General features: G+C 40.6%; 1 protein-coding gene across 2 annotated transcripts; it reads left to right on the plus strand.

Annotated features, from left to right (window-relative positions):
• The first annotated feature begins 1,525 nt into the window (after positions 1-1,525).
• Positions 1,526-60,596, plus strand: PKN2 (protein kinase N2). 2 transcript variants are annotated; one of them, XM_044432215.1, is made up of 22 exons: positions 1,526-1,851; positions 22,920-23,220; positions 37,926-38,077; positions 39,448-39,565; positions 40,663-40,808; positions 40,890-41,103; positions 42,709-42,894; positions 44,023-44,132; positions 46,662-46,805; positions 46,909-46,984; positions 47,274-47,448; positions 47,615-47,744; positions 49,163-49,320; positions 49,411-49,486; positions 49,703-49,794; positions 51,488-51,664; positions 52,169-52,231; positions 52,407-52,483; positions 56,711-56,853; positions 57,071-57,178; positions 57,698-57,778; positions 57,856-60,596. In XM_044432215.1, the coding sequence occupies exons 1-22, from the start codon at positions 1,801-1,803 to the stop codon at positions 58,057-58,059; spliced, it is 2,982 nt and encodes a 993-aa protein (XP_044288150.1). In that variant the 5' UTR covers positions 1,526-1,800; the 3' UTR covers positions 58,060-60,596. The 2 variants fall into 2 exon arrangements, with proteins under 2 accessions (XP_044288150.1, XP_044288151.1); XM_044432216.1 differs by having other exon boundaries at positions 1,527-1,851; positions 49,190-49,320.
• Positions 60,597-72,089: the final 11,493 nt, after the last annotated feature.

Raw genomic sequence — 72,089 nt, forward strand, 5'->3', positions numbered from 1 at the left:
ACCATTGGTTGCAGTAACTAATAAATAAGTTCAATTTAAAGCATTCTAAAAGTCCAACAAACAAGCCAGTTTCACTAGAATGGCCATTTCTCACATACTTATATATCATGCCTTTTCTTTAAGGAACCCAAAACACCACCACACATTATCCCCTTCCTCTCCATTTTATCTTTACAACAACCCTGTGTAGTACATTAGGCTGAGACCAGGTGACTGTTTCAAAGTCACCCAGTGATCTCCATGGCTGAGAGGCAACTAGAACCTGGTTCCCCAAAGTCTTGCTCCTAGCACCACTTCACACTGGTTCTAATCTATGCAATAATTCTTTGATAGTACTTCATAAATGAAATGTCCTGCATTTTGTGTGACTATTCTTCTGTGGTGTGTCTCTTTGAATCTATTCCAGTTTGAAGTAACTGTTCTTGTGTCTGGTCACTTTCAGATGATTTCACACAGATGCGAAAGGACTGTTCCTGTGTTTCTGCTTTGCACAGGCTAAGAACCTGATCTAGCTTCAGGTGTGAGAGGTCCTGCATGAAGAGCCCTCTGATGAGCCCCTTCCATTTGTAGCCCTGGTGGGCTTCCATGATTGTGGTACCAAGCAGTAGTGAGCAGCAATCCATGTTGATCTGGGGATTCATCAATTCCTTTATCCACTCCATGCTATAAAGCAGATGCTCAGCATGCATATATTCTCAAATTCAGTCCTATGCATCTCCAGAGCATTTTTTCCCCAATCTGGTGCCCAGCTGATGTGGACTACAAGTCCAATGGTAGCAGGGAGGATTACTGGACCTGTAGTCTAACACAAGTCTAACGACGGGCATTCCAAGTTCGGGTAGGCAGGTTTAGGCAATGCCAAGACAGGTACACTTACCTCAAAACTTAAGCCAGTTATTGAATCAGGGCATTATATTTTTTGGTTTTCCTACGTGTGCATGCTCAGCCAGAAAAATAGTCGAAAACTATCATGTTGGCCGGTGAATGGTGGAAAATGTAGGACTTTTTTTCTGGCTAAGCATGCTCAGGCTCCATAAGCATGCTTAGCCAGAAAGCTCAGGTATTTAATGTGCTATGAGCCCTTAAACCGGACTTTGTTCATAGTAACTCCCATGGCTGATAGCAGGAAGTTTGGAAACGCTGCGAAGGGACGGCACCATCCTCCGCTCTCTAGGAAGGAAAGAGCAGCAGCGGGGAAGGGGGAGACAGTCGAACTTGCCGAGCTCCGCCAACCACGTCCGCCTTGGTCCAGTCCCGGCGGCTTTCCCAGGCGTCCCCTGCTCGACCCTCCCGCCTCCAGGTATTTTCAAAACTAGCCTCCTCTTCCAAGTCCCCCTCCCCGCACAGTCACGTGTCCGCAAAGCCGCAAAGTAGTCCCGCTTTTGCGACAGGGTGACCGCCAAAGGGTGCGACAAGGAGCGGAGGAGGAGGAGGCGGGGGAGGAGGTGTCCGAGCCGAGAAGGCGGCGGCAGGGGAGGAGGAACCCGCGCAGGGCGGCGGGCTGGGTGGGAAAAAGCGGGAGGCAGGCGCGCACACGGGCGGTAGGCGGAGGCGAATGCGAAAGCCGTCCATCCCGACGTGAAGCCGCCCTCCCTCATGTGAATGCGAGACGAGGGGGTTAATTCCCCCCTCCCTCGCCGGCTGCCTTTCTCCTCCGCCGCCGCCGCCTCCTCCCCCTCCCCCCCGCCGCCGCCTGAGTGGTGAGCGCGAGAGCCCCCGCTGGGCCAGACCCGCCTTCCCACCGGCGGCGGCGGTGGCGGCGGCGGCGGCGCCCAGGTGCGGAGTCCAAACCCGACAGCAATGGCGTCCAACGCGACGGAGAGGGAGATTTTCCTCACAGACCTGCAACAGGTAAAATAAAAATGGATCGTCGCTTCCTCCCTTCCTCCCCCCCCCCCACGCCGGCCAGGAGAGCCTCTTCCTGCCTTCCTTCCCGCCCCCACCCTTCCTTCCCATCCCTTCCAGCCGCTGGCCTCCTGGCTGCGGAGGTGGAGCCGCCCCCCTCCAGGCCCCCTTTCTCGCCTGGCTGGCGCACTCGCTGCCCTCGCGTTTAATCTCCTTTGCTGGAGCCGCTTCTCCCTCTGGATTAAGCTGCCTGAGGTGGGTGGACCCGCTGGAGTTTCCCTCTCCGCCTTCCTTTTCCCGGTTCTTTAACTGAAAGTAAAACTTCATATAAAAGGCACCCCCTAGCCCGTTTCCGAGCTTGAATATGGCTTGAAGGAGTCGTGAAAATCATCCGTGGAATTAACTTGGCCCCGCTTTCCCAGAAGAATCGTCCTTCAGTTCTTGCGGTTGCTCAGAGTTCAATTCTTTTCTTATCCCTTTTTTCTCCTTTTAAAATGCCTGTTGCATATAGACGAAGTTGTGTTCACTGCTTGGGGGAAAAAAACAAGAAGTGTCTGGTACCTGAGCAGTGCAGAGGATCTGAGCAAAGCAGTTTCCTTCCATATTTGCTTTTTGCAGCTCATTGTTCAGCCTGATCTTGTGAAGTATTAAACATTGAAATCAGTGGACTTAGCCATGTCTCAGCTTGCATTGTACTTTAGTCACGGAGGATCTCCTGTCCTTCATTCTCCGTAAAGTTAAGGACATGGAAGGCTGGCTTACCCTGAGTCAGACCAAGCTTGTATCACAATGCTGCCTGTCAGTCTTTCTCTGGTCTCAGGCAGGAATTTTTCCAGACCTGCTTGGAGATGCCAGGGACCTTCTGCACTGAAAACATATGCTGTACCACTGCGCTATGGCCTTAAGTGATGGGAGTTAATTTCTGACATCACTGCCCCTACCCTTCTGCCCCAATACAGGGCCTTGAGATACCTAATCCTTAGGTCTAACAACAGAAACCTTTGTACCTGAGTGATACAACCTCTTGAGTCTTGTAAATCAAGAGCATGTATGCATAATTAATTTTTGACATCCCTTAAGAGTGTAGCTAGCATATTTTTCTGTTCAAAGCAAAATGCTGATTGAGGGAGACTGTTTTTCTAAAATGCATGTGGTTGAATTCTTAATAGTATTACAGACTTTCTTCTAACTGTTTTGAACAGTTCTTCAAATTCAGCAGTAGGATACTAGGTACCACAATAAAGATCAACAGTTTAAAAATCTTATGTCCCACATGTAAATGAAAATGAAATCTAGTAAGCAGAAATAGTACCACTATTTATATAAAATAGGGTAACATACTGTACATGTATTCATATTTTTACCATTAACCATCATGTTGGTTGGCTATGAAGTATTTTTCTATTTTAAAATGTGCTATATAATGGGAAAGTGACTAGAGGAAAAAACCTAGACTGAAAATGCAGGTGTAATCATTGCCATTGGCTGAGAAGAATATTTTGTGTAAGCTGTCAACTTATTTAAATCACTGTACAATATTTTTGATATAGCATATTAGTGCTTGCAGTTAAATAGTGTTAATAATACTGCATCTTCTGCTGGGGGGAGTGATTGGCTATTTATTCCATAAAGTAAAGGGTATATTCATGTATTATGATGAGTAGTAACTTTATTTGAAAACAATACCAAGTAGATACATAGTTTTGTCTGCCTTGCTTTGTTTTTGTCCTATGAACTTATGAAACTGTCAACATATTTGGCTTGAAATTTCTGTGCCAATTTTCTTGATAACACTTGGTGTTTCAAAATGAAAGAAATTCACAGAAAGTAGAGAAAGTAGGGAAGTAACGAACAGCCAAACTTGTAAAATAAACCCCTGCCAATGCTCACGGTCATGCAGGCTCCTAAACATTTGGCAGTGGGTCCTAGAATTTTGAAATAGCTTTCTAGCACTATCCAAGAGAAAAAGAGCAGTATTTCTGTAATTATTTTGGATCTTTAAGTGGGAATGAAAGTGCTCTTAGAAAGTTTAGCACTAATCAGAAAAAGAAGAAAAGTTATACACATTTTCACAAAAGAGAAAGAGTGCAGTAAGGATCAATAATGGCCATGTCAGCAGAGGGCTGATGCAGGAAAATCAGAATTAATTTTGCCTTTGGGCAACTTCCCCTTCATGCACAGCTCAATAGATGGGTCTATCGTTCACTTTAATAGTAAGGTACATAAGCTGTAATGGGACAAAAGTAGTCAGTGATATTACATTGTTCACTTGTTCTGCTAACAACAATTACATAATATTACAGTGTACCCCTATTAGCAGTTTCTGAATGGGTGGTTTCTCCTCCTCCTCCTCCTCTTTGTTTGATTATAGGTGTTTGTTAAATCAAAACATGGTAGTTACCTTTTTCACAGTGGGCATTATTTTAAAAGTATATTCACAATAGTGAAAACTTGTGTTGAATGCATGTATGTCAAGCCACTTAGTGATATAGGATATGTAACATAGCCTCATCTCCTAACTGTAGCTTTGGGGCTAACTAAATATGCATGTTGGTAGAGTTTGCATAAAATGCTAAACTGTGATTTGGTATTACAAGGACAAGTTGCAGAGAGCCACAGATGCATACATTCCTCCTCTGGTGAGGCTGCAAAGAGATCAGAAGCCTCTGCTTCAGTTTTATTAACCATGGATTATCTGGACCCTAAACTGTGGTTAAATTTACATATGGTTAATGGAAACAAGCCAAATTAGTAAACTTTGACTTGTTTCCACTGACCATAATTAGGATTAACCACAATTTGTTGGCTTGGATGCTAAACCATTATCATCATATGACAAGCCCCAGAGTTAATTAAAAGAAATAAAGTGAATATTTATCAACTTCTCATGACAATATTGGAGGAAGAGTGGGTGAGCTTCTGCTTTGCTCATGCTTACAACACCAAGTAAGGTTTAGTGTTATGTGCACTGTGTATTTCCAAGGTTAGTTTGTGGAAGAACTTTTTGAAAACAACCCGTTATAATACTATGGAAAAGTTATACTTTGCACATTTGATAAACAGGTCTTATGGAAAGACTACAGAGAAATGAAATAGAAGCTACTTGGTTTCTAAATGGCCACTGCAAATTATCTGTATCTCAGGGCAATAGAGTTCAGTTGTAAGTATAGTGTTGCCTTCAGTGTAGCTTTAGGAAACTCCCTGATGAATTGGGTTACTATTGTAGCAGTAACTGCCTGAGGGCAAGTTGTTATGTGGATTTTCTATATTACATGCTGATAATTTTAATTCTTGAATGGAGTAAGTTATTCTTCATAGCTCTACCTTATACCATCGCATTTATTGTATCTTAAGGATCTAATCCTATGCAAGTTCAGACAGATCAAATCATATCTTTCACCAGCCAGCGTGACTGAAAGTTGTGGGATTTTTCCTGTTTAAATGCATAGGATTGTACCATAAGTGCCCCAAAAGAAAGGGAAGGGGTTTTCATTAGCACTGACACCAAAACATAGATATTGATAGAAAATTTCTATTTTAAAATATGCAGCTATTAGTAAAATGAAAGAAATAACATGATCTTGGAATTTAATTCAAAAGTCTAAATACGCTTTTCAATTTATAAATTTTACAGGGCATTTGCTGTACATTTTTCTTTTCTATTTTATAAATTGTTTATCGAAATACATTTTTAGATTTAAAAAATAATAAAGGAAAACCACCTGCCACATAATTATGTAGTTGATAGTAGAAGAACAATAACTCTACATTTTCCATGTTTCCTTCCCCTCCTTTTTCCATTCAAGTCAATAATGTGTGTTAAGTTCTAGGTTTTACATACATACATACACACACATTTTATCAGAACAAACAGGTTTGCATATCACATGAACATAACCTAAAAATAAGTAATGATGAGATAGTTGTTCACAGGACAACCCATGGTGCACCAGACAGATGATTGGGCTCACAGTGGTTTTGAGCCATATCTTCACAAAGCTGGTATCCCAGGGGGCAGAATGTCCAAGCCACACAGTGCCACAAGCATGCACACCTTTATTTACTACATTTTTATACCACCCAATAGTGAAAGCTTTCTAGGTGGTTAACAGCAATTTAAAACATAGAATAAATCTAAGAATTTAAATAGTTAAAACTGCAGTATAAAATAAAAGTGAGAACTAGAGCAAGTCTTAGCAGCAGTGCAAAGAATTAAAATACAATACAGGATTTAAACTAGACTGATACTAGAATTCCTGGGAAAATAAGGAGGTCTTCACCTGGCACATGAAAGAATACAATGTAGGTGCCAGATGAGCCTCCCTCCTGGATAGGCTGCCTGGGTTGGGTATTCAAGGCAATGCACTGTAGAGTTTTCGCTCCTACTTGGATACCCGATTCCAAAAGGATTCTTGCTCTGTACCTTGGTAGTTAATGGAGATTATTGCTTTATAGCTTGGGTGGGGTTCCATAGATTTCACTTTTCTCCTCCATGCTCTTTAACACCTACATGAAACTGCTGGCGGAGGTTAGCCAAAGGTGTGGGCTGAGCTGTCATCAATATTCAGATGAAACCCAGCTTTATCTCTCCACATCAAAGTCAGATGAGGCAGTGGCTGTTTTGAATCAGTGTCTGGGCACAATAAGGCAAATTGTGCCTTATTGGATGAGGGCAAATTGCCTGCGATTCAGCCAGGTGGAAGGACTTCTAGTGGATGGTTTGTCTCCCCAGATGCATGATATCCAGAAGGAGTTGCACCTCCCCTAAAGGATCAGGTTTGTTGTTTGCAGGATGCTTCTAAATCCAGCACTGTCACTAGAAGCACAAGTGGACTCAGTAGCATGGAGCACTTTTTATTAGCTTAGACTGATATATATGGCCTTATCTGGACAAGGATTGCCTAACTCTGGTTATCTGTGCTCTGGTAACCTCTTGCTTGGATTACTGCAATGCATAATATGGGGAGCTGCCTTTGAAAATAGTCCAGAAAATTTAGCTAACCAAAAACAGGTCAACAGATTGTTAATAATGGGGATAGGGCAGTGTGTCCTATTAGACCTATCCATTATCATCTGCATTGGCTGTCAATCCAAGGCCAGACCTGAATCAAAGTACTAATATTCAAATCCCTAAACAGCTTGAGCCAGGTTACCTGAAGGATCACTTCCTCCCATAAATATACCTGCCTGACTCTAAGGTTATCCTCAGTTGTTGTCCTGAGGGAGTCCCTGCCAAGGGAAGTCAAGTGGGTGAGTAGGGCTTTTCTGTTGTGGCACCTGTGGTAGCTATGGAATGAACTTCCCAGAAGGACACCATGGGCAATGGTATCGAAAACCTCTGAGAGGTCCAAGAGAATCAACAGGGTTGTATTCCCCCATCCTCCTGATGAAGGTTGTCCAGTAGGGTAACCAATGCAATATATGTTCAATACCAGTCCTGAAGCCCTGATTGAAATTATCTAGATAATCTGTTTCATTCAAGAGTGTTTGGAGTGGACTGGCAACCACCTACTTAAGCACCTTGCCCAGGAAGGGAATATTGGCTAGTTGTTTAAAATTTTTAAGGGTCCAGTTTAAATTTTTTAAGACATGCCCTAATTTCCATTTCTTTAAAGAGGCAGGTGCCACTCCTTCAAGAAGTGTCTGTGACTTCCAGGATCCAGCCTGATGCCACCGCCACCCATTAGAAGCAATAAGACATTAACATCATGTGTGAAGTACACAGGTGGCTGACTGGATCTGGACAAGCACTTTGTTCACGTTGTCAGGCCTCATCAGCTGAAATTCATCCAATAAAACTTTTACTCCCTTTATTTTTTTCATCGATTTCTCTCATGATCTCCAGTGACAGCTCTTCCAGAGTGCCCTGTGGCACATTCAAAGGTCTGTCACTGATTTACTACTCTTTTTTAAGTGCAAATATATGCATTTTTGGTTAATTTTCCTTAAAAAGATAGTTAAACTTGTACACATGAAGGTCAAAATTGGAAGCTAGAAGGCATCTTTTTATGAAAAGGAACTAATAGATCACTCCCATTGTAATGATACTCTGTTTGGGTGGGTGGGGGGGGGGGCTGGGTCTTCTCAGTAACTTTGCATTTTTCCACCCTTTCTCTAGGTATTTGGAAAAGTGGAAAAGTATGTACTAGCCCATTTATGGGAGTGTGGAACTTTAACAACTGTCACTTCAGGCTACCTTTTCAAATGGGGTTTCTGAGCCATCCAGGGTTTTTTGAGAAGGACTGTTAAAAACATACCAGTTCTAAAAGAAGCCTGAACTAGGTTCTTTGTTCCCATAAATAAGGGTAGTTCACACTTTTCCTTTTACCCAGGCACCTGGAGTTATATTTTGCAATCTAAGATGCTCGCAGCTTTGTTTTCCCTTGACAGCTCACCTTATTTATTTATTTGATTGATTGATTCATAACCTGCTTTTGCTTACACCAAACTCAAAGCAGTTTACATCATTCTCTTCTTCCTGCACCCAGTCTTATCTCCACAACAACCCTGTGAGGTAGGTTGGATTGAGAATCTGTGACTGGCCCAAAGATATCTAAACAGCTGTCATGGGAATGCAAAATAAAAACAGACCCTTTTTGCAACATGTCTGGGTCAGTGTCCATTTTTGGTGCCTGCTGCAGTTTAATAACAGATCACTCCCAGGACATTGCCATGTGAGACTTCCCAGTTTGGATCCCTGCAAGTGCACACCTTTGCACTTAAGCAAGTCTAAATAAGTTATCTATTAAAATGCATACATTTCTTGTGCTTGAACAATAAAGAAAAAGATTAGTAAACCAGTGACGTTCACTTTCAGTCAGAATTGTGGAGTCCTTTATGGTAACTTCAATTGCCTAGTTTCTTGTTACAAAGGTGTCTGATTGATAAGGTCTGCAAGACAGGCCCTTTTGAGGGCACCATTACCTTATCAGGTCATTTATCAGGTCATTTATAAGCCCCAACCCTACCCTATTGCTTACTGTCAAACTGGACTGTGCTCTCTCAAGAACAGTCTCAGATCTCTGCCATGGGGTTTGTGGGGGAGACAAGAAAAATAAGCAAAATAGGACTTGTGATCCACTGTACTTCTTGAACATCAGTGGAGCTGCTTTCACTGGCAGTGGCCTGTGTGAGTTTGGCAGAGTGGTAAAGGGATACTTGCTGTTCTTGCTAAGTGACTTGCTTCCTGCAGCCCACAATAGAGTTGGTCCCCTGGACAATCCTAAAAACAAGCCATGGATTGTCACTGTAGATTACTGCCCTCAAGACAACAGTAACCTGCAGGAATTCCTCTGGGTTCATATGACAGAACAGCCCATTCTGGCTTGCCACCCATGATGGGTTGTTGTGTCATGTGAAACCAGTTAGTGTTTTGAAATTGTAAGCAATCAAAAACATCCCATGTAAATCTGGCATTTAAAAACTCTGCACTTCTTTCATTATTGAGACCATTTCCTTAAATCCCTAGTTTAATTCTCCCATCGCCTGCATTTGTTACTAACCCCTTTAAAGTTTTCCACAACTTTGCCCCAGTTTGTTTTTTCTCTTGCTTCCAGATATTTTCACCTTCAAGTTCTATGTGCATGACTGTATATTAGGGATATCTGCATGAAACCCACCCTTATGAATTGGGAAAAGTGCAAGAAGGATTGTGGGACTGTGTGAACTAGTCCTCTGTGCTGCAGTCTAGCTGTTACCTGCTGACACCTGCATCCAAATTGTTTCTGCACAGTTCTTGTGTTCACAATTTTAAGGTGGATAATAGACCAGGCAAAGTTGAAAGCAAATGTATTTATCCACTGATTAACTGGATAAAAGAAATCTTTCAAGGCTGACTTATACCTGCATTTATGAGGTACATATGGAACCAGTGCTTGTCTGCTGCTGCAGCAGCTGCTTATTTTGACCAATGGAGGAAGAAGTAGGCTGGCTTCTTCTAGTGGCAGGGACAAATGTTTGGGCAGGCGCTGGTTTCAGCTGTCAGCTGTGCTCCACTATTTAGCTTGGCCAAGGAATAAGTAACTAAGAGCCAATTTTGGCTCCAAAAGTTCCCCATTTAGTCCATAGCATGATATTGAAACAAAATGGCAACCTCTGCAAAGAAATCACTATTATACCTGGTCCCCAGGTTATGAATAAGTTCTGTTCCTGAGATCATCTTTAAGTCAAATTTGTATGCAAGTTGGATTACATATATAAAAAGCATGTAAAACACTTAAGAAACACTTCCATATATACTAAAACAACTTAAACACAATATAGCATTTTAGTAATTATAATAAAACAGTAATAATGGAGTAATTATAGGTACTGAAGAGAGAATTGTTGAACAGCTAAAGACCTAATGCTTTCCCAGCGATCGATCACACCTCAACTTTCTGTAAAGGTTTTACTATTTCCACTTTAGTTTCAATTGTAATTCTTTTCTTCAATGCATCACCTGTTCTTGCATTGGATTTACGCTTTGAAGGCATGCATAAATGCAATACAAAGTTACAGAAGGCAGCACCACCTGTGATCTGAAATAACACTGGCTCAGATACACTAATTTTTCATGAGCGTGAAAACACCGTAGTTCTGCCACCACCATGGAACTAGTTCCAACTTCCTCCCTTCCTATTCTTCCCTTCCTTCCTTTGCTCCTTTTGCCTTAAGTGGTGGTGAGTGCATTGAAGCCCAAGTTCTGGATCACAAATTGTATTCAAATTGTATTTATTTGTTGCATTTATATCCTACCTTCTCCACCACAGAGCCTAAAGTGTGTATATGATCTCCCCCTCTCCATTTTATCCTCACAACAACAACCCCCTCCCCCATGAGATGGGTTAGATGGAGATTCTATGACTGGCCCACATTTGCCCAGTCAGTTCTTATGGTCAAGTGTGGATCTGAACCCTGTTCTCATATCCAGCACTCTTAACTACAGCAGTATACTGGTGTTAATAGAATGTATTTATTTGTAAGATTATACCCTGGTTTTTGTTTATAAAACAAACTGAAAGCAGCTTACAAAGAAGTTATGGCATAAACTGAACTGAAGCAAATAAAGCAAATAAAATGACTGAATTCCATACTAGCCAGAGCAGGGTAAGAACATTTCAGTATACAGGTAGGGATTAACTACAGCAAGCCCCAGGATTGCATACAACCGCTTCATCTTGTGGTCATGCTGGAAGAGGATTTTGAAAGCTATTGCTTCTGATTTTGGATAACAAGTTTTATTGTGGCATCTGAATCTGGACAAATATAGCTAATCTTAACTATACTTTTGTTGAAACAAGCACACGTCTAACTATAGTTTATGGGGCAAGATTGTTAATACAAACCATAGTTAAGATTCAAACATGTGCTAAACAACAGTTAACCTAAACAGAAGCTTCCAATCCCCTTGCAGCTGTGCTGAAAACTAAGAGCAAAGTACACAAGCTGAAGGGTTACACAGGCAGAGTCTCAATACTAAACCATGTCTGAATGTAGATCATATGCCATTGAAAGGAGTGGACTAGAAGGATATACTTCTCAATACATAGCCCTGTTGTATTAGCCCTAGATTTTGGCAAGGGTCAGAAAACTAATCTGAGGCCAAGCTGTATATGGTTGCACAGTTAGATATAAGGTTGCACATCTATTCCCTGTATTCTGTGCTTTTAGGTTTTACCTCTCACAGTCCGGTATTTGCCATTTGTCTCATGTTGTTTTTGTTTTGTTCCTAACTTTGTGAAAGGAATGATCACTGTAACTGTATGCACAGCTGTATAGATGCACACTTTTCATATGACTAGTAAAGATTATTGGATTGTTTTTTTAGAAGCATGCATTCGATGTGTTTTCCAACACATAAAAGACAGTGCATCTTGCAAAGCTTGTTTGTTTTAATAAACCACAGTTTATCAAGTTGTTCTCTCATAAACCACAGTTTGTCAGTGCATTTGACCTGTCCCTAAATGTGGCTTACATGTTTGATTAAAAGTGAGTTGTGAGACTGTTGTGTCATGTGTGTACCACAATGAAACTAGGGAAAGGATGATTTTGTTGCTCAAGGCAAGGAAGTAAGGGATCAACTTTCAAAAATTAAAAGTTTACAGATTTTTTTATTTTAAAAAATGAAGTGTTTTTGGCATTTAACATAACATAGCAGAATTAAATATCGTGGAGGCATTCTAAATGACTCAAATTAACATAAGACACAGCATAAATAGGCAGATAACAATGAATGCATATTTGATTTTGGCAGTTGTGTAACTAATTTTAATTCATGACAAGCTCTTATAGAATTAACTTGATATTTTAAAACTTGCACTGACTTTTGATATATTCTAAAGTTAGAAGCAGCCCTGGAAAAGTAAGAGTAGTGTAAATCAAACATGCCTAACTACTGCTGTAGCATTCTTGAACGGTTGCCCTCGTAGAGCTCTGTAATCTCCTTTAATGGAGACATGTTTTCTTTGATAGCTAAGTTTGTTTGTTTGTTTGGCAGACTGAAATTTCGCCCCAAGATGGCAAAGGCTCTTTTAATTTTGTGTTTTGAAAATTATCAAACTTTAGAAAAATGTATCAGCTGAAGTTTTCATATTCTGTTCAACTAGGATTCCATATATTTTAATTCATTTCTTACACTGCGAATATTTAAGTCATGAATAGTTGCTGATCTATTTTAAGACCAAAGATTTTGAGTGAGCATTAATGGGAACAGCTTTCCAGGAATCATTTAGTGTAGATTATTGAAAGCCTTGTTGGGAAAGTCTGCCAATATAATCTTATGACCTGGATCCTAATTAATGCTCCATTGGTGGAAGCATGTAGAGTTCCATTCACAGTATGCTTCTGCTAGTGAATGGTGGGCCAGGGCATTTTTAATCCAGACACTCTTTTCCTTGCAGACCCTTATATCCTCCAAAAATTTGTTCCAGGGGTTTGGAGGACTGTCTGGAATAGTAGGTGAATGGCACAGGGAGCTGCAGTGAAAAAAATCTGAAAATTTCCCCCTGTCCCCTTTCTGCCAAAGGAAGCCTCCACTGGATTAAACTCCCTTCTGTGGAGAGGAGATCTGTTTACAGAACAGAGTCAGTCCTGGGATTGGTTATTACCATCTGGCAGGTGGTGCCAATCCTTTGGAAGGAAAATAAGATTGCCTCCTTTTAATAGTTCACATTAATTGGATCTCTCAATTTAAAAACACTCTAACACCTAACTGTAATAGAAGTTTTTTTCACATTCCACTCTCTAAATAATGTACTTACAAATGGTAGAGTTGGTGCTAGTAAAAGTGAATTCTGTTGTCATTTTGCAAAACCAACTGGATATTTGATACAAGCTCTCCAATCCTCCATTCTTTAGTGTCTGTGGCTTACTATTGTGAATACAGTTAAGCCAAACATATGCTTTCCTACCAATTAAAAAGTGTATTAGATGGCTAAAATTAACTAGCTACTTAAAATTAATTGTTGATGTTTTCAGTTCAGTGTGTGACTTTATTTTGGCCATAGACCAGTGAAATACAGCACAGGAATATTAACACAAAAATACATTAGGAAGTAATTAAAATACTGAAATATTTAAACTACAATAAGATCAATAAATATAGTAAAAATTAAATTTTACATAATTACAATAGCCTAGTTTCAATCCATGCAGACTTACGGCAACTTCACAAAAGCTTTCCTTTTCCACTTTAAGTTGGTGAAGTATAAAACTGCACCGAAATAACTTCTGTGTACATGCTGTGAAAGCTTGTCATGAATGTGGTGAGGTTGCAGGTATGCCAGCAATAGAGCTTGTTGATGAGCTGCATGTCTCACCATTTTTATGTTAATAAAGGGACTGTGAGAAAGTCATTGTATGCATAACATACTAGCTGAATACTCACTGGTCACTGCAAGATACTTGTGTATGATAAGGCATCCAGAAGAGGTAGAGTAGTGCACCTCTTACCTACAGCTAAAAAATAAAACCCAAACAAACAGAGAAGAAACAATAGGGAATTGTCTGTGATGGGTTTTTGAAGGAGGCTGGGGTATATGCCATACAGCAGCGGTCCTCAAACTTTTTCAGTAGGGGGCCAGTTGAAAGGCTGCGGTGTGAGGCGGCATCGGATGCGTGCGGTGGTGGCTCGCTTGCTCGCTCGCTCACTCGGAGATCTCCCAGCGAGTCCAAAACCATCTCTGAGCGAGCAAGCCACCACCTTTCGAGCCCACGCTGCGAGGCAGCGGCGAGCGCATGTGTACAGGAAGCAGGCAGTGGCAGCGGCTTACTCGCTCGGAGACCATCTCCAAGGGAGCAAGCCACCACTTTCCCACCTGCGCAGCAAGTGCGCAACTGGCGAACAGCAGCGTGGGCCAGATAGATGGCCATGGCGGGCTAGATCCATCCCACAGGCCGTAGTTTGAGGACCCATGCCATACAGTGTATACCTAAGACAATCTCGACTGTATTCCAATCTGCTGAGTATCTCAGGATGTAGGGGCTTGGAGTATGACATTTCTAGGCATCCCAGTTTTGTTCGATCATAGCAAACTCTCCTAATCTGTATTGTTGGATTACACTGATTGTACAGTCACTTGAATCGCAAAACCTGCTACTTATTTCTCAGTTCAGTAGGAAATGGTGGTGAATTTAGTCCATAAGCATGCAGAAGTTTTGTCTGTGCAAGAGGGAAAACAGTTCCTTGCCCAGCTAGTTGGATCATCTAATGCATCATTTTGTTTTGATTGCAGCAAGCAAGGAGATCACTTAAAATGTATCCAGTTTGTAGATTTTATTCTGAAGCAAGCTGAAAATATTCTAGCTGACCACACCTAAATGCTTGATGCTGGTATATAGAAATTTGAACTATTTTTTCCAGTCCTACTTAGAAACACTCAAGTATGCTTTTACTTTAAAACTAATGGTTATGCAAGAGAATTGATGACTGTTTTATTTCTGTAAGGGGATATTTGGGCTGGGGAAAGTCTTCTCTAAAAATTTATGATGAATGATCTTAATCAGCCAATCAATCATTGGTCAAGTTTACTCAATTTTAAAATAAACTTTTTACTACCTGTTCATATGAATCTAGATTAAACAAAAATCTTACCAGATTCCATAAAGGAACAACAAGTTCTGACAACATGCTCAGTGTGGCTTTTGCTACTGTAAGGTAATATGTCAGGAACACTGGCACCCTCTAACACTGGAGTAGCTTGTTTCTCTCATCACTTCCATACTGGTTCAAGGACTGGATCTCACATCTGCTCCCTCTCCTGTTCTGAAAATCTCTCAGCCTCTTCCAAAGCAGGCTGATTCCCATGCTCTGCCTGAGAAACTTCACTGGGTTACCTTGAAACTTCAGAATTCACCCCTCACTGCACTTCTTCCTCAGAATCAGACAACTCAATCCAAACAGTGTGCAAAGAACAAAAGATGGGCCCACTCCCTACATTTTCTCCCTTATCTGATACTTTGAAACTGTTCTGAACCCAGGTGGTATCAGCTTTATCGTTTTTCCCATCTCACACCCATTATATATACCTTAAGTTGTAGATGCATTTGTTGAGGACACCCTCTACTTCCATGGAATTTTTCTTTTTAATATTTTAACATTTTTCCAACTTGTTAGTTCAATTGGTAATCAGAGTGAAATTGGCTAATCATTCAAAATGAAAAAAGAAAACAACACAAAACTTGGATGCATTTCATAAATTAAACGGGATGGTGGCTTTAAAAGGGCAGAACTATCCAAATGTTTTTGTTTTTCTGTTGTCTTTCTGTGTAAATTTTGGTGTATGAAAGTAGGAAGACCTACAAACAATGTGGTTACTGGGTTTTTATTTTTATTTTTTTTTGCCTCACACAATCTGGCATGTATGCCTGGTATAACATACTAAGACTGCTACATGTTGCTTGCCATCTTCTTCTGTTAAGGTATCTATGGAGCTGAAGTTCCTATTTCTAGATTTTATGTAGTGGCATAAATATTAGTCTGAGTCATGCATATTTCCATTGCAACTTGCTTAACCAGCTATACCCCTATTTTAAATACTGCTTCCTCCATGTGTGCATTTGCTGATTCTCTTCTGCTTGTTTCTTTTTTGTGGGGGGAGGGCTAAAGACCTCTTTATAAGACATACAAGTAGAAGACTCAGGTATTTTTACTTCAAAATACTTTGACAGCTTAGTCTGGACATTTTATATTAATAGGGAGCATCTATATGAGATGAAATGAAAGTATTTTTGCTTAAGTGTTGGTAGAAAATTGTTCACTTCTATATGCTGTATTTATTTAAAACATTTATATGCCATCTTTTACGACAACATCTCAGGATGGCTTACAACATTACAATTGGAAAACAAAACAATCCATGAACAATAACAATAAATAGGAATAATAGATAGTAAAAATACAAACATATAAAATTAGATAAAAGTAACTGTTACCTTTTAAAATCAGTGGTTCCTTAACATTCAAATAAAAAGTGATAAAAATTGCTTCTTCATTTTATCCTTTTCTTATTGTAGTTGTCTTGTCAGTATTTTATTTATTTATTTGTTGTTTAAGATATGTATATCCCGCCCTATATGCAAAAGCATCTCAGGGCGGCTTACAAAAATCAAAAAACAGATAATTTAACAAGTTAATAATAATTAAATATACACATAAAACCAGTAAAAAAATCACAAATCAAAACAAAATCAAAATCAAGAATTAAAAGCAAAATCAAAACCAAAAAGCAACTGTGAAGTTAAAACCTGATTAAAATTCCTAACAGTTAAAATGATGGGCAAATAAAAAGGGAGTATATGGACAATGGCCCACTTCATATATCAAATTAAACTCTAGTGTTATGTAAATGAGCCTGCTTGAGCTTTGGGCTCAAGTGAGTCTCTTCCCTCCCTCTCCTCGCTTCCTGCAGCGTGCATTCAGAGGAAGAGGTTAGGCACACCAGCTTCTGAGTTTCCATCTGACAAGAGAAGCTAGGTAGTTTAAATTGTGGTTTGTAAAACAAGCTAAGATCAAACTATGAATAAACGGTAATTCAACAGTTCCCACTTCTGACATAATAACAGACTACAGTTTGTTTAAACATTGCAGTGGATGTTTTGATTTGGTTCTTAGTTATCTGCTAGAGTTAAGAGCCAGGAATGGTTGAGCCTGAGACAATCAAACAGTTTTCTCATAAGGGAAGAAAGCTTGTGTCTCCCTCCATAGCTAGATTGCCCCATTTTCTCTTGGAACATAAGGAAACAGAGAACAAATGATGTCAGATGAGCATGGTTTGGCTTGACCAGAAGGATGCTGGGGAATCCTGAAGGCTGGTAGTCAGGGATGATAGGAATTATAGTCTTAACAGCATCTGGAGGATCGCAGATTCATTCTCCCTGCAGTTCAAGATCTGGTTGGATTACTGTAATGTGCTGTATGTAGGGCTGCCCTTGAAAACGGTCCAGATACTTCATCTTGTACAGAACAGAGCTGCCAGGATGCTGACAGGGACCAGTCATTATTCTCATATAACGCTGGTCCTCTACCAGCTACACTGGCTTCCAGTTGAAGTCCAGGCCCAATTCAAGATGCTAGTTTTAACCTATAAAGCCCTGAACGGCTTGGGACCAGGATACCTGAAGGAATGTCTCCTTCCTTCTATCCCCTCACGCCTCCTAAGATCTGTGGGAGAAGCCCTGCTCTGGGAACCCTCTCTAAGAGAGGTAAAAAGGTCATCAACTTGGAGTAGGACTTTCTCTGCTGTGGCGCCCAGACTCTGGAATGTACTTCCCGGAGAGTTACGCCTGGCACTGAGCTTATACTCTTTTCTGTGCTAGGTTATAACCTTTTTATTTAATTGCTATTTTAAAAACTAATATTTTACTGTTGAACAGTCACTCTCTTTGTTTTTGATTTTTTGTCTTTTTTTAATCTTCTATTGAATTTGTTATTTATAAAGATCATTTTATTGTTTTTAATTGTATGTATTGTGAGGCATCCTGAGATGCCAAGGCATGTGGTGATGACATATAAATGTTTTAAATATATACATACATTCATACCATTAAAGAGCCTCCACCCAAAGTGACATGGCCACATCTAAAGATGTATTTGAGGTACTCTGATTTGATGGCTTGTGCTTAGAAGGAATTTTTCCACACAAGATTTTCTTTCCTGCCTTTATATCCGTGAGTTTGAAAGTTTTTCAATGTGATGGGGAGGAAAAATGGTTACTCTTCAAAAAAAAAAAAAAAAAAAAAAAAAACTCCATGCTAAAGCCCTGCTGAAAAGTAATTGATTATGCAGTCAGAAATTTGCTGATAAATGCACTATATTACTTAATTGGTGATATGTTCTGTGTGGAGCTGTCCTTGGATTGGGTTCAAAAACTGCAGTTAGTGCAAAATGTGACAGTTAGGGTATTCCCTGGGCCACCCCACTGTGCCCACATAAGCCCTGTGCCCAAAGAACTGTGCTGACCTCCTGTCAGCTGTTGAGCCATCTTCAGTGTTCTGCTATTGTGGTACAATCCCTAACCTTGCAGAATACTTAGCTAGACTAGAATGCCTTGTTGGTGGGCATTCTTGGTAGCAGTGCCTAGTCTGTGGAAAAGCCTGAGCAGTTTGGAAGGCAGAAAACTTGGCATCTTTTAAATGCCTCTAGAAAATATGCTTGCAAGGCTTTCCCTGGTCCATAATCAAATTGGCCATGCTGTTCCATTTTACTGTTCTTGTGCTGCCCTATGTTGTTGCTGCAATTGCTTTTGAATTATATTTTAAATGTGTTTTTAATATTTGTATGGCAGCTTTTAAGAGATTTTTCTTAACATTTTTCTTACTGTACCAATAAATTAATAAAATAATACTTGTCTGATTTAAAAATGTTCATGATTTCATTTTACGGAATGCATATCCTATATTGTTTTTCTGCTGGGCTGTTCCTTTTTATGAATAGAGTAGATAAACAGTAGAGATAAATTGTAATCTAAGCAGTCACTCTGCTGCATTTTGTAGTATCAATTTAAGGCTGCAGGGCTTGCATAGTCTTGCTGGCAGGTAGAAATTTGAGACTCATTTTAAATGGTGATTGTTTGCTGCAGTTTTTGGAATTCTGATGCTTGAAACACTGTAGTAATCTTTGTTCTGCAGAAGAGGTACAACAAATGTTGACCCCTCTTACTCCCATTCAATTTGCACTGCATATGGGAAGTTGGTGGATGAATTGTATATGTGTTGTATATGAATTGTATATATGAGCGGCGGGGGGGGTTGACAAGAGGAGCATGAGTTTGCAGATATTTTCAATGCTATCGTTGTATAAGAGATATAAGATCTTTGGGAGAGCTATAGAATCCTAGATTTCTAGCCAGTTTAATGAAGCTGGGTATATGAAGCACAATCCATTCCAATTTTGGACAGCAGTATAGCCTTTGCCGTAAAACAAGGGGAGCTGTGGTGTCAGGTATACATTCTGAAATGCATTCGTCAGACTATTAGTGGACAAATTCCATGTAAGGACAAACCTAATACCTTACAGTAAATTGGAGGTACTTTGTGAGGTAGCACTTAAGTTACCATCCACATTTGGATGATTCCATCTCAGATTTATAAACTGGGATATGAATGAATGTCATGGCCTCTTACTTGGCCATGATGCTCGTGAGGTAGAAAGCATGGTGTAGAATAGTTCACATATCATGGTAAGCCTGAAATTCTGAGAAGTTTGCTTTAACTCTGCATGAGAAAGCATGCTAGTACATGCTGCTCAGTCACTCCTTGTTGATTATTTCCAAGCCAGGATCTCTGACTTGTTAATTTCCTTTAAAGTCACAATCATGTCAAGAACAAACCTTAGACTTAACAACAATTTTGGCTTATAGTGACATGTGAACTGACAGTGAACCCTGGAAGTCTTTCGTTAAATATAGTTTCTGTTAAAGTCTAAACTGGGAAACAGTGGTTAAGCGCTCATGTGCAGTGCAGGAGATTAAGCCAACTTTAGATCATGCCTTATTCTCTGGCCTTTTCAGTAGCTGTTAACCATAGCCTTTTGGCTCAAACTTTGCAGGATTTTCTAGTTTAACCAAAATACCAGGGTGGATTTGATTTTAATTTGATCAATTTGATTTAAATCACTAGTCAGTAAGATTAGATTTAAAGCATGGTTTGCTACATAATTTGCCTGCCTGCGTTAACTTTAGGTAGAGAGACTTCATTAAAATATTTCCAAACTGGGTGTCTTTTACAGCCTGCTGCCATTATGTTTTCTCCTCCAGGAAAAGAATAATATGATAAATCTCAGGCTATTCATAAAAAAGATCCAAAGACTTGTTAAGAATTCTGCTGAAAAGGTGTCAGTTTCATTTTTACTACTTGCCACCCCCCTCTTCACACTTAGCTTCTTGTTCAGATCTATTCCACTCCCAACAATCTGCTTTTCATTGAATTTTCTGAAGCATAGCACTTAAGAAGTAAGGGGTGTACATAAATTTGCAAAGGAACAGTGGGATTGAGGTCTTTTTCTTAACTCGGTGTTCATTTTATAAATTTTTTTGCTGTGAAGAAGTATGTGATCTCTGAAGACACAAATTCACAGTTTTGAGAACTGTAAAATCTAGCATCTGTGATAATATCTTATAGACAGAAAAATTGTCCAATCTTATAGAAACCTGTGGAAGAGCATGAGATTGTGAATAGATTAATGGGATTCATTTACCCAAAAAATTAAATATTGTATGAATATACAGCCTCATACTACATAATTAAAAACTAATCCATATTTCATGATGAATAACCTTTGGACTATAATGTATCCTAAATAGAAAAACATCTTTAAATAGATTTTTCTTCAAAAAGCATTTATTTTTTTAAAAAAACCAAGTTAAATTTTAAAACCCATTTTTTAAAATCATAGATTTTTATCCATCCTTTAAGATGCCCTGCCTTACTCACTTGTGTGAAGGAAGGTGCAAAGCAACTGCATGTGGGCCATTAGGCTTATTCGTACTTCATATTAATATTATCTTCCCCTATGTAATGTCCTCTAAATCTTTTGGTCTACAACTCCATGCATTTCTGACTGTTGGCAAAGTTTGGTGGGCCTTCCGGGAACTGAAATCAAATAATAACCAGTTGGGGAAATATTGCATTAAGTTGAGGTAAGATCAGCCTTACCAGGACTGTGTTTTGCTTTTATCATCCTGGTCTTCACTTCAGGTCAGAATTTTGGAGTCTTTCCTGGGAGCGTAGATTGCCTAGTTTTTGTTATGGAACCCGTCTGGTTGATAAGGTCTTCAGGAGAGGACCTCTTGAGGGCACTGCTACCTGTACAAGCCGCATTTGCTTTGAAAGGCTTTCTCCTGTGTTGTTGTCAAATTGGGCTGCACTTCTCAAGAAAATTGTTGTCCACTCTCTTGGTTTTTAAAAGGGGTGTGAAAGCCTATCTTTAATTATGTAGTTATATTAACGTTTCCTATGTTTAATGATCTTACTGTGTTAAGGTTTTATTGTTTTAATATCACTTCTGTGTCATGGGGGAACAAGCTATATGTGATACTCTATGATTGTTACATTGTCTTGCTAATTTCTAAACTTACAAAATCAGCTTTAATCTCCTTGTCCTTAGGCAAAATCAGAGGAAAAAAGGAAGAGCTACCTTTCATCCTGAGTAGTAGTTATGGACATTAATTTATAATTATGATGATTCCACAATGTTATCTTAATACTATTTCCAATTACCATTTCCAATTACTGCTATTACCTACTTAGTGGTTCACAGTCTCGGGTACAGATAGAACTTCTATCATCCTTAACTTGATGGGAGTTGTATTTCGACAGCATCTTGTCTCCAACAGTTTATATCCTCTGGGAGCATAAAAAGTATTTGAATCAATGTCCTCCAAACCAATAAAGTAAGATAATGTTTCTAAGTAACTTAGTAAATCCAAGTCAGACTGTACATGAGTTGGGAAACTAATGTTCAAAACAGTACGTAGCAAATTGGTTTTATGCTTAGGGTAACTGAGCTAGAGACTTGAAAGCAAACATTAGATGTTTAATATGCAAGTGCTTCTCAGTAGCTTTGACTCATTTGTTAAAATTCTTGGATTTATTTGGATGATCAAAACATTTTTGATGAGAGGAAAGGTAAAATTCAATTGTCAAAGATGATTGAAGATTAATATCTGTGTCTACAATGGTCATTTCATATTTTATGTGCATCTAGTAAGAGAACTAAAACTCAGTTAAGCACAAGACCTCAATTCAGGCATCACATCAGACTACAGACATCCAATAAAGTTGCTCATAAGGTTCCTCAATTCTTACTGAACACACACAGTTTTCTTTTTAAGACACTTCAATGTAACTAAATTTTTACCAATCTTGAATTAAAGGCATTTGAAATAATCATTCTGAATATACTTCTGGTTTTGGTAGTGCTATACTAGTTAACCCTTGATTTTAATTTTGTATGATCACTATGCAAAACATGACACTTGTTTGGAAGTAAGGATTTTCTTTAAAGTCTTTAGGACCCTCCTCCCATGTTCATTTATTCTGATCTTGATTTGTGTGTGTGTGTGTGTTTGTGTATTTATAGAGTAATGCTATGCCCCCCCCCCCAAACATCATCTAGAGAGACAATAGAATAACTTAGATTCCCAGTTCTGAGGTTAGATACATCTCTGATACTGGAAATGGGAATCCACTCCCTGACTCAAGGTACACTCCTATATATATTTAATTGGGACTTAAGAGTGCAGTCCATTTTTCTGTCTAAACGTGTAGGATTACACCCATGGTTTCACTGAACTCAGTGAGAACTTGTTTCTAAGTAGACATCTGAGCTCTTAGTTCTTGGACATATCAGTGCAGAGTTGCATGTGTTGCAAATCCGGCAGAACTTGAACTCTTACTGTTAAAAATAGGTACAGCAAAGACATTACTAAGCTTAAACTTGTTACTGGAAAGCTTTCTCAGTAAGCCTATGATGTTCTGTGTCTCATTGTTGGTACAAAATGACTCCTTATATATGGAAGAATGAAGTGTTTTCGTTGTATAGATTGTTCTGGACAAAATCAGCCAATAACTGTTGTGCTTTCCCTCCTTTATTATAGGGAGATGTGCGAAGTATCATAGTCTCTGAGAACGTGAGCGTTGGACAGAAATTGGACTACTCGGACACAATGGTACAACAGAAGTTGGATGAAGTAAAAGACCAAATTAAACGGGAAATAAGAAAGGAACTTAAAATCAAAGAAGGAGCAGAAAACCTCAGGAAGGTCACTACAGATAAAAAAAACCTAGCCTATGTAGACAATATTTTGAAAAAATCGAACAAGAAGCTAGAAGAATTGCATCATAAATTACAAGAATTGAATGCTCATATTGTTGTAACAGAAACTGAAGATGTTACAGGTATTTGCTCTGTATTATTTTGAAATAAGTATTCATAAATTAATCTCAAATGATTAAGTGATAAACAGTTGCAATGCTCTAATTTTAAAGGCACAATACACATCCTTTTAATAGCATGTTTTCAAATATCTGTGTGCAATTAAATAAACTGTAGCCACCAAACAGAAAACCTACTTAACTATGATATTGTACAGATGGAAATATTAGGTGAAGAAAATAGAGAATTCCTATTATTAAATTGGGTTGATTCCAGTTTTCTTCTGCACTCTATTGTCAGATTTAAGTTGTCGACATTAGTGGCTTGAATGGCATGTATGGAATTCCATCCTCATTCCAAGCCAGATTCTCCTTGTAATGTAACATGATATCTCACAATAGTAGCTCTTCCTCCTATAGTAAAAGAAAAAAGAAAAAAAACAGTTGCCTGGATTGGACTTACCTCTCAGAGCTTAGTTTGTACTCCCTAGTGATTTTCAGAAAGAGGAAATCTTAGTCCTACAGGAGAAACCTTTTGGCTGAGCAGAAGGAAGTGGAATTTCCTGCATAATGGGCTGGAAGATGGAAGGGTTAGAAAAAGCTTGTTTCTGCTCAATTGTAATGCAGATAGCATGTTGCCACTTAATTGCTCTGTGGAGATATAATTCATACTCCCTTAAATCACTGATTAGCTGATGTCTCTGGGAAAATGAAGCAGAGACTAACTATGGATATATGCACAGAGTACTTCAGGAACATGGAACCATACCAAGGAACAAACATGGTCTTTCAGACATTGAAAGCTCAGTTTTGTTGCATTCCTATTTTGTGGAGATGCACCTTTTTTTGTCTCTGATATAGTAAGCCAATTTACATGAGTCAGGAGATCCTGTGGCATTTGCTTGCCTTTCTCCTTATGACCTTGATTGCTTGTGGTGGAGTTCTTACTTCCTGCCGTCATTTTGCCATGCTTCATCTTCCCGGCTTTTCTTTTCTGCTCAGAACAAGGTTGGAGGGGATTTGGCTTCAGGCCTTCTAGGCTTCTGCAAGATGCCTCAGGGCCTCAGTCATGTCCTAAGGCCTCTGAGAAGACTTGTTCTCAGTGTGCACTGCCTTGGTTGTAGAATAACTGTACACATCTGTGTGCAGAGGTGAGAGGATGACATTCAGTTTCCTAAGCAGCAGTGTCATCCTCACCTCACTCTGATGCTCTTTCTCGTTGGTTGGAGTCAGAAAGATTCTGGTGTGATGTTTTATTGACATGGCAAGAATGTCATGTTTTCCCAGTGAAGGGAGGCTGCATCAAATATCATGATTTTATGTTTAGTTTATGATATTTATCTGGGATTACATTTTCCTGATGTGTCAGATTCTGAATTTTAAAATGTCATTTTTGGGGGGTTGGTACTCTTTTGAAGTGGCTGTTGAGTAATAATATCATACTTTTTATGAGAAAGACAAACTTAGGCAGGTCTTTCTATTGTTAATTGTGTAGACGGCTGTGTTTTGTATTGCCTTCTTTGATAAGAATGGCAAAGACTAAGTTTCCAGAAGTCTATGCAGTAGTAAAAGTGTAGACATCTACCCAGCATCTGAGTGTCCAAAACATTGTAGGCAATCCAAAGCAGATTTGTCCAAATTGCAGTTATACAGACTGGTTGGAAAGTACTGTAGTGCCAATACTGGTAATTGATGTACAATCATTAGTAATGATGTATGGAAATGTACAACTTTAGAGAGTGCCTAGAAGAAGGAATCTGAGCTTGCTACCTAATTCTGGTCCTATACCTGTATCACTATCAATTAGAGAAATCAATCCAATCAATTACAATCCTATTTTGTAACCTGATAAACATATCCCTTCCTAATTTGCTAGTGTTGTGGATCCTAGGGGTCAGACATCAAGTGCTTTCAAATCAGCCAGATCAGAAAGTTATGCAGAATGTAATACTGCCAGAACCTAATATCATTAGGTTTCTAAATATAAACTTTATAAAGTACAGTTGTCATATAGTAGTGTTTTAAGTATTTTACTTCCATTGCATTTTTGTCCTAATATCATAGGAAACTATTACAGTTGTTTCAAGAGGAAGATTAGATGAGGGATTGGTATTTAAGTCTCAGTCATGAGGTAGTTTGGTCAAAAGTGGCAGTGTTGAATTGGCCATTAAGTTGCACACATTTTTTGTGGAGACTGAAATTCAACCCATGAAGTAAGCTTATGTTCCATTATAGGATTGCCCATGACTTTAGATTAGTATTTTGAACTTAAATTATTTTTCCCAGCAATCCTTTATGTAAGGTGTAGAAGACAGACTATGCAGTTGGACAAGCAAGAGTATTTCATAAATGGTAAATCAACATTTCTTAGCAGGAAGGATATATTGAAAGAAATTAGATTGCAACAGGGTTTCAGATCATTATTAGCTAAAATATGCAGTTGGGTTTTTTTATTTGCTGTGCCTCAAGTGTACATGCGGACATGCTTTCCAAGACTGATTTGTGTTTGTATTGTGTTTCTTTTGATCAGTGAAGCAAATATAGGAGAAAAGTAAGTTGCTTTGTTCCTTGTAACTTATTCCACATTGTGTAATACTTTTATCTGTACATTTGTATGATGTATACACTCACGAAGCTTGTACAATTCAAACTGAAAGAAAAAATGAGAGATGTGGTGAAAGATGGCAAATGTGACAACAAAATAAGGGCTAACATAGTTTAGAAAATGAATTTATAATGACAAAAAGTAAAGTGACAAAGCAACAGGGTATGAACCCAGACAATAATTTCAAGCATTTTTTTCCTGGGCTGTTAGAACCACACTATAAGAAAGGGGGGGAATGCAAGTTGTTTTATTTTGCCAAATCAGAACTAGCTTTACATCTTGTTAACTATTATTAATTAGTAGGTCTGAGTGTTAGAAGTTACTGTCTTTTAAACTGAATTTTGTATCTGAGTGCTACTGAGATGTTAGCAAAAGTAAGCTGGTATTTAGACCTAAAAGTGAAAAACACATGGTAGTTCTTGTTTATATAGTCCATTCTTATAGTCCAGTTTTTCAAGATCTTTCAGCATTCTCTGTAATAAAGGATTTAAGAAAACATTGCTGAAGAAATTTAGCCTGTATATTCCATGTTATTGGGCATAGCATGCAGGCAGCTAAATTCAGTTAAATAATTAGCAAAAAGTGCTGCTAATTGAACACCATTTAATTCCTGCCATTTGTAAAGCAGAAAAGTGTCTCCAACTTCTCTGACCCTTTGAAAAAGTAAAACATTCAGTTTCTGCATAAATAGCATGGAGGCCAGTGATCCCTGTTGTTGAGAGGGAATTGGCAACAACTGGGGATGTCCAAAAAACTTTGTGAACTGTGGCTCTGAAGCCTCAAAAGACGAGGCATGGAAGTTGTTACGAGTTGCATCCAGTGTTTTTTTTCCACTGATGGAAGCAGTTCTGCCAGCAGAACTGGGAGGGAAGCAATTCCTGCACCCCCACATACCCTCATTTTCTTTCTCCCTCTCTCAGTCCAGTGCAGAGAAATGGAAGAAAGTCCGGTCATGATAGCAGATAGGGACGCATTTCAGCCTATCACTTCTGGCCCTTGGGTGATAATTTGGCACTTACTAAAGGAATATCCCTGCCACCAAGGCAGCAAAGCTGTTTATGTCATTTACTTGAAGTGTGTGGCAAGTAACTGTGGACAAGTAACTGTGGTGACATTTTCCTACTGCCCTGTATCAGGACCTGGAAAGAGCTTTACAGCACTTTCAGATACAGATGGGTTAGGTGAAATGCTTGATTGGCTATATGGAAGGTGTGCTTAAACATATATCAGAGTGGAAAGCACAGTCCAGTAGAGCTGCCTGTACTCTATACCCCAAAGCTTACAGGATTCCTATGAAAGGCTGGAGGAATATGGAGTGAAGGTCATTTCTATGCTTCTCCCATCCTCAGAAATGGCCGATATATGCCATCTAAGTGTTTCACCCCAGTGTTCCAGAAAAGGGAGCCAAGTTGCTGCCAAGATACCTCATATGTCAATGGAACTACTGGAATGATTTCTTGAAATGCCATCTCTGAGGTCACTCTTCTGAGCACAGTACCTCAGCTGGCTCCATGTGTTTGATCTGAGGCTGATGGAGGACACTTAAAGTTCAGAGTCTCAACTCTGACCTCAGAGCAAGTTTTCAGGCTTGGAATTGAGACTCCAAGTTCCCCTGTGGCCATCTAGACTCTCTTTAGCTGGCATATGATTTTGCCCTTATTTAGTTTTGCCCCATTGTCTTTCAGAAACACTAAGCAACAGATTATTTTCATGTTGTAGAAACACATCAAGATTCCACTTCCATTGATAGTATCTCTAACTGTGTGGGGACTTTTTAAGGTCTTCTATCTAGTGGGGTTAAATTATCAAAAGTTAATGGATTTGTTCCTGCCCCCTTTCCTGCTGAAATAATCATTAAATAAGTAAACATTATAAAAGAAACCCAATCTGTCGCTGACAACAGAACTCTTGTAAACATAATAGACAGGCTGCTGACATGGCCTGTGGGTAGTATTAAATTTTAGTTTGTAAAACCTACAACCGGTTCTGCTACTAATTGCTCTTAAGAAGTGTTAAGGAAGTCATTACTGTTAACCAACAATAGCATGGGTTTGTTGTTCTTTTCATCAGTGTGTGCATAGATTTCCCTTAATAGTCACTTAAACAGTGAAATCAGTGCGTTTTTTTCTTTGCCATCTCTAATGTTCCTGGCCTATGTGAATGGCCTGTGCGTTAGATTTGAGACCTGTAGCAAATAGTTACTAGTGCTAGTGATCTGTATGCATGTAAGGAAACACTTTTTCCTAAAGAGAATGATGTGGATCCAGAATTGGTGTCCCAGAAGAGGAAGGGTTCCTTCTAGGAAATCAGATCCAGTAAATGCTGCAATTTCTGGAAGAGGGAAAAGGCTATTTCTTCCTTCTCCCTGCAGCTCCCACATCCACTTTTGACACTGTTCCAGAGGGTTTTTCAGCTTTCCAGAGCATTCTCCAGATTCTCAGAGGGAAGTGGGAAATCAGTGATAATCATGTATCCACCAGCAGGTGCATCCCGTGAGCAGAATTCCATTCAGATATGTTTGGGACCAATTTATTGTTTATTGCAGTTGATTGTATTACAGGCTTATCTGCATAGTATATTTGGTAACATCTTTTAGGACTGTTCGTAGCAAATCTTTTGGTTTTCCCTAGCGCATGGATACCAGTTTGTGCAAAATAATTCCCATTTGAAAAACATAAAGTTAACTACATTATATGGTGTATAACTCACAAGGAGGAGGGACAGGATCTCTTCTTGCTGATACCAGAGTATAGGACACTGAATAATCAATTCAAGCAGTGACAACCCAGATTCAGGCTAGATAGCAGGAAAAGAAGTTTTTCGTCGTGGCCTCTGTGCATCACACATATGGATGCTGCGCCTGTGCAGTGCATGTGGCCGGAAAGATTTAAAGCTTAACGGTTTTGGCGGGAACTCTGCACCCCTCCCCACCCACAGTATAAGAAGATGGAGTGCCCACCATTTCCTCAGTCTTCTTGCGACCACCGTTCACTGTGCCTCGAGCCTTTCGCCTCTCAGTTTGTACTATATTGGATATCTTGTTACCTAAACCACTGTTTTTCTCTTAGCTTGTTAAGATTCCAAGTTACTACCCTCCCTGTTAGAAGTTTTCTTCTTATCCCCATTCCCTTTTCCCTGTTCTCCACCCCCCAAAAAAAGAGTGCTCTCTCTTTCTGTTCTTACCTTAGCTATCTTCTCCTTTTTCATCCTTGATGGCTCAGCGTGCAGCTTTCCGCAAGTGTTCTCAGTGCGGATCTAAAATGTTGCCTACTGATCCACACGATCTATGCCTTCTCTGTCTTGGAGAAGGGCACAGGACTGATAAATGCGGCCACTGCCAGGCCTTTACTAAGCAGGCGAGGAAAAATTGAGAAAACCGTCTGAGCAAACTCTTGTGGAAACAAGCCCTGCTTCAATCCGATCAACTGGCAGGCAAATTTGCTGCACCATCCTCTTCTTCAGCTACCCCTCCGCCCCGCCCATTGGCTGATGGTGCTCCCTTGTCAGAGAGTCAATGCTGCTCTACATCTCCACATAAGCAAAAGGAGAAGCGGAAGCATAGTGGGTCAGACAGATCCTCAGGCCATAAGAAGCCTAAGAAGGACAAGGCGGCGTGCAAGTCCAGAAAAGCCGACCAACCCTGACACCGTGATTCGAGCTCGTCCACCCCGTCGATCCCGACGGCTACTTCAGTACCGACACCGACCGGACTGGCTCTTCAGCTGGCAATGCAAGTGACTTCGCCCGGGTCCCTGTGACGGGTCACTGCTTCCGTCCCATCTTTGCCTGAACACGAGGAGGCTGCCATGTTGGGATCCATCTCTGATGGAGAGATCTGAGACTCTCCTCCAATGGCATGCTGACCCACTCCTCAGCCGTCACCTAAGGCTTCCCCAAGGGCCCTGCCTCAACAGGTGTGATACCAGCAGCATGCCTCCATCCGTCCCTCTGGAGAATGGATGCAAGTGCCCCATAGGTCGACTCATTGTGAACCATGGGATGACTATCCACCCTATGGGTATTACCCCTCAGTACGCGATCGTACCCTCTCTCCGGTTCTGAGAGACATTCCATCAACCTCCAGAGCGGCTCAATCCAGGCGCCCTTCTTCACCTATCAATTCCTCCTCCAGCTTTCCACCTCATTATGACTCGGACTCAGAGGATTCCGAAGTAGCCTCTATTTTGCCAGATGCTGTGATCACCATGCAAGGTCCCAGCTCACCGGAAGAGCCTTACTCAACGTTTGGGGAATTAATGGCGAGACTTACGAGGTCATTGTAGATCGAAACCCAGTACCACTTCAGTCCCAATACTGATAAATTTTATGACATGGTCAAGGGCGAGCAGTCTGCCGCCATCATCTTGCCACTTATCACCACCCTTCGTCAGGCGATGATGGAACCATGGAACTTTCCCAATCAGCCACAACCCACTTCACAACACTATGAATCCATGTACCGAGTCCGTGAGCAGGATATCCCATTCCTCCTGCATCACCCAAGCCCGAACTCAATTGTAGTCGAGTCGTCTCAAGGCCGTGAGTCACAGGAACACACCACTCCTCGCGATAAAGAAGGGTGTAAGATCGACATGTTGGCTCACCGTATTTACACCGCCACAGGTCTCAGCCTCCAGATTTCTAACTAAGAGGCTACGCTGGCTTGCTACCAATATTTTCTGATGCAAAAATGGGAAATATCACAGCATCGCTTCCAGAACAGCAGAGAGACCTGGCCCGGGTTTTCTCCAAGGAGGCAATGCAGGTGGTGGTCCAGCAACTCCACACCATGTTTATTGCGACTCCAGGGCTCTCGTCAGTGCTGTAGCCCTCTGTTGCCATGCCTTGCTCCGGAACTGCAATTTTCCGGATGAAACGAAGTGTCATATTGAGAACATGCCCTTCGATGGCTCAGGGCTGTTCAGTGCCCAGACGGACCACAGGATGAAGACAAATTCATGAGTCAAGGGTGACAGCTCATCAGGTGGAAGTCCCCAACCAGTCTCGGCATAAGTGGTCTTGGTCCCATCCGTCCTACCAGTATCAGCCCTATACACAATTCTCTGGCCGATAGCAATTTCAGCCTCGTCAGCAGCGCCGGAAGCAAAAACCACAGCGTTTTCAACAGTCGTTGTCGACCTGATTTGGATAAACACCAACGCTGTTGGGCCAAGCGAACCTCTCCTCATCTTTTAAACCCACCCTCCCCTCTTCCTTTTGGGAATTGACTGCAAAGTCGACTCCCCATTTGGGAGTCCATCACATCTGATCAGTGGGTTTTATCCATCGTACAGCATGGTTACAGAATCGAGTTCGATATCGTACCCCTCCCTGGACCGATCCGATTTACACCTCAATCATTGGTTCTCACAGACGAAGTTCAACAGCTTCTTCTTAAAGGATTGATTCGACAACTCACACGCTCCAAGGGGTTACATGGCTTCTACTTGAGATATTTCATGGTTCCTAAGCGTGATGGTGGTCTTCATGCGATACTGGACCTATGTGACGTCAACAAATTCATCAAAACTAAGACGTTTCAGTTGACCACCCTTCAAAACATCCTTCCGTTGCTCAGGAGAGAGGATTGGTTTGCTTCTTTGGACTTAAAAGATGCTTATTTTCATATTATCATCCATCCGTCTCACAGGCATCTTCTTCTATTTACAGTCGGTTCCGACCTGTTTGAATATAACGCTTTGCCATTTGGACTGGCTACTGCTCCCCAGGTCTTTACAAGATGCATGGCCCCAGTGTGTGCGCATCTTGATCTCCAGGGCATTCAAGTTTACCCTTACCTGGACGACTGGTTGATTGTCTCCTCGTCTAGAGAAGGCCTTCGATCATCAATTTGGACTACTTGTACCCTGTTGGATGATTTGGGATTGTGTATTAACCATGAGAAATCGTGCCTTGCTCCTTCACAGATCATTGATTTCATCAGAGCCTGTCTCTATGATAGCGAAAGCCTTCCTTCCACAAGGATGACAAGACAACCTTTGTGCATCCATCTGGCGAATCCACATGGACAGAACTGTTCTAGCACTATTAGTGCAGAAACTCCTCGGTCACTGCGGTCATGTCAGACTGCAGATGAGGCCCCTTCAGCTGTGGTTCAACGGCCTCTTCCAACCCCAATGAGACTCGCCTCAGTCTCTTCTCCATCTTCCGACCTCCGTCCTCCAAACCTTATCATGGTGGACTATACAAAACAACCTGTCTGTCGGCATTCCGTTCTGTTCGCCTCACCCAACTCTGACTCTGTTCACTGATGCCTCCCTCACTGGGTGGGGAGCCCTGTGTGCCAGACTCCGTACTCAGGGCACCTGGGACTATCGAGAGACCGCCAAACACATCAATTACCTAGAACTGCTCGCAGTCTTGAAAGCCCTTCGGTCATTCGAGGGCACTCTTCAGGGACAAATGGTTCAGGTTGCCTCCGACAACATTGTGACTGTATTCTATATAAACAAACAAGGCGGAACAAAGTCTGCCTCCCTGGCTTACCTGGCTGTGCAGTTGTGGGACTGGTGTATCCCAGGGGAGATTACCCTCCTCACCGTTCACCTCGCCTGTACTGACAACGAGGAGGCGGACACACTCAGCAGGCATATGTCGACGACCCATGAATGGAACTAGATTGTCAGATCTGCCATCACCTCTTTCAGACATGGGGCTCTCCAGACATAGATCTGTTCACCACTCACACGAACAAGGTGTGCAAGATTTACTGCTCCCGTGCAGGCATCGGCCCGGGTTCGAAAGGAGACGCTCTAATGATACCATGGGTGAACATGTTCTTTTATGCGTTCCCCCCGATACCACTTATAACGAGAACCCTTGCCAAGATCACTTACAACAACGCTCAGGGAATTCTCATCACTCCCTGGTGGTCCCGTCAACCATGGTTCCCTACTCTTCTCCATCTGTCTGGCAACACCTTTTGACAACTGCCTCTCATACCTCATCTGATCATTCAGCAGAATGGGACTGTTCATCACCCAGATCTTCCTTCACTCAATCTGACAGCCTGGCACATTTGATGAACCATGGTGCTCCTTTGGTACTGGTGGCTTCAGTGGCTCTGACACTGGCCCGACACTTTCCGGATACTGCTCCTCATTCTCTCGCGATACCCACAAATGCTCCATCGGATCCGAGTACTCTACATCCTGATATTCAGTTCATTCTCCAGTCCGCACTAAGATCTGCAACCCGCCGATCTTACGTAGCTAAATGGAGGCTCTTTACATCTTTTGCTGAATCTAATAGCTTTATTGCTCACTCAGCCTCCATTGAAAACATTCTTCAGTTTCTCTTGTCACTACACCAGACTAGACTTACACCTTCATCTATCAGAGTTTACACTGCTGCAATCTTCCACTATCGTGGCCATGTGTTAGGTTCTTCAGTATTCTCTCATACCCTCATTCATTGATTCCTTAAAGGACTGCAAAATCTACAACCACCACCAGTTAGACCAATTATTCCTATTTGGAGCCTTTCTGTTGTTTTGCATGCGCTCACCAGACCTCCTTTCGAGCCCTTGGTGACTACTGACTTGCGCCTCTTGTCTTGGAAGACTCCCTTTCTCGTCGCTATCACATTGGCTAGAAGGGCCAGTGCACTCCGTATAGACCCTCCTTATCTCAACTTCCATAAAGAGAAGGTCATCCTGCGTACCGATCCGGCATTCTTACCGAAAGTTGTGACCCCTTTCCATATCAATCAAGACATTATCTTACCAGCCTTCTTCCCTACTCCATCTACACAGATAGAGCGATCGCTTCACTCTCTTGACATTCATCGTTGCCTTGCCTTTTACAGATCTCGCACAGAATCTTTTCGCAAAACTAACCGGCTTTTCATCAAGTACTCAGAACATGACAAGGGCTCTCCTATTGGATCCCAAAGACTTTCGAAATTGATTGTACAGACCATCGAACTGGCATATCAGCTTGCTAAATTAGACTTACCTGGAGGGCACTCCACGAGGGCAGTAGCAGCAGCTTCTGCTTTTTCTGCTGGCATTCTGATCCAAGACATATGCAAGGCTGCCACTTGGATTACTCCTTGCACCTTTGCCAGACATTGCCGTCTTGATGTGCATGCCAGACATGATTGCTCCTTTGGTCGGGCAGTCCTTTCTTCTGTTCTCCAATGACGACACCGCCCTGCCTCCAGGTTTGGTAAGCTTGCTAGTCACCCATATGTGTGATGCACAGAGGCCACGACGAAGAAAGGCAGGTTGCTCACCTGTAACTGTCGTTCTTCAAGTGGCCATCTGTGCATTCACACAACCCACCCGCCGGCCCCACTCAGTGTCGGTGACTGGGTTTCTTCAGTACTGTATTTATTTTGATGGCGAATCCGTAGGTGGTTTTTTTCTCTTAATGTATGGATTTATTTGTATGTGTATGCCTAGTATTCAGCAGATTCCCTGCAATAAACGCTCCCGGTGGGGGGGCAGGGGGAATGTTCGGTCACCAGTAGACTGAGGAAATGGCAGGCACTCCACCTTCTTATACTGTGGGGGGGGAGGGGTGCAGAGTTCCCACCAAAACCATTAAGCTTTAAATCTTTCTGGCCACAGGCACTGCGCAGGCGCAGCACCCATATGTGTGAATGCACAGATGGCCACTCGAAGAACAAGAGTTACAGGTGAGCAACCTGCCTTTTCAGATGCCTAATATCAGACCTACTAATTTCAGATGCCTCATTGGCAGATGCTTAATATCTGTCCCCTCTTCTAGCCCTCCCCGCCAGCATGAGGATGCAGGGCAATCATATCAGTCTGCCCTTGGGACTCCTGGTGCTGTTAATTAATGCCAGGTCAGTCTGTAATAAAAGTGCCATCATTCACGATTTAATCATGGACAAGAAGGCTGACCTGGTGTGCATTACTGAAACCTGGGTGGGAAAGGAGGGTGGGCCCCCTCATATCCTGATGCTGCACAGAATACAGGGGGGGGGGGTTGGCAATAGAGGGTTGGCAGTAGAGGGAGGCTGGCAATAATTTGTAAAGATTTGATCTCTCTTGCCAGGCTTCCTGTCCGCTCGGGTGAACGTCTAGAGTTGAGCTCCCAAGAAAGATTGGGGATTCTTTTAATGTACTGTTTGCCTACTTTGTTGCTGCACTGTATTAGTCTCCCTGCCTCAGCTGATGGAGTTGGTCTCGGTTCTAGTTTCGAGGTCCCCCAGGATGTTAGTCCTTGGGGACTTCAATTTCCATGCTGAGGCCTCTTTATCTGGAGCAGCTGAGGACTTCATGGCCACCTTGACAACCATCGGGCTGTCTCAGCATGTCATCAGCCCAACACATGAGAAAGGCCACGCTCTGGACCTTGTTTTCTGGACAGAGCAGGTGGATGGTGGTTCCGTATGGGCAGGGCTAACATCTACCCCATTGTCATGGTCAGACCATTACCTGGTCAAGTTTAGGTTGTCACTTCCTTTTCCCCTCTGCAAGAGTGGAGGTTCAATTAGAAAGATCCACCCCCTGGAATATGATGGACCCTGAAGGCTTCCAAAGGGCTCTGGAGGATTATCTGACTGATATGGTGGGTGCTCCTGCTGATGCCCAGGTTGCCCTATGGAATAGGGAAATGGCTTGGGCAATCAGCACGATCTCACCTAGGCACCCTCTGCCCTCCCGCTGAGCCCATGCAGCACCCTGGTGTAGTAATGAGCTGAGAGCAATGAAGCAGGAAGGGAGATGGCTAGAGTGCAAGTGGAGGAAGTCTTGTGAAGAGTCTGATCAAACACGTTTATAAACTCACAATTGAGCCTATTCTGTGGCAACAAAGCAGGCCAAGTGTGATTTCCTTGCCTCCTCTATTGCTTCCTCACACTGCCATCCAGCTGAGTTATTTCGGGTGGTCTTGTGGGGAGATGGCTAGAGTGCAAGTGGAGGAAGTCTTGTGAAGAGCCCTCAATGGCTCGCTGTGACAAATTTGCTCAACACTTTGAGCTTGACTCTACTGTTTGTATACATCAATCTTGGAAAGTGTACAGTGCACCATTTTATGTTTTATCATTGGATAAGTTTCAGTTGTTGTGACCCGAGAATGTGGACAAGGTGCTTGGCTCTGTCCAATTAACCATATGCCTGTTTGACTCATGCACGACTTGGTTGGTTGGAAGGTCTGTAGATAAGATTGGGCCCTGGGTCCAGGAGGTTGTCAACGCCTCATTGAGAGAGGGGGCGGTCCCTGGCCCATTGAAGGAGGCAGTAGTTAGGCCACTCCTAAAAGGGTCAGACCTGGGTCTAGGGATACTGGATAACTACCATCCCATTGCCAACCTTCCAATTTTTGGACAAGGTGTTGGAGTGGATGGTGGCTCGGCAGCTTCAGGCACACTTGGAGAATACGGATTATCTGGATCCATTTAAATTTGGTTTTAGGCCCTGGTATGTGACGGAGACAGCCTTGATTGCCCTTTATAATGACCTGTGCAGGGAGAGGGACTGGGGAATGTGACTCTGTTGGTTCTCCTTGACCTCTCAGTGGCTTTTGACACCATTGACCATGGTGTCCTTCTGGACAGGCTGGCTGGGTTAGGAGTGGGAGGCACCACTTTGCAGTGGTTCCACTCCTACCTGGCTGACCAGGTCCAGAAGGTGTTGCTGGGAGACAGTTGCTCCACCCCATTGCAGTTGCCTCATGGGGTTCCGCAGGGCTCCGTACTGTCCCCCATGCTGTTTAATATCTACATGAAACTTCTGAGAGAGGTCATCTGGAGGTTTGGGCTGAGGAGTCAGCAGTATGCTGACAATACTCAGCTCTATCTCTCTTTTTCATCTAATCCAGGTGAGGCCATTGCTGTCCTGAGCCGGGGCCTGAGGTCAATAATGGACCGGATGAGGGTCAATAAACTGAGGCTTAATCCTGATAAGATGGAGGTACTATTGGTAGGGTGGACCTCTGATAGGTTAGGAGGGCATTACCCTGTCCCGAATGGAGTCACACTCACCCTAAAGAACAGGGACCGCAGTTTGGGGGTGCTCTTGGACCCCAGTCTGTCCATGGAATATCAGGTGGACTCAGTGTCTAGGAGTACCTTTTTCTAGCTGTGGTGGGTTTTCCAGCTCCACCCCTACCTAGACAATGGGAACCTGAAGATAGTTACACATGCTACAAGATAGATTATTGTAATGCTCTCTACATGGGGCTGCCCTTGAAGATGGTCCAGCAATTGCAACTGGTGCAGAATCAGGCTGCTCAGTTGGTGACTGGTACTTCTAGAGTGGCCCATGTAACACCAGTTCCACTGGCTACCAGTTGTGGCCTGGGCCCAATACAGGGTGCTTGTATTGACATATAAAGCCCTAAACAGCTTGGGGCCCGGCTTTCTAAAGTACCGTCTGCACCCATATATACCTACCAACCCCCTTAGATCAACTCACAAGAACCACCCTTCAGGGAGATGAGAGGGGTGGCAACTAGGCGAAGGGCCTTTCCCGCTGCTGCTCCCCATCTTTGGAACTCCTTCTCTAGGGAAATTCACCTGGCACTGTCTGTTTTCCTTTCAGCACCAGGCAAAGACATACCTTCTTAGGAAATGTTTTAAGACTTAGCCTGAATGCTGTGACCCTTTTTATACTGCTTTCATAGATGTTTTAATTGGTAGTGTTTTAATTGGTTTTATTTTGTTAATATGTTTTATGTATTGTAAGCTGCCTAGGAAAGCCTTGGCAGTTACAGGCGGCGCACAAATACATAAATATGTAGACTGGCTACGTATTATGTACATAATATACATAAACAAACATGACAGTGGAACCAATTGCCTAGAGAGGTGGTAAGCTTTCCTACACTGTAGACATTCAGAAAGAAACTGGACAGCTGTCTGAGTGGATTTGGTGTCGTACAACAGCAAGGGGTTGGACCCGATGGCCTTCATGGCACCTTCCTACTTTACTATTCTATAATTCTATGATCAAATGTAATCTTGGCTAAAGTGTTAATTTTGAACTGTTATTCCATGCTTAGTAATCATTGACTAATGAAAAAGAAAATTATATTGACCCTGATACTTTGGCCTTCTTTGTGATTTTAGAATAAATGTATTTAGAAAATTGCTTTTTGACTTATCACATAGCTGATCTGTTTGTAATTCACAGATTGTCCAAGAACACCAGATACACCAAACAGTGATCCTCGTTTTCCTACTAGCAACAGGTTGATGGCCTTAAAAAAACAGTTGGATATAGAACTGAAAGTAAAACAAGGAGCAGAGAATATGATCCATATGTACTCTAATGGGTCATCAAAGGTAAGACCTTATGAAGGAAACCAGATGCTTCCATCTTTTCAGCTTGCATGCAAATAGGAAGTTTTTCAATTTGGCATGATGGACAGAGTAAAATAGATTCCACCTCTGTAAATAATAACATGTCAGTTAGTGTGGTCATGAAGGGTAATTCATATTTGATCCCAATAGGATGTCTTATAATGTTAAAAGAAAGCAAACCAGAGTCTGTCTGCTACAGTTTAATAACTGATATTATAAGATGACATGCTGGATAGTGTGGCAAAGGGCATTGTACAAATACAGTGTGAACATCAATATATGACATTAAAACATTTCTGGATGTTTCTGCACATTTTATTGCTGAACAAGGCAGTAGTATATATGCATTTGTGTCAGGGGAGTACCTGTTTGTTTTGATGGGCCGGGCTAGTTGAAGATCATCTAAGATTATAGTGTAAATCACTCTTCTCCTATTCCCAGTGTTGCCCTCTAAAAGTCATATCTCAAGTTCAGGGATAATGTACATCAGTAACCATTACTTGGAATCTTCATGATATGTTTAGAAGAACGAAAGGAATACAGATTGCTACAAGAGAACTGAATGGATTGCAGACTCGGAGTTGGCAGTTTGAATTGCTTCCTGATGGCTCACTGACCTTTGTGAAACTCAGTAGTGTTCCAGGCACTGTTTCAGTTATACATGTTAAATTACACTGTTAATCTTACTATAGCATTTCTAACATGGAAGGAAGCTGTTTCCTATAAGCTACTTTCTATTACCTTCAAATATTAAAAGGACATCTTTTCCCCATAAACTGTCATCTTTCCCCCATAAACTGTGTATGTGCAATATGTGCAAGAATAGCTTTTCTAGCTTGTTTCATTAATATAAATGTTTTCAGTGTTCTTCACTGTGTACAATGCAAATGTCACACTGGTGCAAATCCTGTTGTGACTTATTTCTGGAAATGGTAATGCCTGTAACAATTCATAGGAATTGCAACCATGCATGTTTATATGTTTCACATGTCATATAAATCAGTACAAGGACACATTTTAATCATAAGCAATGTGTTAGAGTACAATAGTGCAACATGTTGGTTTTGCTTCCTGTAATGGACCTTTTTGTTTTTGCATCAAAGCAGTCCTGTATCTTGAGTGCTATGTGTAGTTGGTTGTTGGATTGTAGTTTTCTTTTAAATATATACCTGCTCCTCGGTCTTCTGGAAATGCTGTCAATAGGATAAAATATGGTAAGAAGGGCAGGGATGGTTAAAGTAGTAGAAGTGTATTTGCTGCAGAGTTATGCTCTGGAAAAGATAGTACTGATTGCTACTACTTGGATCTCACTTGGGAATTTAAGTGCACTTCACTCCGTATTTCTTTTTCAGGACCGGAAGCTGCTTGCCACTGCTCAACAAATGCTTCAGGATAGCAAGACAAAAATTGAAGTTATAAGAATGCAGATTCTTCAAGCAGTCCAGACTAATGAATTGGCTTTTGATAATGGTGAAGCATTAGGGGAAAAAAGGAACTATCCAAACTGTTGTTTGCCTCTTGACTATTTTCCAATTCTAATGTCCATGGAATTTTAAAGAAAGACATTAACAGGACTAGATCATATGTTCAGTCAGCCCCTCACCTCTTTCTCTGGGTAGCCATTTGTACTGCAGTGTGGCTCAAACAATGAGATATTCTTAGAAGACTAATTATTCAGGTTCCTATACTCATGACAAACATGCATGTACACTAGCCTCTTGGGCCACTTGTGGTCCTCCGTTACTATTTTTACTCTCTTTGAGTAATACAAAATCCCCACTGCTGGTAGCCCAAAAATGTGAGAATGTTTCATGCCTCTCCAGTTCCATCAAATGTGGATGCAGGAAAATGTACTATACTATACTTTACTATACCTTCACTTGGCTGATAAAGGATAAAACCTTACCAGTGCAAGCTTTGCCTGTGTTCTAGTCATCACTTGTGCTGACTCATGCATAAGTACTGTTAAAATGTTGGTAATTGTTAGCCTATCTGGGCTTATAATTGGCCTGCTGTTCTTTTCATGCAAATGGGTCAGTGCATGTGGTAAGTGCATTATCAGGATGCTTGAAAAGATTAAACTGGTAGAAGCTTTCTGTGTGGCTTTTTATAAAAGGTAGATCTTTTCACAGCTCTGGCAACTCAGGCAACCACAGGGTTTAGAGATGACCCAGCAACAATCCAGTCTCCACTGTGGAACTGATGACACCATTTCTATCCAAGGGTTCTTGCAACTGGGCTGATTGTTTGCAGCTGTACTAACAATTAGCACAGTGGCAAAGGGCTACTAGATTTCAGGGCCCCAGGTATGCCTAAAGTTTGCTGTACCTCAGCTACTTTCACTGTCACAAAGGAGGACAGAATGTAATGAGCTTCTCTTTATCAGACCATGAGAGCTCAATATTTCACTTCAGCATCTTTGCTGAACTGGTTTGGCTATTGGTGTATCTGTTGTTCATCTACTGTCTTACTCCTGTGCTCATTTGTTTAACATCACATATTATATGAATCAAGACAAGTAGTATTTGAATGCGTACTAAAGAATTCCTGTGTATTTTCATCTGTAGCAAAACCTGTGATAAGCCCACTTGAGCTTCGTATGGAGGAATTGCGGCATCATTTTAGGATAGAATATGCAGTAGCAGAAGGAGCAAAAAATGTTATGAAGTTGCTTGGATCTGGTAAAGTGACTGACAGGAAAGCACTCTCAGAGGTAAATTTATCATAGTAAATAAAAATTTGTCAATTCAAATTTCAAGTTATTTTCTTAACTGCTTTCTTTTTCTTAAACAAGGCTCAAGCAAGATTTAATGAATCAAGCCAGAAGCTCGACCTCTTAAAGTATTCATTAGAACAAAGACTGAATGAACTCCCCAAAAACCATCCCAAAAGCAGTATTATCATAGAAGAACTTTCACTTGTTTCTTCACCAACTCTGAGTCCACGGCAAAGCATGCTATCTACACAGAATCAGTACAGTACACTATCCAAGCCAGCAGCTTTAACAGGTTTGCTGTAATATCCATAGCTTTAGTGTTATTTGCCTTTGCACATTGACATTCTTTTTTCACAGTAAAATACATGGGCATATTCCAGTCTTTGTAGATTGAGAATAGACTTAGAATATAAAGGACATAAAATCATTAGCTACTTAAATGTAATTTCCTTAAAGGGTGTAATCAGTTTTCTTTGAAGTGTGTGTGAGGGGGTTGTTTATAGTAATTGCATCATTGTAAATATTTCAGTTGCTCACAAACCTCAAACGTCTAACTGGTGTCTTCAGTAGGTTAGGTAAGGCTCTTTTTATGGCATATGTTTGTAAGAGGAAAGTTATACTGGTCTTACACAGCAGCCCCCAAATACTTTCATACTGAGATTCAAAAAAGAAATCATTATTGTGGACTTACTGTTCCAACATCTGGTGAGCAAGAGAATTCTTTCCTCCTGCACCTTGCACCAACTGACAGGACCTGCAAAGTTTTTCTGTCCACTGGTAGATTCGGATTCAGTATTTGGGAATATTTGGTCCAATTTCCAAAATGTTTTGAAAACTTTTGAACCTTCATTCCTTATCTTACAGTTGTAAGCTCTCAGTGGTCAAATACTAGACTAAAGTATTGGAAGCAGAGTGCAGTCTTAATCCCATGCCACTTACTTGTGATGAAAAGTTTTGCTAAAATAAAGATTTCCACAAAGTATTAAGACTTTGCTAATAACATGAACAGAGAATTTCAGATAGCAGGCGCACATAAAAATGCAACTCCTATTTACTTGTGCTAATGAGTTTTCTAGATTAAAGTAATTAAACATAAGAAATTAAGAGTTGGTATTCCACAAGAATAAATGTCTGCACAGGGCTTATGAAAGTTGAGGTTATATAGTCCAGCAGTTTCTCTTGACAGTCTGTACGTGCATCTGTAATTGCAGCTCTCCATAAAGAAAATAAATTCCAAGATATCTCATATGCTTAATGAAGATCTTAAATATATCCCTGCAGATTTTACTTGCTAACTTGAAACAGGTGTTGAATAAAAACTCTGTTCCTAATATGTTGTTTACTAAATTATTTAATAAACAAGCAAATTAGAAGCACTAGCACAGCTGTTAGCTTGTGTTTCCCAAAATGACTTTAGTTTTTAAGTTGAACTTACAGCAGAATGTGTGTGTGTTTATGTGTGAATGTATATAAAATATCCAAGACCACCTCTTAGCATTATTGCACCATCTTTAGGCATAGGATATGTAAAGTTGGAATCCTCTAAGTTGTGTATGTGCTGAAACCTAATGAACAAAAGGATCAAACGCATGCTTTGCAAAGCAAGAATAATGTTCTGAAATGTGTTACCTGTAAAGAGTCAGGGACCAGACTTGGTGCCATGCGTCCTTTTGAAAGTACTCCTTTTCAGTACAAATGTATAGGAAGCAGTTCTTAACATCTATAGACTTTGTCTGAGGTTAAAAACGAGATAAGGCATGTCTATGTAAGAGCTTTTATACTACCCTCCATTTATGTTCAGCAGTTATTGGTGCTGTTCCTGTTCGTGAACAATTTGTATTGCAGAAGTTGGTGCTTTGCTAGGAACATGACTCAAGGCAATCTGATCTCATCTTAGGTACTTTGGAGGTTAGACTCATGGGTTGCCAAGATATTCTGGAGAATGTCCCTGGTCGATCAAAAGCCACATCTATTACACTACCTGGATGGAGTCCAAGTGAAGCCAGATCGTCTTTCATGAGCCGAACAAGCAAAAGTAAAAGTGGGAGTAGCCGAAACCTTCTGAAAACAGATGATTTGTCCAGTTGAGTGTCTTTTACTTTTAAAAAAGATCTTAAGACTGTCATGAAATTTCTTAGTGGAGTTAAAGGTGTGAAATTTGGTTAATAGTAGTGCCTTTTTGTCATGGATATACTCAAGCATATTAAACCATTCAGGCTGGGACCTTGACCAAGTAATTTAGAGTTGTATTGTTATTGTTGTTATTGTTATTTAGTCCAGGGACATTTGTGCTATTATGCAATTTGAAAAGTGCAGTTTCAAATCAGCAGCAGTAAGAGATTTCAATCTTAAAAAGGGAGTTGGAAATGCATGCTTGGGGCATTTTAGTTAATAGTGGACTTGGCTAAAATAGATTTAGAAAAGCCATCCAACCGGAAAATAAAATGTATTAATTCCTAACTGATTTCAGAGTATGTGTAAGGCTTAGCCAGACTTGCTCAACAAAAGAGCCACATATGGTCAATGTCAGATGTTTGAGAGTTGTAAGCGGGTGCTCATGGGTGGCAGCAGTGGGAGGCAAGTGGACACCCGTGAATGGCAGCGGCAAGCAGCGAGTGGCAAGTGGGTTCCCACAGGTGCCCATGGGTGTGAGTAGCAAGCCACAAAATAAATAAGAGCCACATGCCACTCCTGAGCCACACTTTGGCCACTCCTGGTGTGTGCCATGTCAAACTCTTAGTGTGTGATATAATTAGGAGTACAAAAGGATCTTCGTGCAAGATCCTTTGTACTTGTAAGCCTGCTACTTTTCCTATCTCTTGGTTGAGGAAAGAGTTAGGTGGCAGTTCTAGTGGACTAGTTCTTGTACCCCAGAATATAGCATTGCCTCAGGACCCTGGCAGCTTCTGGGGGAGAGGCTACTCATCATAGTCTGAACATTTCAAACTGGGGAACCTAGATTTTCTTTTAGTGAGAAAGGGCAACCACTGTGGAGTTCACCTCCACTACTGATTACTAGTTAACAAGGATAAGGTGAACCAAGATATCAAGCAATTTAAATAACCCTAAATTAACAATGACCATGATTCTTGTAGTTCATGCATGTATGGTGAGTTTTACTACATTCATATAATCTGTTTGGCAGGACTATTGTTGTTGTTATTCCTGAAAATACCTCTTAAAATGTTAAACTGAGTTTGGGTAATTACAGATGAAATCTGTGCTGTTTTGAAGTTGGATAATACCGTGGTTGATCAAACCAGCTGGAAGCCTATTTCAAATCAGTCATGGGATCAGAAATTTACGCTGGAGCTAGACAGAGTAAGGACCTCTTTATTGTTTTTACTGACTTGGTAACTTGCTTTTATATGACTGTATATAGAAAGATCCTGACTTGGATCCTATCTTCTGTTCCTTGAATGGAATGAATTCTCTTCATATAGTAAAATGTTGTTACTGTCCTTTCTGTAACAGACTGTACCTCTTGAATATTTGTTCCCGAGAACTGTAGGATCCTCTGAAGCAGAATGGCAGGAACTGCTGAGGAATAACTTAACAGGATGGGAGAGCATAAATAAAAGTGCATTCCACTTGCACAAAACTCCCACCTAAGGCAGGGTCTTCTCCCTTGCCCTCTCTTCTTTTTAAAAGTTTATTATTTTATTTTATTTTATTTTATTTTTGCAACGAAACTCCCAGTATCAGTGGTTTATTCCTCTTTCTCAATATCAGGTTTTGTAACCCTGTGTTAAAAGGGAAAGTAGGCTTCATGGGGAAAAATATTTCATCTCTGACTGCATAACAGGGTTTCCAGTCTCTACATAAACCTGGAAGTTATTTCCATCAAACACAGGGCAAGCTACTTCTTAGTGAATTTGCATAGGATCAGGGTAATGTTCTAGTTAAAAATAAATACTACACCATTTGGAAAATGAAGAAAGTGGATAATTTTAACGTCCTCCTTGGAATGAAGTGGAAGTGTTGTACAATGTGGATCATCTGTTTGGCAGAGACTTTGGCAATATGTCTACACTGATTTAAAGAATGGCGTGTGCTTGCATACATGGTGATAGAAAACTTCTGTTTGATAAATTTGTAAATTGGCCTTTGTGAAACTGAGACAGAAAGAAGATTAAGAGCAAGAAAATAAAGTTTCGTATCTTGTCAAACAAATGTTCTCAAAATAAACCCACTCCACCTAATTTGATGTTTTCATAGTCTGCCAGCTGCTTTGTATGTGACAGTGAAATGAAATTGATACTTGGCCAATGTAAAAGAATTCTTCCAAAGTTAAATATATACTTCTTATTCTGAAAATTATGTTCAGAAATTTTATTGTTAATAAATTTGAATTTTTTTCAGTGTGATTTGAGGTTAGCATTTCAACTAATACTTTTATCTCAAATGAGATTTAAGCTAAAATCACCAAAAGCATGAGTGTGGTGTTTAGTTCAGGGCAAAAGGAGTATATGTAATTTACTCTGAAATTAGTGGAACTTAATGATTTAATTTTTGAATGTTTTCTGGAATGCATGTATTCTTTGTGAATGGAAACAGTGGACATGGTCTGAGGACAAGGTGATCACAAGAAATAACTGGGCCCTACACAGTGGGATCTAGTGATGGGGGGGGGAGGGGGGGAGAGAGAGAGAGAGAGAGAGAGAGAGAGATTATTGTAAAAGTGAAGCGTTGCTTTTTTGTCTCTCTCCCTCAGTATAAGCATCGGTCTTTTTAAAATTAAAGTTATGTTTTTTCTCTATCTGCATCATAAGATACACAGTTGATTTTGAAATTCACACATACTAGTTTACGTTTCTCCACCGTTAAGGCTGTGGATCATAAAGTGCTTAGTTCCAAGTGCCATTGGTTCTTCAGGGATTAAGCTTCTTGTGGTGCTGGTTTTACTTGTATGGAGGCTGTTTCAAATGGTTCTGTAAAGTAGTATTTTGCCTTGTAAAATCATGTACATTTATGACTCATCTTTCATGAAATGGTTTGCTTTGAAATAAATGTTATTGAATTTCTGTATGTGTGTTTTTATAGCAACAGTTTTAAATAGCCACAAAATTTAATTCTTGTGTTTGCAGAAGGCCCTGTAAAAACCTTTGTAGTTTAGGGTTTTCTTCTTCATCTTAACTATGAATGAGCTAAGTGGAAGGAAAAGGAACCAGTCTGTGCATTACTTGCAGCTTCCAAGTTAGCCCAGTAATGTATGAAATCAGTGCCTGTTCAAAGATGGGCTTTTGCTGGTATGGGAATATTGGGCAGTTTTCCATGCTGCTGCAGTGTCTTCCTTGACTATGTTGTGTTAGTATATTTGTTTCCCGTCGTTTGAGAAAAATACAGCATGTCCCAAAAAATTGACATAATTTTGTAGTCTAATAACATAGCCAGTTCTCATTCAAATGATCTCAAATTTTAACAAAATGTGTAAAAACTAATGTTAGTTACACAATGTTACGCAAGACATGCTACAACATGTTTGGCAGGAGGTGGACTACCGACTTGACGTGTGTCGTGTCACAGGCGGTGCACATATTGAACATTTGTGAAGCTTTGTGAAATAGGTTATAAAATCTACATTCCTGTGAATCTCTTGTTTGAATTTTGATAAATAAATCTTTTATTGTTCAACATGAAGCCTATTTAATTTCATTTGCCTAGGTCTAGGACATGTAGTTACTTAAATACTATCAAATTTTTTGGGACATCCTGTATTATCTACTCCTTGTGCCAGTGATGGTTGCTGTTGGCATAGGGGGCATTGGATATCACTTGTCACCAGTTGAGTCATTAGAAATGTCACAACTGCTGTCATTAAATATTTTTCTAATTCTCATCTCCCCTCAGTCACGTGAATTAGAAATTTCTGTGTATTGGCGTGATTGGAGATCCCTGTGTGCAGTGAAATTTTTGAGACTAGAAGACTTCTTAGATAACCAGCGGCATGGAATGTGTCTCTATCTTGAACCCCAGGGTACTCTATTTGCAGAGGTCAGTACATATATTTTTAGAATGTTATCAGATGGTGTGAATAATTTCCAAAATGTATTATTTTGAAACTTAATAAACTTAGTTCCTCTTGTCCAAATTACAGGTCACATTTTTTAATCCTGTTATTGAAAGAAGACCAAAACTTCAAAGACAAAAGAAAATTTTCTCCAAGCAGCAAGGTAGTAGGACTTTATGAACTGTGTTATACAAACAAAAATAAGCTTGCACTCTTAACTGAACAGGAAACTGATATTAATGTCAAATTTCATGTACAATTTTTGTTTTGTGTTTGTAAATGTTGTTTTAAATTGTGAAACCTGTTCTTTAACCAAGAATGGGTATAAAATATGGAATATGACATACAGTTTATTCATCACAGGTAATGCACTAATGAATATGAGTTCTCATTAAATTATAGCTTTTGGTGGTAACTCCAAAGATTACTTGCTCTGTTTTCTTTATCCACAGGCAAAACATTTCTCAGAGCTCCTCAAATGAATATTAATATAGCCACCTGGGGAAGGCTGGTGAGAAGAGCTATTCCTACAGTAAACCATACTGGTACCTTCAGCCCTCAAGCTTCGGTGCCTGCTACAGTTCCAGTAGTTGACAGTCACATTCCTGAATTAGGGTCACCAACTAGGTAAATGGCTAAGATGTATAATCAAAGCTTCACAGTGATACTTTGGTGAAAGCCGCATGATGTATTTGCTGGTTTAAAAGCTGATACTTGTAAAGTGGTGTTTAGAACATTTTGATGTTCTCCCCCACTGTCACAGTGCTTACCAAGTCAATTGCTTCCTTTTAAGTGACTCCCCTGTGGGCAAATTGGTATTTGAACTTGAACCTCAACCTTCACATACTCCACCGCGTGCCTCTTCCCTTGGAGAAGTAAATGAACCTTCACCTGAGCTGAAGGTTCAGTCTACACCCACTCAGGCAAGACTTCTAAAATATATTTAAAACAATTGCACAATTTATTTGTTGAAAAACGTTGTCTCTCAAAGTCATCTGTTCATAAAGATTTCATCCTTGATTTGTTTTATTCAAAGCATGCTGTTACAGAGATTTTCTGTGTGTAATTTGCTCCACTCCGAAATGTTATAGTTATAATTATTTTCTTTTTGAGAATCTGGCAATGCAATATGGCTTTTCTTTTAAATGACTGCCCAAGTGACCATTTAGCACAGTGCCATTGAAAATATAGATACTTGGGCTAGAATCGAAAAACTTATCTCAAGATTGAAGTTGACCAGGGAGAGCTCTTGATTTTTTGCAACTTGACCAGCAGACCAGTGAGGAGATACCAGGAAGAGTGCTTCTACAGCTTCTCCCAATTTCAGAAGTCCTTTCAGATGTGGTATGAGGGAAGGCTCTTGAACACTCTGGGTTACACAGAACTAGCTAAATAGATATTTGGATTATAACATTTAATGTTTCCAGTATTTTCTCTCAGCCTAGTCAGTACTTAAGCATCAACCAAGTTTCAACCCTCCCTTATTTAGAAATCTGTATTTCACCATATGAAAATATCACTATAATAAAATAACTTGAAGCATATTTAGATGTATGTTAAAAAGAGACACTGGTGGTAAGCATCATAATCAACAAAAATTTTGGTTCTAAACAAAGACTTGTGAAGTTGTTTGAAAAGCAGTAAGGCTGGACTGTGGAAAAACGTTCCTGAGCTTTTGAGCCAGTGCTGAGAAGGCTCCACTTCTTTGGATTTCTCCTTTAAAGAGGGTATTTTGAACAGAGCCTCCAGAGGTCTTAGCATGTGATATAGGCTAGCTGTATACATACAGTGAAAGGTAATTTAGTCTCATAATAATAATTTTATGCATAGGTGAAACATTCACACTTTTTGTTCTGTTTTATTGATGTGAATAGCATAGGGATAAATGTAAAGTTGCTTGAGTTCTTATATGTTGTATGTCTTATACCAAACAATGCAATGAAGCGTAGTCAGAGAGAGAGAAAGAATGAGAATTTCATGCAAGACTCTTAAGTTCAGGCCTGCTTCATTCAACCTGAGATTCTGAATGCCATGGTCCTAGGGCAGGATCTAGTGGTACTAGCAGGACTTACTACTAATGCAGTTGGGAGCTAACACCATGTAAAGCTACCAGAAAGAGTAGAAACGCTTCCATTCGAGAAACAAACATTTCTGGGGTTGCTTTCAGAAGCTCTGATTTCTCTTGTACTAGTGGTGGGTCCTGTGGTCAGCAGAAAACTAATTGGAGGTGCAGTGTTAATATTAGATAGTTCTTCCAAGTCTGATGATTTTTTAGCATTAATCATTTAGATGGAATGCTCTTCTCCATTTTTTTGTAACTTTCATTTTTTTACATCTTCAGAATTTTTTTCTTCTACATATTTCACAGGATACAGACACATTTGATTTTGAAAATGACAGAAATAATTTTGTCCCCAAACTTCAGCCAGAAATTATTTGTGAGACTCAAATTTCAAACTCTGATATAGAATATACAATACGGGAGCCTGAAGATAGAAGGTAAGGGCTTTTATGTTTTAAGACAATATACAACACTAGCTCAATATTTACTTGAAATTTTCATTTACTTATTAATTTGTTATATTTCAGAATTCAACCAAGATTTCAATTTAGTTTACAAGATTTCCGATGTTGTGCTGTACTGGGTAGGGGTCACTTTGGAAAGGTATGTGTGATTTCTTAGAATCAGAGTTCTTGGTCTGTAACAGCTTTAAAATATCTTTAAAGTATTCATAAAATAATAAGGGTTGGACCAGTTGTAACTAAGATAAGCCCCATTGATTTCATTGAGTCTGCTCTAAATGTGACTACATCTGGATCTGATCCAAAGTGTTTTGATGCTAAATACAATTAAAAACTTGCCAATTGTCTTGTATTTCAGGTTCTTTTGGCAGAGTATAAAAATACAAATGAAATGTTTGCTATTAAAGCATTAAAGAAAGGAGACATTGTTGCTCGTGATGAAGTAGACAGGTCAGTATGAAAGTCTGAAGTAATTAAATCTTTGCCAAATTGCCAAAAAGTTCCGAATGAAGATGCAAAGTGTTACTTTAGCAGTGGCCAAGGCTGGCACTTACCCACTTGGTTTGCTTACCTTTTTCTTCATTCAAAAAATGGGACTACCATAACCTATTGCAAACTTGCTCTTAAAACCCACATGATTTCAAAATTGGTTTTCCATACATTGTGCAGTGGAGGTGGGTACTTCCTCCATATTTGCCCTCCCACCTCCTGAGATCGGCAGCAGAGGCCCTCCTCCAGGAACCCTCCATGAAAGATATTAGGAGGGTGAGCACCCAGAGGAGTGCTTTCTCTGTGGGGGCACCCCACCTATGAAATGTGCTCCCCAGAGAGGTCCGCCTGGCGCCATCATTATTTGTTTTTCAGCGCCAGGCTAAGACCTTTATATTTAAACAATATTTTAACAACTTTTAATATCATCTATAGGTTTTAATTTGCAGCCAGAGAGAATCTGGATTTTATTTGTACTATTTGTATTATGTTTGTTTATTTTATGTAAGCTGTCCCGAGGCTATGTGATGGAATGGCATACAGAAATTGTACATACATACATACATACATACATGCTGCTGTTCACAGCATGAACTCAAAAGTCTCCTTGGTGGGTGAGACTAATTGACTGGCTCTTTGTAAATTCACCAGTCCAGTGAATTTCAGAATTTACTCCCTAATCCTTAAGAGCAAGCATGCCGACCTGTAAGTACTTGTAATAGAACTTAATTACATGGAAATATAGGATGGCAGCTACAATATGCTACACTTGTGTCCGGGACTGATAAAAATCAATGATTTCTTTAAAAAAAATAAAAAATCTGATATTTTAAAATTTAAATCAGTTCTTTTATTTGAATTGGATATTTTTAATAAAATGCTTTCTGAGGAAAATATAGTTTTCTTTCTAAGATAAATTATAGTCCAAAGTTTATTCATCATGAAATAAGGATTAGTTTTTAATTATGTAGCATGAGGCTATATATTCAAGCAGTGTTTAATTTTTTTTTTTTTTTTGGTAAATTAATTACATTAATCCATTCACAGTGTCATGTTCTTCCAGAGGTTTCTGTAGGATTACTGGGCACTATTTCTGTCTAGAAGATATTATTACAGATGCTTGGTTTTACAATTCTCAAAACTCTGAATTTGTCTCTGCAGAAATCATATGCCTCTTCTGCACAGTAAAAAGGTTATAAAATAAACAGAGTTGAGAAAAAGCCCTTAATTGCATTGTTCCTTTGCAAATCTATGTACAAAGAATCAACCCCATACCTCTTAAGTTAGGGGTAGTACCCTTACCCATCCTGACTCTACCCCAGTGTCAGTGAGGTTAAATGGTGCTGGTGCCATTCTGTAAGAGTAGTTTACATTAGTGCACAGTAATTTATATTAGGAGTTGGAATGGCCAGTAGTTTAACTAAAATTGTAGTTACTGGATAAATGTGGTTGCCTGCCATGTAAATAAACTTGGTGGAAATAACTCAGAAGGACCTGCTTTTGGAAAGGTTTTTTTTGGCAGCAGTGCTTTCCCGTTTGTAAACTTGTATAGGAATTGATAGTTAGGCGCTTTGGGTGGGGGCCACGCTTGCTCTAGTGCATTGAAGTAGTTTAGACCACAATATAATTGACTTTAAAACATTTCTGTTTTCAGTCTCATGTGTGAAAAACGAATTTTTGAAACTGTGAACAGCGTAAGGCATCCCTTTCTGGTGAACCTTTTTGCCTGTTTCCAAACCAAAGATCATGTGTGCTTTGTAATGGAGTATGCCGCTGGCGGGGATCTCATGATGCACATACACACAGACGTCTTTTCTGAACCAAGAGCAGTGTAAGTCCCCAGCTCTGATATGGACCAGATGGACGCTTACCACTTGCAACATTTTGTGATTTTGGTGTATTCTTCACGAGCAATTACATTTTAAGGATGAATGTAGACCAACACTGGCTCCCTGTTAACTGGCTGGATTGGGAGGAACCTCATGTCTCACGTCTTGCTATGAGGGAACTGCAGTTAGCCCTAGCTTGAATTTAGGCAGTAGCTGTCCAGCAACTCAGGCAGATGAGGCCTTTCTCACGCGTTGCTACCTGAGCCTTGTAACTGGAGATGCAAAGATGGAATTTAGTACCTTTTGCATGCAAAGCAAATGCTCTGCTACTGAGCCATGCACCTTTTTTCAGTCAAACCTTGTACATCTGTATTCAAAATAAAGTAATAGGAAGAGACATTTTTGTGGTACTGGTATAAGTTGTTATCTTCAACAGTTACCCTTTGCATAAGTATAAAAAAACTGAGAGAGATGAGAACTGACATACTGCATTTCTCTTTAAACAGATTTTATGCTGCTTGTGTGGTTCTTGGACTGCAGTATTTACATGAGCACAAGATAGTGTATAGGTATGTATTCATAAGATTTATATTTCTGTTTCACTGCGTATTGTGCTGCTTGCACTTGATTGGCTAATGTACTGTGGTTGTTCAGATTAATGCAAAAAGTTTCCTTTCCTTGCTTTTAGGGAAAGCTTGGTTCACACTGTAAGCATAATGCATTGCTTTTAATTTATTTTTGTAGAGATTTAAAGCTAGACAACTTGTTGCTGGATACAGAAGGTTTTGTGAAAATAGCTGACTTTGGTCTCTGCAAGGAGGGTAAGCTTTTTCAAAAGCAGTTCTACATGGCTTATAAGAGTAGTTAGTGTTTTATGGAAATGGCAGAACTTTGCAGCTCGCTCTTACAATTACTGCTCCAGGTCAACAGTATCGCTCTTCCACACCACCCCTTTTCCGCCTGCTCTTACCGCTGGGCTCACTGTGAGTTGCAAATCACATTCTCTTCCGTATGCTTTGTATGTTGCCACGTGGAGGAAGGAGGTGAGAGTTAGGTGTTTCATAAAGCAACTCTGCCAAGCTTCAAGATGCTCAGTGAACAGAGCAAAGGTTGAAGAGGTGGGGCAGGGGACATGAAAGAGCCAAGAAATCTCTGATCAGTGACTTTATCCCATGTGTGACAGAAAGAATGGCTTTTGTAGTCACATACATACATACATATATGTAATATGTATATATGTATACATATGTATACATATGAATGCTTTTTATATATATCCATATATATGCATATATATGGTTTTTCAACATTTATCAGTTTTAGTCACACTGAGGTTACATTATATTCAAGAAAATAGTAAATATTTTTACTAGTTCATTATGGGCTCCGTGCAGTCCCACATATGGGCCCTGTGCCTGCACAGCACAGCATTCAGAGCCTTCTAGAATTATGTGCTGAAATACTGGCAGGATCCATTCTTGAGGCTGATGAACATGAGATAGAGGTGAGCAACATAACTTTTTCCCTTTCTAAATTTTTTAGGCCCAGGTCCTTCTCCTATATTCCAGTTTTAAATTATTATTAAAATTCAGATATTGAAGTCCATTAATATTTTCTTGTACAAAATCTACAATGTGGCCAGTATGTGCATTTAGCTAACAAGAGGAAAATGTTAATGTGTTGAAACGGTTTAATTGCTTATGTTTTTTAAATAATCAGGCCTTTTAAGAAGCCAGAGTCCTTTGGCATCTTTATAAATTGTATAACTTTATAACTTTTTGTGGCATGAGTTTTCATAGGCTAAGCTATCTACTTCTCACATGACGTTATGAGCTAGAGAACTGAGTTTTTCTCTCCAAAGGATTTGGAAAGGCTATACTTTGAATTTTATTTCTTATTCAAGAGTCATAACAAATTATATTTTTGGCATGTGAGACATTCCTTTAGGACTCTCATAATGGGTCAAGAAGTTTAATTTTTATAAAATGAGTAATTTTGTGTTGGGAAAAAAAGGTGAGATATCCGTATTTCAATTATGTTTCCTATCTGTTCTACAAAAACTACAATCCTGTGTACATTTGCAAGAAAGTAAATTCTGAATTTTGTAGATCTCCTTCTGGAGCTTATATTGGGTTAGTCTATAGTACATTGACCTAATTTACACCTATCATGGGTTGTTTAACCCATGAATTGATGGGGTGTCTAAAGCAAGCTGGACCATGTGTGCTCACTGCTTCTACTTTGCAACTGGTTTCATCAACAGTAATATTAACACATCGTTTCTGGGTTGTTTGATGTGACATGTAAACACAGAACTCTGTATTGTTGAAAGACAACCAACTCAAGTTTTCACTATACAACAAAACTATTGAATTAGACCATGGGTCCTCAAACTAGGGCCACGGGACGGATTCGGCCCGCCATGGCCATTGGTGGCTTGCTCACTTGGAGTTGGTCTCCGAGCAAGTAAGCCGACGCCAGCCTCCCTTACATGCGGGCTTGCCGCTGCCTCACAGTGCAGGCGGGGAGCTGGCGGCTTGCTCGCTCAGACGTGGCTTTGGACTCGCTGGGAGATCTCCAAGCGAGTGAGCCACTGCCATGCGTGCCCAGTGCCACCTCGCACGTGCCCAATGGCACCTCACTGGCCCGCACTCTTAGGCACCCCCACCTCACTGGCCTGTCACGTCAGCCTTTCAACTGGCCCCCTATTGAAAAAGTTTGAGGACCGCTGAATTAGACTCTGGATTGTTTGCCGCTCAACTTAAAACAACTTAACAAGGCATCTCTCCATTGTTTGAGAAACTTGGTGCAAAGCAGTAGTGAGCAGGCAGGGCATCCCTGACAGCTCCTGGCTTAAATAACCAATGGGTTGTCCATATGTATGAACCGGGCGATTGAGTATGCTTTCATGCCCACTGTCATAAATGACAACCTCAATTATTTTAGAAAACACCATTAATATTTTAAAAATGCTTACTTTTGATAATATTTTTAACTGCTACTGTGAGAGAAATATGAAGGCATTCCTTGCATGATCCTTTTTTGTCCTCCCTCTCTCTCTCTCTCTCTCTTGGTGGGTTGGAGCCAACCTTATTCATGCTTAGAGTAGATCCATTCAATCAGTGACACTGAGGTAACTCTCCAGTATTCCATTCTTGGGCAAGGTACTGTAGCTTATGGTAGTGTCTCAGCTTCTAGGTATTTCCGGATAGGGCGGATTATCTAAATCCATTTCAGTCTTGCTTTGGGCCTACTTTTCAGACAAAGACTGCTTTAGTCAACTTGTTTGTTTTTATTTAAAACATTTATATGCTGCCTAATCTATCAGTGAAATTTTAAGATGGTTTACAAAAACATATTTAGGCATACGTGTCACATCTAAAATGATTTGCCGCTCGAACAGTTTTAATCTGTTGGTGGATGCTGTCATTTTCTTCTGAATGGTGCGTCTTAGGGTGAAGTTCTATTTGTGTTTAGACAGCAAAAGTCCTTCAGTTTCTGGAATTCCCTGTGCAGTATGTCTGGCCAAGAATCATTGGGAATTGACAGACTTTTTTCTGCCTAAACGTGCATACGATTAATAAATAATAACTACATACACCTTTGTTAGTTAAAAGGGTGTTATTTTTACAGAGTAAATATATTGGAATCATGTTATATCTCCATATTTCAGGATTGTTGTTAATTACTTTCAGACTACTTTAAACCCTGCCCAATCTTCATCTTATTCAATTGAGTGAGAGAAAAGGGGCAGAGCAGGAAGGAATAGTTATGGTGACCCTCATGGGAACTGCTTTTATGGATCGCTAGAGACAAGGGAAACGATGATTTCCTGAGTAGTTTCAGTTAAAAATACAGCACAGTGCCTTGAACATGCCACACATGCCTTACCTTGTCAGTCTACTTAACTGTGCAAGAATGATAGTATTTCCTCAGAGCTTGGTCTTCATAACATTTCATTGTATCAGAGTTTTTATGTTTTAGTCTTGGTTATGGTAGGGATGACAGAGTGTATAATGCACACTCCATCATGAAGAGAGTAGGTGGTGGGAATCTGTTCCTTTAAAATACTTGTAACTAGAGACGGGATGGTTTGGAACTTAATTTCCAAGTAATTTAGAATGATATATGAAACATGCTAAATAAACTCATCACACTTCATAATTTTGGACACATGTTAAGTGCAAGTACCAGAGTACAACATGTTTCCTGATATCCAGATATAAAACTAACCTTGTAGAACTAAATGTACTTTTGAAATCATATTTTTCCGACTTACAACCATATTTTTTCTTTAAAAAATGAAAACTTCTGCAAAAAGTATGTGTGGCAAAATTCCTGTGCCCTCTGTATACAAGCAGAATAGTTGTTAGTAATAAAAATATTCTTGAATAGTTGCTCACTTTTGCCATTCTGTAAAATTTGGCACAGCTTGCATGTTGTCCCCTTACCTTTAAGTTGTTCTGTAAAAAAAAAAAAATTCTGTCTGGCATATGTAAATAGTATTAAGCTGTTAGCTTTGTGAAAGGTTGATGTATTTATATCTTGGTTGCACTGTATCTAAGAAAACTTAAATCTAGAGGATCACATAAGTCAATTTGACCTATTTTGGAGGCAAAATGAAATGCCTATCATTTGCTCAGATAACAGTGTTGAATAAATTGAATATAATTTGAGGCTTTACTAAATTCAAATTTCCTGATTGTCTGCAAGTTTGGTTTTTAAAAATGACAGCATAGTAACACCTGAAGTAAATAACTGCCTGAGTAGCAGATATGTGGTGGTATTTAAAGTTTTAATCAACTTTTAAAAAAAAAGTTGTTCACCTTAAGTCAACTTTTCAAGTTGAGATCATTTTTATGAGAAGGAAATTCATAGAGATACAGCACAACACAGCATTTTATATTTGAAGTCACTACCTCATTCATTCTTCATATAATAACCACATAGTTTTAATACTCTTGCACTGTTAAAAACAAGCTGTTTACTAGAACATAGAGATGAAAGGGAATTACGTTCTGTTTTTAGAATTTGTGCAATTGTTGCAGGAATGGGATTTGGTGACAGAACCAGTACATTCTGTGGCACTCCAGAATTCCTTGCCCCAGAAGTCTTGACAGAAACATCCTATACCAGAGCTGTAGACTGGTGGGGGCTTGGCGTGCTCATCTATGAAATGCTGGTTGGTGAGGTAAGCTTTGCAAAATGTACAAGTATTTCTTTATCCATCTACAGAAGGTTCAGAAAAGATGCCCATTTGGACAGTTGTTGCTGAATGCAGGATCCTGCCCTCTTAGTGTCTCACTGTGCTTTGACTTACTTAATTGCAAACATTCTTCCATAAAAATATATTAATATTGTAATTTATGCAAATTATTCATAGATGTGGTTTCTCCCCTCTCCCACAGTCTCCCTTCCCAGGAGATGATGAAGAAGAGGTTTTTGACAGTATTGTAAATGATGAAGTAAGATATCCACGGTTTCTCTCTACAGAAGCCATCTCAGTAATGCGAAGGGTAAGACTTCTTCTAAGGATCATACTGTATTAGAGCTTTAAAGTTAAAAAAATATATATTCTTTATGTTGTACTTCACCTTTCTGCCAAAACATGGCACTCAAGGCAGCTGAATGCCATGAGCTTAGGTGTCAAATGGAAGTATGCCTTGTAACTCCAAAGCCTCCACATGAAGAGTCCTGCTTCTGCTGGGTAGAACTGCTCCAGGTGTGGCTTCTGTGCAACTGCAGGATTAGCACCACTTGTGAGCCAGGTGACTTTTCTTTAATTGATGCACCAGAAAAAGATGCCGCCACGTATACATGCCCATGACAAAGAGACCACTAGAACTTAAAATTTTGTAGCAGGGCAGCAGTGGATGTCATAGATAATTTTTACAGTCACTTTAAAATGCTTTTATAGTACTTTCCTACATTCTCACTGATGTTCAGCTATTACACTGGATAGCGCTGAAGTAACTGATACAAAGAACATGGTTCTCATGTAGGCTAACTGTGTAAGTTCTTTATATTGTTGACAGCTTCTGAGGAGAAATCCAGAACGACGTCTTGGTGCTGGTGAGAAAGATGCCGAAGATGTCAAAAAGCATCATTTTTTCCGGGTGAGTGTCAAACCCAGTGCGGGTACAGTCTAGCAACAGCCACAAGGAGGAAACTTAAATGGTGCTTTCTTTTACAGCTGATTGATTGGAATGCATTGCTTGCCAAGAAAGTGAAGCCTCCTTTTGTACCGATCATAAGAGGAAGAGAAGACGTCAGCAATTTCGATGATGAATTTACCTCAGAAGCGCCTATTCTCACTCCACCACGGGAGCCTAGGATACTTTCAGATGATCAGCAGGAAATGTTCAGAGACTTTGACTACATCGCTGATTGGTGTTAATCCTAATTTAGACACTGTGAAATTCTAGCAGACTGTGGCTCCCGAGAACAGCATTTGCCTGGCCTTTGGATTGGTCTCTGAGTTGCCTGTAGCTTCTGATTTTTAAATCATATGAAGATTTTTTAAAGTACTGTTTTTAATACACACAAGGTGTGGCCTTTTTGGGGTATATCTTTTTAAAGAAAATCTTGAGCACTGGAAAGCAATTCTGTGCAGCTCTTTAACCTGAATTGGTGGGTGCAGCCTATGTGCTACTCTAGTACAGACACCGTTGTACTGTATCTTTATTCTTCTGCAGCAGAACACATTGCAAAATACCTGCCTTAAGAAGTAGGATACCAACCAGATTCTGAGCTAAACTGATAAAACCTACCCAGGTTTTAATAGAAGAAGGCAAAAACTGTTGGTCCTTTAAAAGTGAAATTATTATAATCTTGCAAAAGACCTATGTAGACCTAAAGACTGTTAAGCACACTGTTGAGTTTTAAAATAATACGGATTGAGTGCTGAATGCCTTGTTTTGTAAACTTTCTATGGTATTTATTAGAAGGGGAAATGTTTAAAAGCCTTACACATACGAAAACAGTTTAAGTACTTCCATTGAGAGAGAGGAGGAGAGGAATGGAGGACTGGTCCTGAAAAATTTACCAAAGTCGCTTGCCAAAACAATGTTTGCCTTTTAACTTTTTAAACACTGTTCATAAATAACCAGCAGATATGAAGAATGTAATAAATAAGAATGTTTCTTCAGTCTTAACCAGGAATACTTTTAGTGTATGCATTTCCCCTAAATGCAATCACTGTTCTGTACTCTTGAAGTTGTGTCTTTTCTACACTTAACTCTGTGGACAGAATATTTTTTAGGAAAGCAATGTATTTAGCTATCATGTACATCTTATATTGGCTGATGTGATGTTACCATATCACCTTTAAAGAATGAGGATCTTGAGTGTATACACATGGTGTACATGTTTATTTGGAAGTTATAGTATATTTTTTTCAAGATTATAAACTGTACCAGTTTCTTTAGATTTTGTTGAGTGGCTATGTGAATGTATTGTTAGATCCAATTTAATGGGGAAAACATACTTGTATACATTTTAAGGCCACTGAATTCCAGAATCTTCATTGGCAATTATTGAGAATAAGGGTAAAAGCAATATGTTTTAAGAGAATGTATAAATATTTTTGATAAAACTTGTATATTTTAAACCTCTTAACACTATGCTGTACCTCAAAAGTTAATGTCTTTGACCAGATACTGTGTATGCTCCTTACAGACTTTTATATAGATTTCCAAATATTCTGTAAAAATATATTACAGAACTGACATTCCACTTTCTTTAGCATATTAAAAGTAGCTTCTGTGATCAGCCTTTTACCCAATAGTGCACAAAATAATTAGTTGTGAGAGGTTTAAAATCATTCAGACTTCCTCTTTTCACCTTGTTCCATAACAGATAAATAGAAATCAAATCACCATGTTGCGTTTGAGTGGAGATAGTGCAACACCAAGGTGCTGCTTTTATACCATGAGTTTTTCCCCCAGTAAACTATTAATGGGCCTGAATGTGATATGTTAATATTGTGTTGATTTTTCTAGAGGCCTGCAATAACATAAGGTGTAATTGGATCACTAGAATAATGTACATGCAAGCTTGTCCATGAGGGGACATAGGTAAGATAAGACATCCTTAAAATAATCATGACTATGTCTAATCTGAAATTGCTGTTTTTAAAATGTGCTATTTTAGCATGTTTTAGAGAATGCTAGTTTACTATTTCTTTGCCACCTCACATAACTATATCCTAATTAAACACTACACACCTGAGGTACAGTCTGCTAGCCCTTTTTACTTCCAAAGCAGAGCTACAGCCAGCTGGGTCCCAAATGGGTGCTTCAAATTGAAATTTTACAGATAGAATATTTTGTAAGTACATCTTGTACAGAAATGTTTGTAATTAAGAATAACTAAAAAAACATTAGAGGCAGGGTATGTTCACACAGTTAAGCTGAAAGAACGCACTAATTTTATCTAGTTCTAAAATATTTAGGCAAATTAAGATTTTAAACTCTAGATTGTAAATATATTTTGCTATACTTGTATGTGGCTGCTGAAGCACTTTGTAAAGAAATTAGAATATTTTAGAATGGTACACTATGCATTAAAATGAAATGTGCCTTTAACAATGTAATACTAAACTGTCTTGCAGTTAATTATCAAATTAAAGTTTAGTGAAATTTGTATATGAAAACATGATTTACTGATTTGAATCTTATAATCTTGTGTTTGATCCTTCTCTAGATAAAAATGAAGTCTTTGGAACTTTGTATGAATTATTCTTTCGGTGGGAGGAAGGATATAGTTAATAACTGTACTAGTTGCTAAAGGTTCATGGAATACAGAACTGGTAATTGTTTAGCAGCTACCTTTGTGGATGGATATTAGTTTTTTTGCTTGACTTCACTAGGTCATTATGTACAGGTTAAAAGGGAAGTTGAAATAAACTAAATTGACACATTCTGGCACAATCAACAGATGCCATGGCCTATCCTGTCATGTTTACCTGCATATTCCTAAACCAACAGAATGTACAAGTGGAAGCCTGCTAGCCATGGAATAGGCCATTCGGAGCTTGGTGGAATCATTCAGTATTGCCCGTTTGTGTAGGATAAGGGAGGAGAGCTTCCTTAGTAACTGTTGACAGACAAGGAAAGGGACTTTTCAGATCTCTTCTCTACATTGTAAAAGGCAACTAAAGTGCTCTTCCCTTCTAACACCTCAGCTACTCACCTATGTACAAAATAAGCAAGTGAAAAGGGGAGCAACTGGTAAGTATAGAGAGCTTCATCAAACAATGTAGTGCTACCTGGGAGAAGAGCAAGAGAATCCCTTTCTGATGCTTTTATGAGACTGGGTAGGGCTGATCCTCACATCATCAAAATACTGATGCTAAAGCAGGTGTAACTTAATACAAAAGAAGAGCTTGCTGGAGGATATATCACCTATGAGTAACCCATGATAGCACAGAACAGAACAGGTTTCTGAGGATAACTCCAAATACGACCGTCAGATCATGTTAAATTTGCCACAGACACACAGCATCTAAGAGTAGTGGTTGCTTGTGAGTTTAATTTCTCTGCCTCTGTTGCAGCATGGAGCTAAAGAAACCCATTGACAGCCCTAAACAAGGAATGAATACTGAGACATTATAAGGGGTGACTCTAGAGATGCCACTGTTGGCAATATCCTTGTAGCAAACCATACAAAATCGACTGAATTGAGAGAAAGCGATGAAGCAGTGTCTCATAAAAAATTGAGATTCTTCATCATGGCCTCTGTGCATCACACATATGGTGCTGTGGCTGCGCAGTGCCTAGGCCGGAAGATTAGAAAGCTAACGATTTTTGGCGGAAAAAGTCTCCGCTCCCCTTCTTCCTATAGTATAAATAGAGCAGAGCATCCGCCATTCAGTCTTTGCGACCGCAGTTTGCTGTGCCTCATGTCTGTTTGTCTCTCGCTTAGATTCTTGCCTTGTGCTCGTTTATGGTTACACTTACCTTGTTATACTCACCTTGTTTTACTCCCAGTTTTTTCTCTTATCCATGTTGTAGTTTTCTTCTTTCTAAAAAAAAACAAAAATATTATTCTTTATCCTCTGCACTATCATCTTCTCTTTCCTTTTTGCGATGGCGCAGCGGGCGGCATTTCGCAAATGTAGTGAGTGCGGCTCCAAAATGTCTCCCGCCGACCTGCATGACCTATGCCTCCTCTGCCTTGGTGTGGAGCATAGGACCAACAAGTGCGGGCATTGCCTGGCCTTTACCAAACAGGCCAGGAAGAATAGGTAGAATCCTCTCTGCAAGTTGCTGTGGGACCAGGCCTTGCTACAATCAGACCAATTGGTCCTAAGGCCTACTTCTTCCTTGACTGTGCCTCCTCAGCGCTCCGCCTCTACTTCGGCCACACCCTCCAAGCGCCCCGCCTCAACATCGGCCGCACCGCCACAGCGTCCTTCGGACGAAGGCACTGCCTCGACGGAAGCGCAACAGCTACCTTCTCCCTCAACTAAGCAAAAGAAGAAGTGTAAGCACTCTGAGTCTGATAAATCCTCTGGGCACAAAAAAACGAGGAAAGATAAAGTGGCCAAGGCGCCCCACAAGGGCAAGAAGCTCGATCGCCCCAAACACCAGGGCTTGGGTTCGTCGGGGTTTACGGTACCGACTCCCTCAGGATCGGCCCTGCAATCAGCGATGCAGGTGACTCTGCTAGGTTCCCCCAGGCAAATTGTCCGGCCTGAGAGCACGTCTCCTCCACATCCGGAGCTGCCACTTAGGGAATCGATCTCAGATGGAGAGATCAGAGACTCCCCACCGAGGGAACATTCCCCAACCCAAATGCCTACCGCTCGGCCACCTGAGGAACCTGTATCGCCACCTCGGCACAGAAGCCATTCAGCTGAATGCCGATTGGATGACTGGCCTATGCCGGCCTATGGTGGCTTCCCTGGCTGGAGTGGATACCAACCCTATCATCCACGGGACTGTAATTCAGCATCAATCCCAAGGGAGGTGCCATCCACTTCTGGGCATGCAGAGAGGAGAACTTCACCATCCCCAGAGACCTCCTCTTCCAGTGAACAATACCGCTACCACCAGGACTCCGATGAGTCGGAAGTAGACTCCACATCCCCTGATGTGGCCATCACTTCCCAGGACCTGGCTCCCCGGACGAGCCCCATGTCACCTTCTTGGAGCTCATCTCCCATCTGGTTCAGTCACTGGAGATCGAGGCCCATCATCGCCCTGGTCACAGCACCGATAGATTTTATGACATTGTCCGGGGAGAACAATCCGCAACCATACCATTACCTCTTATTACTACACTCGCCAGGCGATGGTCCAGCCCTGGGACTAGCCGGCTCAACCACAAGTGACGTCTCGCCGGTACGAGTCTGTGTACCGGGTTAGAGAGGCAGATATACCATTTCTGCTACGCCACCCCAAGCCAAATTCGGTGGTGGTGGAGTCGTCCCAGGGCAGAGAGGCTCACGGTCATACAACACCCTGCGATAGGGAAGGGAGGAAGATAGACATGCTTGCACACCGGGTCTATGTGGCCGCAGGAATCGGACTACGCATATCAAATTATGAAGCTACGCTGGCACGTTACCAGTTCTTCATAATGCAGAAACTGGATAACGTTGCTTCCTCCCTTCTGGACCACCAGGCAGACCTAGCCAGGGTCTTTATAAAAGAGGCAATGCAAGTGGTCATATAGCAATTGTCCACTGCAAGACATCATGTGGACACTGACTCTCAGGCCATGGTCAGTGCGATTTCCCTTCGACGGCATGCGTGGCTGAGGAATTGTAACTTCCCTGAAGAAATGAAGAGGAGGATAGAAGAAATGCTGTTCGATGGTACCGGGCTTTTTCATGCAAAAACTGATCCACAAGTCACATATGACAGCGCTTCGCATGGAGCTCCCGCAACACAAACGTAAGTGGCCATGGCCCAGGCCTTACGGATATCAACAATACCAACCCCGCCAGCAATATCAGCAAAGGCAGCAATGTAGAAGGCAACAGCCTCAACAATGTTTCTCTCAGGGCCGTTGATGCTTCGATACCGAAAAGTGTCCTCATTTACGGTCCTGGCGAGCCTCTCCACCTCCCACCTTCCCCTCTCCCTTTTGGGAGCCGGCTTCAAAGCCGACTCCCCATTTGGGAGTCTAGTACATCTGATAGGTGGGTGTTGTCCATCATTCAGCTCGGATACAGAATAGAATTCAACATCATTCCACCATCGAGCCCTATCCGTTTTACGCTGCCCTCTTCAATTTTATGCGATGAGGTTTACGAGCTACTTCATAAAGGAGCGATTCAACAACTCTCTCGCTCTGATGGGCTACACGGATTCTATTCTAGATATTTTACAGTCCCCAAACGAGACAGTGGTCTTCGTCCCATCCTGGACCTAAGAGATGTTAATAAATACATCAAGCCTAAAAAGTTCCAGATGACCACCCTACAAAATATCCTTCTGTTGCTGAGGAGAGGGGATTGGTTTGCCTCACTGGACTGAAAGGATGCTTATTTTCATATATCCATCTTTTCCAAAGACCTTTCCTGCGTTTTACTGTAGGACCTGATATATTCGAATTCAATGTTCTGCCATTCGGTCTCGCCATGGCACCGAGAGTTTTCACAAAAAGTATGGCCCTGGTGTGTGCACACCTGTGGCTTCAGGGTATACAAGTCTACCCGTACTTAGATGATTGGCTGATTGTGTCCTAGACTAGAGACAGCCTCCTTTCGGCTGTACATAAGATCTGTACTTTACTTGATGACCTTGGACTCTGCATTAACCGTAAGAAATCGTCACTTATCCCTACGCAGGTCATTAATTTCATCAGGGCACATATCGACTCCATCCTACAGAGGGCATTTCTTCCTCCATCCCGTCGAGCCACTCTTTGTGCTCATATTCAGCAAATTCAACAACACAGGACAGTACAGGCTGTCACTAAACAGAGGCTTTTGGGACACATGGCTGCCTCAGTTGCCATCATGCCCCACGCCAGACTCAGACTTCGACTGCTGCAGTTGTTCCTCAACAGATCATTTCACCCGCAGCGGGACCCGCAAAGCAAGTTTATTCGGATTCCACTTTCGATCCTTCGTACCTTGACATGGTGGACTACTGTAGACAATTTATCTATCAGCGTTCCGTTCCGACCGCCGCAAATGACAGTGACATTATACACCGATGCGTCCCTCATCGGATGGGGTGCTGCATGTGCAGGACTTCAGGTCCAAGGGACTTGGAACCAACAAGAAATAAGGAAGCACATCAACATCCTCAAGCTTCTGGCGATTTTCAACGCTCTCAAATCCTTTGAGACCGTCATACACTGCCAAGTTGTCCAGATTGCATCCGACAACATCGCTGCTGTTTTTTACATCAACAAGCAGGGCGGAACAAAGTCACCTCTCTTGGCTCAATTGTCGATGCAAATTTGGGATTGGTGTATCCCAAGGGACATAATGCTACTGGCGGTCCACCTTGCAGGAACCAACAACGTGGAAGCAGAAACACTGAGCAGACAGATGTCAGTGACCCACGAGTGGGAGTTGGATCAGCTGATTTGCGACAAACTGTTCCATATGTGGGGATACCCGGACATACCTGAGAGAACAGGGTATGCGAACTGTTTTGCTCCAGAGCGGGTATCAGACAGGACTCGAGGGGAGATGCCCTCATGATCACTTGGAGCAACGTGACTTTCTACGCATTTCCCCCGATCCCCCTTTTGATGAGGGTGGTATCGAAGATTGTTCTAGACAACGCTACGGGAGTATTAATAATCCCATGGTGGCCAAGACAACCTTGGTTCACCACTCTCCTCATCCAGTCCAAAGGTGTTTTTTGTCGGCTTCCAACGGTTCCTTACTTGTTGACACAGCACAATGGAGCAATCCGACACCCGGACTTGGCTTCTCTGAAGTTGACAGCATGGAACATCCGCTGGCCTTAGCTGCTCCATCGATCCTGATGGCATCATGACAAAACAAATACTCAGTTCAGCAGAGTACGTGACCGACTCCTCCTTCGGGACCATCAAGAACCGTTTCGGGACCGACGGACTTACATTCTGATATCCAATGATTCTCGAATCTGCACTAAGACCGTCTACGCATCGATCTTACACGGCAAAATGGAGAAAATTCTCATCCTTTGCCGAATTCTTTTTCTCTGGGATTGGCCTCTGTTGAGAACATTTTACAATTTCTGTTTGAATTACACCGTTAGGGACTTAAACTGTCATCTATAAACATTTAAGCTGCTGCCATTTCACATTACCAGGGCAACATACAGGGCTCATCGGTTTTTTCTCAACCTATGATTCGCCGTTTTCTGAAAGGACTACAGAACCTACACCCGTCAGTCCATCCTATTATGCCAACTTGCAGTCTTTCTGTTGTACTCCAAGTGCTTACAAAGCCCCCATTTGAAATGTAGACGGTGGATCTACATTTAGTATCATGGAAGACTGCCTTTCTTGTTGCGGTTACTTCAGCCAGAAGGGCTAGTGAGCTTTGTGCTCTTCGCATAGATCCACCGTTTTTGAATTTTCATAAAGAAAAGGTCATCCTTCAGATGGATTCAGCATTTCTTCCTAAAGTGGCTACATAGTTACATTTGAATCAGGACATTGTCTTGCCCACGTTCTTTCCATCCCCATCGACTCCGATTGAACACTCTCTCCACACTCTAGATGTTCGACACTGCCTGGCTTTCTATAGGTCTCGCACAGAATCCTTCAGGAATTCTAATAGACTCTTCGTTAAATACGCTGATCATGACAAAGGTTCTCCAGTCACATCTCAAGGACTGTCTAAATGGATTGCCCAGACCATAGTTCTGGCATATCAGCTAGCAAAGATGGACTTACCTATGCTCCCAAGAGGCCATTCTACGCGAGCAGTTGCAACTTCATTGGCTTTTGCGGCAGGGGTTCCGATCCAGGATATTTGTAGAGCCGCAACCTGGGCTGCCCTGTGCACTTTTGCCAGGCATTATCGCCTTGATGTACGTGCAAGATAGGATTGTTCCTTTGGTAGAGCAGTTCTCTCCGCCATTCTTCATTGATGACACCTCCCTCCTCCGAGTCTGGTAAGCTTGCTAATCACCCATGTGTGTGATGCACAGAGGCCACGACGAAGAAAAGCAGGTTGCTTACCTGTAACTGATGTTCTTTGAGTGGCCATCTGTGCATTCACACAACTCACCCGCCGGCCCCGCATGGTGTCAGTGAGTGGAACTGTTTTTTCATCGGTTCCGCACTGATTTTACGGTACCGATGATGCTTATTGGACTGCCGTCTTTAACTTCAAGGGGGCGAATGTCGGTCTTCAAGACTGAATAAAATGGCGGACGCTCCGCTCTATACTATAGGGGGGAGGGGAGGGGAGCCTTTTCCCCCAAAAAACCGTTAGCTTTCTAAGTTTCCGGCCTAGGCACTGCACAGGCGCAGCACCATATGTGTGAATGCACAGATGGCCACTCAAAGAACATCAGTTACAGGTAAGCAACCTGCTTTTCCAGAAAGACACAACGTGTTAACATTTGCTAAGTTACTGGGTTTTGGTTTTTTAACATGCACTTGTCAAAGCTTTATGCTGACCAGAGCTACATAATCGGTTGCTTAGTAAGCTTTTTCCTTGCACTATCACGGCTTAAGAATGCTCTTAGTGCAGTGCTTTTTTTGTTCCTTCTCTGCTCAAACTTAAACCAATATGCAAAATTTGATGGCAGTTTCTAGGAGCACAGACATCCTATTTTTAATTCATGTCAGAAATATTTTGTAATCCTTGGAGTGCAACACTTTTAATGTTGAATGTTCTATTTAATCTGGGGTGATCAGTTCTGCAGTTTTCCCACACATTTAATAGCTATGTTAACTACATCCTTTTATTGGTATTTGTTATTACATATTAATCCACAGAATCCATACAGTAGAGTGACACTCTAAAGGAAATTGAGGCCACAGCGATAAGCAACCATTAATATTTCAATAGGAATAAGCATCCCTGCATTTGCTTGCAGTACTTGGCAGAGAAGAAGTGATAATAGCAAGTTTCAAAGTTTTGGCATTTGCCCTTGAAGCAAGTTACCTTAGTGCTAGACTCTTTAATCTCAGTTACTACTAGCAGCCATTAACTACCGCATCAAACTCCATACTATGAAGTGTACTGTTGCATGATGTCCCTGCCATCTTCTCAGTTGATGGGTAGATATAGGGCACAAGCCATGGAAATCATAAGCCCTCAAACTTGGAAGCTTACCAGCATCCAATGCAGAGGAGGTGTGGCAAAGGCAATCTGTCTGCACCTCCCACTTCTGACCTAGCTGGGGTGCTTCCGCGGAAGGGAAGGAGGCCAGAGTGCCATCAGAACAGCTTGCATGCTGGTGGCCCTGGTCTTCATTCCCACCCCTCAAAACAGCCCTTTTAACAGCTCTCTCAAGGTTGCTTTCCTGACCTCAGGGCTTCTCACATACCCAAGGAGACCACATTTGGCTCCATCTCATTTCCCTTGATCCTGCAGCTTCCCAAAGGAACTTTACTTAAATTAGAACTCTAAGAGCACTTCAGATGTACCTCTTCAAGACTGTGCATTCCAATAGCCTGTTTGTCACATTTGCACAGGGCTACAAAGGCAGCAAAAACTATTCCATATCACTGAAGGGGTGGCTAGGCACGCTTTTATATAACCTGCCAATGGCAGCAATGCACCCCAGTCTCAAAGCTGGAGTTTCTATCTAGGTGGTCTTCAGCTGAGCTGGTGGCCAGCAGTAACAGGGGTCTTCCCATTCTGCCTGCTCAGAATCCTTTGACAATGTGACCATTATAGTTTGTGTTTCTTACCATTGTTGTTTGCCTTAAGAAGGCTTACAAATTGAAATAAATTAATGCTTGATGACTTTACGTGGCATTACAGGATTATTGTGGACAAAGGTTCAAAAGAGAACTACAGAGATGATCTAAATAAACATCATGGCTGGGAATAATTCTCATTATGAAAATGAATGTCCTACCTAAATTGAACTTTCTATTCCATACAATATCAATTTACATAGGAGTAAAAAGCTTTCAAGAATGGCAAAGACAATTGTGTGTATCTATTTGGAACTGGAAAAAAACCTAGGGTCAAGATGGAAAAAAAAGAGGTTTAGCAGTACCTAATATTAAATTATATTATTATGCAGCTGACCTGGTTTGGATTACAGATTGGATTAAAAATCCAGATGAAACATTAATAAAATTGGAAACAGCAGATTTGGAAGGATTACATTGTTATTTATGGGCTAAAGAATCAATTAAAATGATTTTACACTAAACAAAATCCCTGTAATCAGAGACTGTTTAATAAGAACCTGGTATTCTACAAGAAGCAGCATATTATGATAAGCATCTAAGAAAAACTAATGATTTTATAACATATGAAGATATGCTTGATCGACAAGGAGGAATTAAAACTTGGCAAAAATTAAAAGATAAAGGAAAAAAGATACAATGGCTTCTCCATTTTCAAATGTTTGTAAGATTTTAAAAAAGGAAATTTAAATAGGACGAGTTGCCGTAAGAGATCTGACAGAATTCAAAAAGCTGATTTTACAGCAAAAGGATCATTTATTAGGATGGATTTGCAAACAATTATTACAATATGATACAGAAACCAAAAAAGTTAAAACATGCATAAGATGGATGCAAATTTTTGAGGAAGAAATTGGGAAACTTTATGGATGAAAGATATAAAAAGCTACAGCCAGTCAACCATTGAAAAAATAGGCGCAAGATGTTGTCCGATGTTATATTACCCCAAAAGATACTGAGAAAATGGACAAAATTTATAATGGAAAGTGTTGGAAATGCAAGGAAGTGAATGGGACTGTTACAATCTGTGGTAGATGTGTAAAAAGCTCAAAAAATTAGAAGGAAGTACATTCTGAAATACAGAAAATTTTTTAAATTAACTTTTCTATGAATGCAAAGAATATCCTATTATCATGCCAAACTCTTCCAAGAAATATGAAGAATTGTTTAATTTAACAGCAGCAAGATTCACAATTGCAAAAAATGGAAAGCAGAAGACTGACCAACCAGTGAAGACTGGAAAAAAAATAAGCTAACAGAATATGCAGTAAAGGCAAAACTAACCAGCTATATAAATAGAAGACTGGCCAAAGAATTTAATGATAAATGGAAAGCTTATTATAGATATGTTACTTAATAATGAGAGAAAAATAAAATCTATAGAAATGTTATTAGTGAATTAGAATTTAAATATAAAGGCTCTGTTGCTGTTTAATACAAAGTTTTTAAAAAGTTTAGCTACATTGGCAGAAGACTTGGAATTGACAGAAAGCAAACTCAAGATATAAAATCATATAGTGTAGATTGTTTAGTATTAGAACATTAAGAAATGTAATCATTAAAAACATTGTTTCCAAAATAAAAACATTATAATGAACAAATCTGAAGCAATTGTACAAATTTAAAATATCTATTAAAATGTTGGATTTTTTTTAAATTTAAAAAATCCACTCCATGGATTTCGAGCAGAGCTGAAAAGCTTCTAGGAGTCCAAGGCAGTAGTGCGCCCCTCCTATGGAACCCACTGGAGGATCACGCCTGCCCCCCACCCCCCGTGCCAAATATGGGATTGCAGCTGGAAAAAGGGTGAGCTTGTCCCTCTGATGCCATTATACCACAACGTTTTTTAACTCAGTGAAAAATCAGGCCTTTGAGGCTGCTGGGGGACTAAACTTTGGTTCAAATGGATATAGGCAGCCAGTATGAACAGGCCAGAACTGTCTGATGCATTTCACACTGTTAAATGGGTAAAAACCTGCTGAACAGCTGGGAAACCACCGAATGACCAGTGGTTGGGAAAATGGCTTGCAGCCAGGGAAGGATGGCCCCTGGAGAGCTGGAGGACTGGATCCGGCTCATGTGGCTGAGGCTCAACACCCGAGACATAGAGAGAGCACTTCTCAGTCCCAGGATTCCACCCTGTGAGGCCAAGAAGCTCCGAGTGGAGGGTTTTGTGACTTTTTCTGACCTGGCTATATCCTATGGGCTTACTTGCTTTATATTTTGTTGCTTATCAGAGTTTCTCTGCTGCTCTTGCCCTTCATTTTTATTGACTTGACACGGGGGGGTTTCTCCCTAGTGCTTTCATTATTCAATCACTAGCTGCTTTGAATTTTTGCAAATGAAAGGCAGGGTAGACATGTTAAAAATATTAGAAATGATGCACAAAATGCCTTTTCCTCAAGCAAAGCAAAGATATTCACTTGTGAAAGAAAGCCACTACAGAGTCAAATGAATTTGGATTTCTGATGATTCAACCTGTGGATTTCACGGGAGGCTCAGTCTTTTCTGAGTTACATTTCTGTAGACTTGTAGAAATATTTAACTTTTGAGCATTGCACAAATTCGCACTTGCACTAATGTGCATCAGTCCAAATGCACACATGCATAAGTGTAATAAATTTCTTGAACCTCCCTAAAACATCCGATTCCATCAATGAGTGGCTGGTGGAACACAATTAACCTGGCAACCTGCGATACACAGTACGGATTTCACAAATTCAGTAGATGCCCTAAGCCACGCTACATTACTGACAAGACCACGTATGTTGATACAACACTGGAAAAAGCAAACTTGATGTAGCCATGTGTATGATCACTATCAGATGGTTTCTTTATGGAGTTTCAACACTGATCACATGCTCCACACCACAGAAAAAGTACAGATACATCCAGTTTTGGTTTTTCTTTTGTTTTGGTAGCCTTTGGATAGAGCATGGAGAAACCTAATTCCAGACCCTGCCTCTTTCATCATTCCATTCTGTGCCATTCCTAGAGGACCTGAACCCATTGCCAAGAATCCCAGGAGCAAAGATCTGCTGGATGGTTTTGCTTGTGGTCCCCCCTTGAGGAATGTGTTTCGCAGAGCTATTTCACATGGCAGGGCCGTTTTGGTGGCATCCAGGCTAAGCAGCCCCCTTACACCAGAGATTCAGCTATCCTTCACACTGTTGCCATTTCGGTGCCAGATAGATACTAGGGGCGTTCAATGTATTCTTGGTATCAGCACAAAGAAAAAGGAATAATTGAAATAACTTTATTTTTCCATGTAATCCCCCATAACTTCAATACACTTATTACCTCTAGAAATTAACCTTTCAATTCCCTGTAAAAAATGCCCTTCCTCCTTGTCTAAAAAATGTGCGTTAATTGCCGCCTTGAGCTCTTCGTCGGAAAATCGCTTTCCACAAAGATCTTTGTTTAAATTCGGGAATAGGTAGTAGTCACTGGGGGCCAGGTCCAGGCTACAGGGTGGGTGGTTTATTTTTTCGAAACCGGTCTTGCACAGCAGCCTTCGAAACACGTGCCGTGTGAACATGTGCGTTGTCATAAACAAGCAACACACCTGCAGTCAGTTTTCCCCTTTTT

This window comes from Varanus komodoensis, unplaced genomic scaffold (genome assembly GCF_004798865.1).
Source record: "Varanus komodoensis strain SLA01 unplaced genomic scaffold, ASM479886v1 scaffold24, whole genome shotgun sequence".
Lineage (NCBI taxonomy): Eukaryota > Metazoa > Chordata > Lepidosauria > Squamata > Varanidae > Varanus > Varanus komodoensis.

Coding starts and splice junctions, on each gene's coding strand:
- PKN2 (XM_044432215.1), top strand. CDS start 1,801: ATGGCGTCCAACGCGACGGAGAGGGAGATTTTCCTCACAGACCTGCAA. Junction 46,985..47,273: donor AATTTTCTCCAAGCAGCAAG/GTAGTAGGACTT, acceptor CTTTATCCACAG/GCAAAACATTTCTCAGAGCT. Junction 57,779..57,855: donor AAAAGCATCATTTTTTCCGG/GTGAGTGTCAAA, acceptor TTTCTTTTACAG/CTGATTGATTGGAATGCATT.